The 72089-nt window shown below is 41.9% G+C and overlaps 2 protein-coding genes across 5 annotated transcripts; one reads left to right on the top strand and one right to left on the bottom strand.

Moving 5' to 3' along the window:
• The first annotated feature begins 24381 nt into the window (after window positions 1-24381).
• On the top strand, window positions 24382-33048 carry LOC147454632 (uncharacterized). Of its 3 annotated transcripts, XM_086516523.1 has the most exons (8): window positions 24382-24708; window positions 24871-24935; window positions 29451-29479; window positions 29576-29666; window positions 29839-29887; window positions 29976-30050; window positions 30179-30205; window positions 30281-33048. In XM_086516523.1, exons 1-8 carry the CDS (start codon window positions 24382-24384, stop codon window positions 30380-30382), a joined length of 765 nt encoding a protein of 254 aa, XP_086372649.1. In that variant the 3' UTR covers window positions 30383-33048. The 3 variants fall into 3 exon arrangements, 1 of the variants encoding a protein (XP_086372649.1); XR_015188635.1 differs by lacking the exons at window positions 24382-24708; window positions 24871-24935 and having other exon boundaries at window positions 29339-29641; window positions 29839-30050; window positions 30179-33048; XR_015188634.1 differs by lacking the exons at window positions 24382-24708; window positions 24871-24935 and having other exon boundaries at window positions 29294-29641; window positions 29839-33048.
• Window positions 33049-33204: 156 nt separating this feature from the next.
• On the bottom strand, window positions 33205-35219 carry LOC147454633 (uncharacterized). 2 transcript variants are annotated; one of them, XM_086516522.1, is made up of 3 exons: window positions 34865-35219; window positions 33834-34792; window positions 33205-33586 (listed from the first exon to the last, which is right to left on the bottom strand). In XM_086516522.1, exons 1-3 carry the CDS (start codon window positions 34899-34901, stop codon window positions 33476-33478), a joined length of 1107 nt encoding a protein of 368 aa, XP_086372648.1. In that variant the 5' UTR covers window positions 34902-35219; the 3' UTR covers window positions 33205-33475. The 2 variants fall into 2 exon arrangements, with proteins under 2 accessions (XP_086372648.1, XP_086372647.1); XM_086516521.1 differs by having other exon boundaries at window positions 33834-35218.
• Window positions 35220-72089: the final 36870 nt, after the last annotated feature.

A 72089-nucleotide genomic window follows, 5' to 3' on the forward strand; every position in this document is an offset into this window, starting at 1 on the left:
TCACAAGAAAAGCATTGTGTATGAGCCAATGGTTAGGTAATTTGAGTTGATAAGCCACCTCATTGATTGGTTTCAAAATTTGAAAAGGACCATAGTATCTTTTTGCTAGTTTAGCATAATACTTTTGATGGCCCGTAGGATTTTTGCCCGTCGTTTGCATAGGAAACTTAAGTAAGACCCAATCATTTTCTTTGAACGTTAAGGCCCTTCTGTGCTTATCAGCAGCAACTTTTTGCCTTAGTTGGGAGATGGATATAGCCTCCTTAATCTTTTGAAAAGATGTTTGCAGGTCACGGCTATACTCATCGGCAGTGAAGATCTTCCCATGTACTTTAAGTAGCAAGGGACTTTTAGGTCTTCCCTCTATGATTTCAAAAGGTGCTTTTCCTATAGAAGTATGGATAGTATTATTGTACACATACTCTACAAGAGGTAAGTACTTTTCCCATTGTGAGCGTTGATCTACTTCTGTAACATAGGTCTTTAGTAGATCAAGAATCGTAAGATTGGCTACCTCACTTTGGCCATCCGTTTGTGCGTGATAGGCCGAAGAGAAATTCAATCTTGTACCTAGATTTTCAAAGAGACCTTTCCAGAAATTACTGGTCATTCTAGGATCTCTATCTGACACGATGGATGTTGGCAATCCATGGTGTTTGAAAATCTGTGATATGAAGAGAATTGCCATTTGGTGTGCCTTAATAGTCTTCTTGACGGGGATAAAGTGTGCTTGCTTGCTAAACCTGTCGACTATTGTCCATATTCCCGTATTCCCATGGATAGATTTTGGTAATCCAAAGATCAAATCCATGGATATACTCTCCCATGGTGAATTAGGAATTGGCAATGGATGGAGTAATCCAGGTTGCTTCCCTCTATCATACTTGGTCTTTTGGCATACTACACATTTTGAAACATACTCTTGTATCTCCACTTTCATGGTAGGCCAATAAAAGTACGTCTCTACTCCTCGAAGAGTAGGTTGAATGCCTCTATGCCCCGCATAGGGAGGAGCATACATGACTTTCTCACGAAGGGAGTGGGTTCTCTTTCTTCCCTAAAGCAAGGGCTGACATTATGTCTTTAAATTCAGGGTCAGTAGCATACTCATCTATCATAGAAGATAGATCATTGTGAGTTGCTATTGACACAGCATTAACTTTTGGTCATCGTGAAAGTGCATCAGCCACTTGATTGTGCTTACCAGCAATGTGAGCAATGTGGAAATTAAATTGTGAAAGAAAATTTGCCCACCTCATTTAATTGTCGGAAAGCTTTGTTTGCGTCATGGAGTACTTGATACTTTGATGGTCTGTTCGTAAGATGAATGGAGTCCCCAATAGATAGTGCTTCCATGTGTCTAGGGCATGTAGAGCATCTAACATCTCTTTCTCATAAATGCCTAAGACCTGTTCATCCGTGTTGAGCCTTCGGCTCTCGTATGCTATGGCATGCCCTTCTTGAAGCAAGACTGCTCCAAGGCAATCACCACAAGCATCACATTGGACCTCAGAGATCCGGAAGCATAAGGACTGGTTGGGAGCTTCTCTTTGAGCTTGTCAAAAGCACTTTGCTCCTTAGCAATCCATGAATACTTAACGTTTTTCTTTGTTAAGTCATGTAATGGTCCTGCTATTTGAGAGAATTTTGCTATGAAGCGTCTATACTATGCACACATACCAATAAAGCTTCTTGGCTCATGTAGATTCCTTGGATTAGGCCATGCTTTTATTACCTCCAACTTTGATGGATCCATACGGATACCATCTTGAGAGATAATATGACCTAAGTATTGAATCTCTTGAAGGAAAAATTCGCTTTTCTTTTGATTGCGAAAAAACTTATTCTCCCTTAATGCTTGAAAAATTACTTGGAGATGTTGCTTGTGTTCCTCCAAGGAATTGGAGTAGACGATGATATCATCAAAGAACACTCCAGTGAATTTGCGGTAGGGTCTAAAAACTTTCCCCATTAATCGATTGAATGTAGTTGGTGCATTAGTCAAGCCAAACGCATGACTAGATATTCATAAAGGCCAAACGTTGTATGAAACGCGGTCTTTAGGATATCTTCATTCACTATCCTTATTTGATGGTAGCCACTTTTAAGGTCAATCCTACTGAAGTAGGTAGAGCCTTGTAGCTTGTCAAACAGATCTTCTACCCGAGGTAAGAGAAATCTGTTTTTGATAGTGATATGGTTTAGTGCGCGATAGTCCACACACATGCGGTATGTACCATCCTTCTTTTGCACTAAAAGAACTGGAGAGAAAAAGGGAGAGGAGCTAGGCCTCACCATTCCTTTGTCTACCAATTCTTGTACTTGCCTCATGATCTCCTCTTGTTGAGCTTGTGAAACTCGATAGGGAGGTTTGTTAGGCGGTGAGCTTCCTGATAGGAGCTCAATTCGATGGTCATCATCCCCTCGTTTTGGAGGTAAGTCCATAGGGATATCATCAATGAACACATCTTGGAATCCTTTTAGAAAGTTAGACAAGTCTAACTCTTCTTGATTCCTACCATTCACCTTTGATGAAACATTAGGACCTTTTAGGGATTCTTTGACAAAAATCATGTACGCAGAAACTAAGCTTTTCATTGATTTATCAAGGGCGAGAGGATTTACAAGTGGTATAGTACGACCAGACTCATTAGCATCTATATACATATTCTTTCCCCTATAGGTGAAGTAGATTCTCCTTTCAGGGAACTTCATGTTGGCAGCCATGCGGTTGAACCATGGTATCCCTAGGATAGCATCCTCATGTTGGAGAGGAGAGATGAAGAAGTCTTCTTTGTCGACATAGCTTTGGACATGAAGCCTCAAATTCCCAATCAAGGGAGTAACAGATGGTTGTTGTCCCTTGAAAGCGGCATCGCTAGTTACAACATCTCCCATCTCAAAAGCTTGAATGCCCAACTTGGTGGCCAACTCCATTGATATGAAGTTGAGAGTAGAACCGGGTTCAAACAAAATGAAAGCATCATGCTCCCTTACCTTTTCCCAAGCATAGGAGAGAGGTGATCCTTTGCAATGAGTATCCTCTTTGGAGCTTCGAAGGTGGAAGCTCTAGGAGTCTCATTGCGAGCATTTCTTTTGGGCAAGAACGATAGCCATGTCCTTGCTCCCCACACTTAAAACATTTGTGATTCTTGTGAAAAGTTTCAAGCTCTTCAGGAGAGAGTTTATTTTTACCTTTGTAAACTCCTTTCTCCTTGGACCGATTGTTGTTGTTGTTGTTGGAATGGCCGTGGAAAAAAATTTGGGCATTAATTTTTTCCTTTGCATCAATTTTGTCTTTATTTTCCATGGGTTTGACATTCCTTCTAACCCCTTGTTGGAAATTGCGTGAAGCAACCATGGTATGGTGGATTACTTTGCTGATAGAGTCAGGCCGTTGAGAGTTGACATACTCGGCCATCTCTTCAGGTAATTCCGCACAGAATTATTGTTTTTGCTCAACAAAGTCTATCTTTAGAAAGACAATAGCCTTGAGATGTAAATCCCAAAACTTGTCCACATGTTTGTGGATAGACTCATGAGAGAGAAGCCTTAAATTCGACCATTCGGTGAGCACTTTGTCCTTTGCATCACTTGCAAGGAATTGCTTCATGATGGAAGCTCGTAGAGTTTTCCATGTCTTTGTGGCTTCGCCATTGCCTCGAAGGCTAGCCCACCATTGACGAGCCGATTTTTGGAAGTGCATAGCTACATAGCGTAGCTTGGAGGACTCCGTGAAGCCCTCGTCTCCAAAGCCCACATCAAATTGTTGGATGAAGGCCAATACTTTGTCGGTATCAACAAAGGTGCCATCAAGGAGATACTCTTTCCTCCCTCTTTGAACTTCTTGAGCTTTTGTGACCTTCGCCATGCAGGGTAAGATTTGCGATGTCCTCCCCTTTTATCTTCTCTAGGAGAATAGCCATAGCTTTCATCGGTAGAGGAGGAAGGTGAAGAAGAAGGAGAAGAGGGTGACCTCTTTCTTACCCTTTTCTTCCTTGGTTTCCTCTCTTCCCTTTTTGAGTGACGAGGAGAAGGACTATGGGTTAACCATTTCCTCTTGGGAGGAGTTGGCGATTGTTTAGTCCTCCTTCTTCGTGGAGCCACATCTTCGGAGGAATTTAGGGATTCATTGCTTTCTTGATCTTTGGATTCTTCCTCTCGTATGGGAGAGAGTCTTCTTTTGGGGGTCTCTTTAAGAGGCCTCGTAAGCTCTCTCTCCTCTTGGAGAGGAAAGGAAATCCCATAAGCACGAAGTTTTTGAGTAACTTCCGCTTGCAAAGTGGGGTTGCCCATAGCTTGTTGCAACCTAGTGACAAGATAATTAACAAACATGGGGGCATCATCATTGGAACCTTCATGTGCAAAATCAAAGTAATCAATGTTCATTCTCCTCTCTTGGTTATTGTCAGCCATGCTAATTAAACTTATGTGTTTACTTAGTGTATGCTTTGGAAATTCAAAACCTTAGTTGCTACTCCTCTTAGCCTTTGAAAATAGGCACTTAAGTATCTATACCCACGGCTCGAATTGGTTAATTATAGAGAGTAGTGGAGTGATTCTAACATAGTGAAGTTGTCGAGGGATAGCTCCTTTCGGACTTCTTATGGCTCAATAATGGTAAAGCCGTAGGCAAGTCTAAAAAGACTCCATTGTTAACACCAAAGCTCCCCAGGTGTGCACCATATCCCACATAGTGGGCTCAACAGAACTGATAACAGATCCCAGACCCACTTACCCTAATATAATTAACAAAAACAACCATTAATAGGCTATTTAAGGACCTCTCTTCTTAATCAAGAAAAGAGAAACCAAATGCTCTGATACCAATGTAATGGAAATTTCCTATAAACTTTGAGAGTAACGGAATTAGTAAATTATGTGAAGCACTTATGAGAGATTCTTTGTGAGCATAGCGGTTGAGCTTAACTGATGGTAGCAACATAAACATGGTACTTAGTTAACTTGGCATGAACAATACTTTTGCAAGAGAGAGAGTTTAGAGAACATGACAATAGTTGAGGACCAGATTCATATGGAGCCGGTCCCCCCTCCAATAGGCATTTGTATTATAGTTTCTCCCATCAAGAGAGACTTGGTACAATACAATCTTTGTGTTCCTTGTAACCTAGGTGATGCAATGAAGATGTAAAGCTTCATGCATCACAAGCATAACATAAACTTGAAGAAAGCATTAACTATCCCAAGCCTCAGTCCCAAGGCCTCAAAAACCTTCGAAGGTGGAGAGAGCTAGCGGGGAATGAGGATAAGGAAGAGGAAGAAGGAACATTCCATAGGAGAAAGAAATAGTTCCTCACTTATCATTACTCTTCTTGCTAGCATACATAATAGCATAGTAATGAAGATGGAGAAGATGGCAAGCTTAAGAATTGAAGCATGACTCTTGGTTGGATTTGCATTCCATAGCCAAGAGTGTTGGTGTAGGATTTCACTCTCACAAGCTTGGAGAAGGAGATGGTGTTCCTCCACTTTCACCAAGCGAGAATGCCTTTGCAAATGAGTGTGTGTGGAGTGTATCCCCTTAGCACCCTCCCCTCCTTGCTTTGGGCGAGTGGTGACCTTTCTGCATGTTGCAAGCTCATTGGACCCCTCTCCCCTTAGTCAATCGCATACAACATGTAGTCAAGTACATGGGTAGTCTTTTGACAAGTGTCCTCCTTACCCCTTAGAGAGAGAGAGATAGAGCTTGAAACTATCTAGATATTTGTTAGATGGAAGAAGAATCTCATTGGACCCCTCTTTAGCCCAACCAATAGCATTCAAGCACACCATGTGGTTAAGCTTAGTGAGAGTCTAATATGTGTCCCATGTGCTCTTTTAGAATTCCCTTAAATTTGATATTTTTATGCATAGGAAGTTTCTCAAGCAACTTCCGCATTAAGTGTGTAGGTTCTCTTTTTGACTCAAGCATCTTACCCCCCATGCATAGGAAGCTTCTCAAGAAAATTCCTCATTAAATGTGACAAGTACCTCAAGTACCCACCTCAAGCACAACCCTAGCTTGCTTAAGTTTGTTATAGAATTGACATTTTATTATTTATTGCAGCTGACAGGTGGAAAAGACTTTACCAAGCTAGGCTACTACAAAAGGATATTATATTTATGTATATTTGATTATTCAAGTGCTCTTTATGAGCTTTGGCCATTTATGACCGGTCGGCCAGTCTGTACTCACTTTGACCATTCAAGAATCTATAAATTAAATACGTGCAAGAGGGAAATGGTCACTCTTGCACGGGGGAGATTGCACCCAGTGTCTGTGTTCTTCTTCTCACCTCTCCTCTCTTCTCTCTTGCCGTGCCAACGTAGCACTCTGCTCTAGGAGGTGCTCCTACACGCGTTCGGTCACTCTCTCCCGGTCTTTATCTCTCTCTATTCGCGTATAGCGTTGATTATGTGCTCGTGGATTTGCCAGGTATGGAGATTTGTCCGTTTTATGGCTTGCAGTATATTGTTTTCGGTATTTTGCAGGGCTCTCCACGCCTCAGGCTGTAGCAGTGGTATCAGAGCACAAGGCCACGCTCTGGGTAACAGACAAATCAAAGGAATCCACAACTGGATATCCGAGCAAGTTCTATGATTTGCTTCGAGGAACATAGATTCTTGCGAATTTTGCACTACAGATAAGTTTTTCTTTAATTTTTTCTACTCCATTAAATTTTGTTGTTTGATCTCTCTTTGATTCTAGCAAAATCTTTGAAGACTTTAACGTTAATCTTTCATTAATTTGTGATTAATATTAGAGATTCGATTAGATAGCAGAAGTAACAATATTTTATTTAATAAGCACATCAAATAAATATATCGATAAAAACTAGTTAACATAATAGTAGCAACATGTATTTTACCTTCAGTGCTTACATGTGGGTTGAAAACAGTAGGTGTTTGAAGTGTAGAAATCGTCAAGTTGTAATAGGTTTGCATATAATTGCCAAGATATGGAGATGTCAATCGAAGAAAGGGAAGCACATTATCATATTATAGGATTAGATATGGAAAGGAAAAAGGAAAATTCAATGTCTATGATATTGTCGAACCATAAACACTCATATAAAGAGATTGATTAAGATTAGCAGCGAATTAAGGTCTTCAAAGGATTACGAGGGATCACATTAACACAAAATCCAAAAATGGTTGTGTCAAAGGGCAATAGTGATGATGTTGGCTCGTAGCTGGGAGACCATGTCTTGTACAAGGCGTGCATAATTTTTTGTGTGAAATGACGCAAACTGATAGACTATAAGCTCCTTCTTGCCTTCATGAGCAACAGAAAGGGACTAGAAGGTCTGTGCATTCCGGAGGCTCACGGAAGGGGAGGTCCGTGGCGGCATCCTTTGTATATGAATGAGCAGCGAGTCAAGGAGTTGTCAGCCTCTGTGGGTGGCACATCTTGCAAACTCCCTGACTTCGCATCCGCCTCTGCTACCCTCTTCCCTTACCTCACGTCCGTGCCATTGGCTTGCCGGAGGGTGCACGCACTACAGCCTAAGCATAAGCATGGGACAGAAGCTGTCATTTGGCCTGCACCACTCGTGTGCCCATGCAAACCGGAGATGCATTCCCATCCATGCAACACTTCGGCCGTAGCTTTTTAATCACCAACCCTCAATCTCTCACTCTTTACCAGTCACCTCTATCCTCAGCCGCGCTAGAGAAAATGGCTCACCCCCCTCAATTTGTTTGAGCGCCCAGAACGTCCTAATTACTGGCCAACTTCCCTCTCGTTCTCACTCTCTCCTCCACTAGCCGCCATGCGGCATTTGCGGTTGTGGTCACTTAGCAAGCCGCAGTCCGTGCTCACCTCTCTCTCTCCCTTTCCTCGCCTACAACTACACGCACACCCTTTTTGGTTGCATGGGGTGGCTGCCAACCACACACAATTGCTTGCGCTCTTAGTACACACCTCAGCAGAATTTTCAACCTCCAGCATTTACGCCTCTCATTATAAGAGGCTTCTCAGAGGATATCCATGCAGTGTCATCAACCTAATTAAGAAACACTTGGGTGGCCAGGGTACCAAAAGAATACACCGGGTTGCTGCTCACAGCAAATTGATGTTGCAGCATGCGTTAGGCAGTGGACACCAAAAGCATTCACCTAGTTGATGCTCACAGCAAATTGGGCCCTGCATGTCGCTTTCAGCCCTCCTCTCCTCAAAGGCCGTCAGGATGTCAGCATCGTAGCATCCCCCTGGCCAGCACACCTTGTATACCGCCAACCTGGCCTTGAAAGCAGAGGCACACAGGTCTTGTTGGAACACTCAAATCGAGATACACGCACGCACATATCCATGATTCTCTCAAGCCACCCTTTTGCTGATAACTGGCGGACCCCCAGCCCTTTGATGCCCTCCTGCTGAGCTGCTGGCCGCCAACGGCCCCTTCTGATCGAAGCTCCCTTGCTCTCTTGCAGATCCCCTCTTCTGCTCCCCCTTCCTTTGGCATTGGTTTCCTTTTTCGCGACGACGGCTCCACGTGTGCGATACCCTCGCCACCATTGCAGGCAACTTATATAAATTTAAAAAAAAAAATCCATTTCCCCCTTTAATAATTTGAACCACTAGTGGTTCCCACCCATCTTCTGCCATGTAACCCTCCTCAAGCTCTGGTAGCACACAAAGTGTGCACCACTCTTTGACACCTCATTTTATTTTAGTGCATAGACTTTGGATTAGATCCACAAGGAGTGTATCAGCCTGCTCTCATATCTCTCCTCATGGCAGCAAGTTCCACGGCACCATCGGGCATCATCAGTTCAACTCATGGATACGACCGGATCTCATTGGTACCAATGATCCCATACATATTTCAATTATCAAACTGTCGCAATCTAGAAGGGCCTCTACGATCGAGAAACCTATCACATGGCTTTGCAATTCCTCATCTTCTCATGACTCTCAAGATTTCCCGATCTCAAGGTCTACATGAAGCTACAATATCCTCTAGAGGATTGGCCTCACCCACATGGCACGATACTACAATGTATTAAACCATTTTATTCCCTCGCGCTCGTCATTGTAATGTTGAATTAGCATCTAAGATGCCCAATTGTCCTTAGACTTCGAAATTAGGCAATATTAATGTGTATTGATAAAAGCAAATAATTCAATCACTCTCTTCGATAGCTAGTATTAGGCTCTTATTGATCTTTTTACGTAGTCATTTTACTTATCATTTGTGACTTCTTATGGCACAATTTCCATGTTTTTTTCCCCCCCAATGAGTATGCAGCATGATTCTCCCAAATACTTCACCCATTTTTAGCTATCTCGTCAGCATTGTATTTGAAGTTGATTAACACTTTTGATTGGGTTAAATACAAAATTTTGTACGACCATATCTACGCACGCTCCTACTCTAAGAGCGGTTTATGATAACCACCTTTGCAAACTCATATAGTTAGTGCTATGACTCATACTACATGATTATTTTGTGCCTCCTTCCATCTACCGAGGTTGTCAACTGTCATAAACTCATTTGTAGGGCTTAAAATTTGTTGCACTTATAAAACAGTGAAGATTTTCTTGCTCCTTGTTATATTTTACTAGTTGCTAATTACATATCATTGATCAACACCCTCACCTTTCTCAGGTTTTGCACAATTTTATTTTATTTTGGCAATACAAGTCTCTGCCTTGATTGGCCTTAATCAAATGATTTTTCTCATCTGTTTTTGTTACATTTCTCTAACTCATTTAAGGATTCACAAAAACTGATGCAGACCATAATGCGAGGACGTCAGATAAGTCATCTTTTAACTTTTTTTTTTTTTTTTTTGCAAATTCATTCTTACGGCTTCCGTACTAATCTTCTCACAATATTTTATCGAGTTTTATGATCCCCCCTACTCTGTTATCGATCCAATATCTATCTTCACCTAAACTTGACTACCTCCTGCTTGATTATACTAACTCTGTCATACAAGATTGTGCCAAGCTCCTAGTTATGTTTACTGATACCATTCCAAGAGACAACACAACTCTCTTGACACGCATAATCAAGTAGCCACTCTGGATCTTGCTGGTATGTAACTCGAATACGTTACTCCTCTTTTCTCTGCATTGTATTTAAGCTGCATACTCAAACACTACAAAGATTATGCCTTCTAATTGAATTCAAAGCAATTTTTGTGAGATAATTTTGTTGTGATGCTTTGTCAGTAAGCTATGCAGCTACTCATGTGAGCTACAGTACTCTGAGATAGTGCACAACAACTTATAAGTGCTTTGATATACTGCACTGTGATGTCATCAACATAGTAAATATTTTTTATTTTTATTTTTCCTTTATGTCTTGCCTAGTCCATTGGTCACGCACACACAGATTCGCCGATCTAGGCAGTGTGTAGATACTCATCTTGGTGCCGATCCGCCGATTTAGGCAGCACAAAAATAAACTTCAAATCTATGATTTTTAAACAATATACAATGCAGATCCGCCGATTTAGGCAGCATTAGTGCAGATTCACCGATTTAGGCAGCACGTTTTATTGGTGTAGACTCGCCGGATGAGGCAACACCGACCACAAAATCATGCTGTAGTGGCTGGCCACCACAGTAACTGGTATGATTTTGTTACCCGGGTACATAATGAAAGTTATTTGGATTTGGACTTATATTGTGACATTGGAATTGGATTAAAATTTCGTATCTGATGATCATTTTGTCACAGCAGTGTTTATGAGATGGGACTTGACATTTATGAGATTGACGATGAGTGTGACCAATGATATCCTGATTCATCAGGGTATGACATATACTGCTTATTCTAGTGGTATGGGACACTAGAATAGGTAGTATGTGGATGACGGCAGGCATAACCAATGTGTCTAATTTTATGGATTTTTCTTTTACTATTTGATACAGATTTCTAATCATTATTTTTCACAAGTATTGTTTGCAGATTTTCATCTTCGCAACTGAGGACGGTTGCTTTCCAACGGAGAGGTATGTTATAGAATTGACATTTTATTATTTATTGCAGTTGACAGGTGGAAAAGACTTTACCAAGCTAGGCTACTGCAAAAGGATATTATATTTATGTATATTTGATTATTCAAGTGCTCTTTATGAGCTTTGGCCATTTATGACCGGCCGGCCAGTTTGTACTCACTTTGACCCTTCAAGAATCTATAAATTAAATACGTGCAAGAGGCAAATGGTCACTCTTGCACGGGGGGAGATTGCACCCAGTGTCTGTGTTCTTCTTCTCACCTCTCCTCTCTTCTCTCTCGCCATGCCGGCGTAGCACTCCGCTCTAGGAGGTGCGCCTACACGCGTTCGGTCACTCTCTCCCGCTCTTTATCTCTCTCTGTTCGCGTATAGCGTTGATTATGTGCTCGTGGATTCGCCAGGTATGGAGATTTGTCCATTTTATGGCTTGCAGTATATTGTTTTCGATATTTTGCAGGGCTCTCCACGCCTCAGGCTATAGCAAAGTTTAGGTCGGATTCCCACCTCAAGCACAGCCCTAGCTTGCCTAAGTTTAGGTTGGGTTCCCACCTCAAGCACAACCCTAGCTTGCTTAAGTTTAGGTCGGGTTCCCACCTCAAGCTCAGTCCTAGTTTTCTTAAGGTCAAAGGACTTTTAACGCTAACCATTGGAGGTCTTTAATGAAGCTAACCCTAAGGTCTTTTAAACTTCATTAGTCAACCTTGCTCTTTGACAGACCATCCCTCATTTGGGTCCCTTTACCATTGGCCCCGTGTTGAGATAGATCCGTAAGCACATGTCTATATTCTAACCCTTGTTCCCGTTTATTATCCCATATTAAATGATTAGTTTAATATGAGAAAATCATTTGGGTTGGTTAGATATTAGATACTTAATGACAGTCGTTCTAAGCCGAGGGGCTTTAACTCTCAACCCGAAAGTTGCCAAGACGCCACCCAAATTAGTCTTCATCGGTTCGTTTATTGAACACTAATTTATTATTGGCATAAGGGCTATGAACCACAAAGGCTAAGAGCCATCTGTTTTTTTCAGCGGGGTAAGACCCAAATGTTTGCATTCCTTTGGTGATTGTTCTCAAGTTCAAACAGATCTCTCAGTGGAGTACCCATCGACGTTAATAGACAAGCAAGAGTCTTGCCATTACTGATGTTTTGGGTGTCTTTTTAGCACTACATGTTTTTGGTGCGACGATTGAGTTGAGTTTTTGATGAACTTACACTCACATAGGTTTGATCTATAACACGGCGTATAGATGCAGCAAGCATTTCCGATAGCATGGCTATCCATAAGAGCTAGGGGTTCCACCTTGCGTGGATCTCATGTTTTCTCTTTAGCACTAGGCGTGCATATAGGAGCACAGTTTTGTGGTATGACCACTTATGTGATTACTAAATCACACAATACGTGTTGATGGTCATTTTTGGACACCTTCACACTTTGTTTTTCAAGAGACACAATCTACCAAGGGATAGTCAAAAGGTTCTTTCCAACCTTTCACCAAGGGGGTTGGTTTTGCAAGCTATACCCAGGGGTTTGGATTGCCACGGCAACACCAAGGGTTACAAGTGTCATTTCTTTATCTTCACTAATCTCTAATTTTAGTGATTAGCAGGTCAAAGAAATTTTGATATGGTACGCTTATAGGTTGAGGGATATACCTAACTTCCAGGAAAGTATCATGTCATTTTTCACCTCATTGTAAGTATATGTTTTTCTTTGGTTTCTTTTCCTTTCCAATTACGTTTGATTAAGTTCTGTACAAGGGATGTTTGAGCTAAGAGTTTTTCATCTAGCTTTCTCTTTAGCCACATGACAAGGTCATGTAAGAGCACATCATTTTGAGAAAATAGTGTTATTTTCTCTTTTCCCTATTCCTCAAGATATCGTGATGGGTTTGATTCGTGTTGAAATAGTTACAGACTTACATGGTATGGTTCTGTTTGGCACATGTTGTCACATGGGATACAACATAGTCTAGGAACTCAAGGAGTTCGGCTTAGCCAGTGCGGAGCAATGATAATGAGGGTCCCTCTCACTCGCGTCGTAGAGTGTTTGCAGCTACCTCCACACACAAGTACATCTCGTGCTTGATGGATGTCACTTTTCTTGACGTCCTTCTTTGATACATATTCCACATGTGGAGACGATGAGTCTCTGGGACTGACACTGGCGCCTAATTCCTAATGATGTGTCACGAAGAAGTCCCTATGTGTCAGTTGCATCTGTTTATTAGACCATTTGGAGCACACCATATTAGGAACAATTTCAATGGCCAAAAACTGTCGGGTACTAAGTACAGACTTGTTGCGATTACAAGTGCTGTGAAACCGCCTTAATGGAGGTTTGTTTCTACATATAGCCAAGTATGCTATGTTCATGAGAATGTCTCATGGTTGGTATCTAGGTGTGACTGAGCTTTCATGTTTTGTTATGGTCCAACTCTTGTTGCAAGGCTTTCATGTACGTGCCGTGGACAAATTTGTTCGGAGCGGCATGAAAATTCATGGACTTTCTTGTTTTTGCAAATTTTTTCACTTCAAGTGCAACTTTTTAAGCAGATTTATGAGTTTACATCCTAGCATACAAGGTAATGGCTCAGGATGGGTGTCTGTGGTTGGATGGTCTATACTATATGAGCTTACTCCACTCCAATCCGCTTTCGACCTAGTTGGTTGTCTCCACTCCATATCGAGTATATGGTTGGATACTCACTGGTTGAGTCATATTTTATCGTCAGCCGTGGAAGACTCTCTGTAATTGGTTGGGGAAAGCACCTTACTCTTACTATAGCTATTCATCCCACGTTGGATGGGTAGCTTACAAGTATTTTGTTCAATGCTAAAGGATATGCTAAGCGCATACGTTAGCAAACAGCATTCTGTTTGGGAGATTCTCTCCCTACTTTAGAATTTGCTTATGTTAGGTTTTCAACTTTGAACACCTGTTATGGTGGGGTTGGATACCGATTCAATAGTTTCATCAATCAAGGACTTAGTAGGTGTGCTGACAAAGTATGTTGGCATGTAACCTTCATTAAGGGTGAGTAGGTAGTTTTGTGTGTTCCAAAATGTTCAGAAGTCTGACATGAGGAAACTCCCTATTCTATCCCTTAGTAACTATGAGCTTTCAAGATACTCACGCAAGTTAGGAATCTAGCTCACAACTTCATGAATTCTGCGCACTCTTGTATTTATCTGATATTTCATGTAAGCCATTTACGTAAATGCTTACATGGGGACAACAATGTCATTGACCAACAGATTCTGGTTGATTTCATTGAACCTGCTACCCAACCGCATAAACCGCGTGAATTTTAGACTATCATGATTTACTTATGCATCGTCATGTAGGTCAACAAGTTCTTGTAAAGAGGAACGATTGACCTGACCGAAGAAGGTGCCACTTGAGAAAACATTAGTGTTCTTGAAAATAAGTAACCCACTTTTGTTTTCGAGGATGAAAACACTAGTCCAAGGGAGGAGTAATTTCAGGCCAAGGGCCACCTTGCAGGTCAAGGACCTGGCCAAGGGCTGGCTGCCAGTGGAGAAGGGATCCTGCAAGCCAAGGGGCTATAAAAGGGTGGTTGGGTGGAGGATCGTTCACGGCAGTTTCCAGGGTCTCACGGGACACTTGAGATGCAAACAACACGTTTGATGCAGCTTGAAGTGGAAGTCAAGAAATGTAAATGCTCTCTTGTGGACTTGAATGCTTTGCATAAGCAAAGTAGAACATGACCATGTATTGAAAGATGATAAATTTGACACCATGACCCGGGATGTATGCGACATGAAAAATGTATGCACAAACAAGTCTTGGGTTGATGTATATGGTAGCAATGTGGTTCCTAATTCCTCCCTCATGCAAGCTATGGCTCAAATAAAAGAATGTTGAGAATGTGGATGTGGAGGAGTTGAAGGAACAAGAGCGACGTTCCAAGAACATTGTTATTCGTGGAATTCTTGAAGAGAAGTTGGAAACGCCTCCTTCTCTTGCCATTGTTATTGAAGATTTCTTCAAAACTAGTGCACTTGTGACGGCTGTAGCGATGAAAATACACAGAGATATTTTTCCCCAGCGTCACTATACACGTCGCAAAGAGAACGTCGCTATATGCATCCATATTTGCGCCGCTATATGCATCTCTATATGTGTCTCTATATAGAGACGCATATAGCGACGCTATATAGCAACTCTACAGTTCCCAATTTAGCAACGCATATAGAGACGTTGCAGGTCCAAAAATAGTGGCGCATACAGCGACGCCCGCGAATAAGAAAAATTGGTGGCAGGGAATACATTGCCTTGCCACCTTATCAACCATATTGAACATAAAGTTTCCAAAATAAATATGCAAAACTGACAAAGTATATCGATGAAAGTGAATTGACAAAAGTAATACACTGACAAAATTATACACATCATAGGCAAAATCACTTGATTGTTAGGTTTTGACAAAAATGTACTAGTTACAACACAATTGTCATTATTGAAAAAATACATCGTTGACCAATAGTTACAAAATTGATGTACACACGTCATCTCCTTATACATGCTATGAGAAAAAAAAACTAGTGCTATCTGGATACGGCTAGATTGACGTCGACTAATCTGATGTCTCATCACGTCCCAACAGCGTATCTATCGAATTTTGTAGAAAAAAACAATAAGACTTTTTGTAAGTATAAACATATAATTACAACAAAACAATCTAATTTTTAGCTTATTATTTAAATACAACAAATGTAAGAGATTAAAGTTAAATACTAACCAAGCCAGAGCGAGAACTCAGAATGTCCATAAGGGCGTTTAAGCCCTTTCTACCCGCATACTCTCGCTCGTACGGTGTGGGGTCACGTCCAGTCATCAATCACTGTTCAAAACATATAAAGAAAACGTTTGGCCTCAAATGACATCCACCCGTCGCTCCCCAAGTTGTGCGAGCTCCCTGCCTCTACTCGCGCTCTGGCTGCCTCCTTTTGTTACTTCCGCTTGTCAGTATTCTCATGTGCTGCTCGCTTTGCATTCTTCCAATCTTCTTTGGCCAACCAATCTAGCATGTTCCACCCATGCTTTATTGCTTTCTGTACTTCAGAGAACTTGTGCTTGCAGTACTCGCGCATCCGCACCTTCATTGACGGGAAACTTGTCATGCAGCATGCTGATGACTCTGTCTTTTAATTCATTCGACGCTTCACTCCAAGTGTTTAGTGTGTAGTGTCGAAACACCTGAGAGCAAAGGCCGCGCATGTGCAAATCGCCTTATTGTTGTCGTCATCCAAGATGATGTTGTTGTTGATGTCGATCGAGTATGGCAAGCCCTCTCACCTATGACACGTGAACCTAGGTGTCGTTGCAAGCGTCTCGAGTGGCCTCTCAATGGGGGTACAGACTACAAGTGTCTCCACTGGAGTCTGAGCTCCGAAGCGAGGAGTGTTGAGTGAGATGAGTTCCAGATAAGTAGCGAGTGGTGTGTAGCCAGGAACGGACGATAGCCACGCAAAACCTGGAGTAGAGGGAGACGCCGTAGTTGGTGTGGGGCGGACAAAGAAGGAGGAGGTAAGGAGCCTTAACGACTACAAGGCGGTGTGGAAGCATCAATGGTGCTTCCTCCACAACAACCGCCGCCACCACTAGAGCGTCGGTGCTTAGAGGAGTGTGTAGATTGTCTAGTCGACACCGAACTCTCGGCGCAGGCTAATCACTCTGAACCAGACAGGGACTCTAAAGGAGTGGAACGACGCGACTATGTAACAAAGCGATGGTGGTCCTCGTACTACCTCCTACGCTCGGGGTCTAAGGAAGCAAGAAACTGATCATCATCCATACTTGCATTAAATACATAAACATCAAATCTTAATGATGATGAATGGAGAAGAAAATTCGAATAAGTTATAATTTGATCCACAATTTAAATTTCACGAGTTTAGCATAGAGATAAGAATGGGAAAAACTCCACGTGAATACAATATATATGATAAAAGGGAGAAAAATTTCTCAGATACAATGTTGATGGCTTTGTGACGTCTCTCTCTCATCCTCGCATAACTCCCTATGTCTATATAGAGCTCTCCGTCTAGGCAAATGTCTTCCGTTTCATTGTGTAGGTCCTCCGTATGGATCCCATAGAGAGTAGCAGTGCTAGGCTCGTCTGACACCACCTCAACGGCTTTCGAATCAGCATCCTCTCTGATCTCCTCCACAAATGCCAAGGTGATTGGAAAATTGTAGCCCTCATACATCCGTGCACTACTAGGGGCTACCTCTATGACATACCACCAGTTTGGTGCAGATAGGATGGAATACCACCTGCAAGAGCCACATAACTTACATGAATGCTTCCATATCACCAGTTCTCTAGAATTGGATGTTAAATATTTACAGACTTACTTGTTCACAATGCTCAGGTAGTATGAAAGTGTCTCGAAGGTCCACTTTTTGCTTGAGTCCACCACCTCAAGGAAACCTGACTCTCCTCTGTGCACAGTAGCATTGTGACTCTCCATGCTTACCTTAAACCATTGCACATCGAACAAATCTACAAAAAATCCTCTATAGTCTATCCTCAAAATTTCTTGTAGCGTGCCGAAGTAAGTGAGTTCCGCCACCACAGGATCTGCATCAGAGGACCATCGACTAGATTGTTTGAATTTTGCCATGATTTCCTAAACCTTAAACCCTAAACCTTCGTGTAACTCGTGATCCTCTGGAAGATGCGCTTGATGACCTTCGTAGATTTGCTTCTTGAGTGAGGGCGCCCAACGTGCATTAAGTCTAGGGCCACATGCGAAGCATGCTTTGTATCCGCTTGTCTGGAGCCCTTTGTCTGGAGCCCTGTATGTATCACATGACAAGAAATCCACATGAAAAATCCAAAGGTTTATAGTATTTGAGTTTAAGTATCATTTGAGCATTCTGTTAGTCCGGGATAGTCATGCATGGTCCACATGAGAATGCCTCTGATCAAGACATTCATGTCGACCTATGTGTACGCTCATATCCACCACTTCTATGCCAATCCTCAATTGTTGTAGCTCTTCCAATAGTGAACAAAGATACACATCCATATTCTTCACTTTATACCGCCCCGACACAATCAAGCTTAGAAATAGGTGCTTCTTGGTTGTCAACCACGGGGGAATGACAATGACAATTGGCCATACAATGTAAGATGTCGACCTCTGACCAAATGGATTTACGCCTTCCATAGCCAGGCCTAGGTGCAAATTTTGAGCTTTGATGGCAAAATCCGGCCATGTGTCGTTTATATGCTTCCATGCCACACAATCTACAGGGATTCGTAGCACACCGTCCAAAAATATATTCTCCTCGTGCCATGATGCTAGATCGGCCAGGGACTTGCATTCAAAGAAATGCTTGATGCGAGGCAGTAGAGGAAAGTGTCGCAACACCTTTTGTGGCACTTTTTGTCCATGGAGATCTACTCGATATCTCTCGGAATCACAATTTAAACACTTCTCCATGTCCATGTATTTCCCTCTGAAAAGAATGAAGTCGTTAGGACAAGAGAGATGAAATTGTAACCCATCCCCAAGTTTTGCAAGATCTTTCTTGCTTTCTCTTTGGAATTCGGCATCACATTATCAACTGGCAGTATGTGCTCTTTGAGCAATCTACACAGAGAAAAAACGCAAAACATTTGTGTAAGTAATTTGGTACATTATATATTTAGAGTTTTTGTATTGAAGAAGACACATCGTAATAGATCACCTGAAAAGTGTTGTGACGCTAGTGTCACTCCATCAAAACTTTGCCTCCATGTTGAGAAGAACCAGGAGCGCCTTCAATCTAGACACTCGTGCTCCACCATACAATGGCGTATTGGCCTCACTTTTCATGTCATCATAGATAAGCAAGCCTTTATGAATCCATGATCGTCTTGATCATTTCATCAATCTTGGGCTTAAAACATAGTCTCGTAGGGAATTTTCTCTGAATGATCACTCTACGAGCTATCAGAGGCTGCATCTTGTGGCCTCACGTATGCTTCTTGAGTAAAGTGCCTGCGAACATATCTATTGGGTTGGAAAATTGTTGCATGTTGGCCAACGTCAGAGTCCGACAAGTTGTAGTTGGCAAAAACTCGATCTATAATAGATGGGTCAAACTCGCCAAATTCACGAACGTGCTGCAAAAAAACGTGTCTTGTCCGTCGCATAGCATGTTTGCATTGATTACAAGGACATAAGATCCTTCTTGAGAGATAGGTGTTTCGGTTGGATGGACCCACACCGAGGTCACTACTCATACTGAATGTAAAAACCTTGAACCCTGAACATAAATTTAATATTCTCTTACTCTCCTCCGTCTCTTATCTCTCTCTCTCTCTCTCTCTCTCTCTCTCTCTCTCTCTCTCTCTTAATCTCCCTCGCAATCAAGAAACCATAGATCACGCTGTAAACTACCTCAAATTCTCTAGCCATGTCCGATCCCAGCACACCTTGGTCTTTAGGTGAACGGAGATCAGAACCACCGCGTTATAATCTCATCTTTATTAGCCAATGCCTATATTTGTGGGTATGAGAAATCTACACACCCACATCTACATGACAATGCATGTAGCGGGCAAAACCCCTTTGCCTCTTGTTCAGCTGTAGCCATTCCCTAGTGTAAACTACATGAAGAGCTATAGTTGTAAGTGAAGCCACCATTTTATGGTGTGCACAATGCGAGAGTGCTCTCGCTTCCCTAGAGTGATTTGAAGAAGAGCTTCTTTATTATGCTTTTTGCTCTTCATCTCTTCACAGGAACTCTTTATTTGAGGGATTACTATGCACATTACATATCTGTCTCCATTCTGAGATACTGTGCCGTTGAAAGCTTTCCAACCTAATGCCACATCTGTGGAGAGAAAGAGAGAGATAGACAAAAAAAGACAGACAAAGATAGAGAAGGTAGAGAGAAGAGAGTAGAAAGTCACGTAAAAAAGATCTTGCAAACAATTACATAGCTAAGCTCTTTACTAACTTGTAAGCTCACATGCGCAAACACCTTGTTTGCAAGCCGTTTGCACATGTGAGCTTGCAAACAACTAATACCTAAGCTCATGTGAGCTACATGCAAACTACTGCAAACATAACCATAAACCTAACTCTAAATTTAAACCATGATATATTGTGAAGCTAAACTTAAATATAAAAACTAAATTCAAAATCTAAACCTAAGCTCTCATCACTAACTATCATTAAATATCCCTAACTATGCTCTAAACCTTAAATATATAGTTAGATCCTAAACCTAAACCCAAAGCACTAACATTAAAATTAAACTTAAACTCTAACTTAATTATAAAAACTAAATCCTAAACCTATGACTCTCTCTCTCTCTCTCTCTCTCTCTCTCTCTCTCTCTATATATATATATATATATATATATATATATATATATATGTGTGTGTGTGTGTCATAGTTACAAGGAATGGAAAATTTCACGTCTCCATTCCCCGTTTCCATTCCAATTTTCCGTTCCGAATCCCCATTCCATGTTTCAGACGTGAGTGTTCGTAACATGGAATAGCATTTCGCGCCCGTTGCCGTTCCCTGTTCCGCAATCTAATTTCCCGATCCGGGTAACTATGATATATGTTTCTCTATCTCTTATTCTCTCTCTTTCTTTCTCCTAGCTTCTCTCTCTCAATGTATGTGTGTTTATCTCTCTCTCTCTCTCTCTCTCTCTCTCTCTCTCTCTCTCTCTCTCTCTCATACGAAAGATATTTTAGTTGACACAGCATTGAGCTCGAGAGAGCTAGACGTCCACGACATCAACCAAGGCTCCATCAAGGGATCAGGACTACTCTAGCACGATATGAAAGACGCCCAATACGTCTATTTACAAAGACCGACATTGACGAAGCTCTTCATCGATCGATGCACTACTTTCTCGAACATCGCATACATTAGATTAGATCCACAAGGAGTTTATTGGTCTCATAAATCATTTGAGAATCCTCAACTTGAGAAAGTTTCTCTCGCAAGTATGTCTCACTCTCTAATCTCTGTAAGTTTGTTGCCTTTGTCTCTTCTCGCAATTTCCAATGTATCCCACTTTCAATCTCCAATGCAGAGCTAAGAGTTTCAACCACATCAAAGACATTGGTTTGCATTGTCTCGATCCTATTACAGGTGGCTTTGATCTCTAGAAGGGTTTCAATAATCTCATTTTTAGAATTCCTCCCGACATTTTGAGCTGCTCTCTTTGCTGCATGCACATTGCGAATAGAAAGAGATGACAATATCTCCTCTTTATTAGCTGATGCACTTGCGGCTATTTGAGAAGCTATCGAGCCATTGGTTGCAATATCGAGAGGAATGGCATGACTAATCTCCATTTTATTGTACACAAACTATTACATTGGTTGCAAAGAGAAATGTGACAACCAAAGAGAAAGGTTTGAATGCTTGTAGATAAAAAAATTAATATTCCTTGAATACTGGATTTTTAAATGCCTACTTTTTAAGAAACAAAGAAATTACATCATCTCTATCTAGTTGTGTGAAATAACAAAGGATTGCATGAGAAGTGGTAAACAAACCAAAATGCTCATCAATCACATTTGAAAATTGAATAAAAGTAACTCCTTAATACATGATCATCCTCTGAAAATGGGAAAAGAGCGTTTAGCACTGGGACGCTTGAAAGCGGGCTCCTTTTGATTTTCTATATTTTCAAGTCCTACAATGATCTTTAAAGCATTAATTTTGCTATAAGCTTCAGAGATAGAACAACAACCTAACTCAGGATCAACATAAAGGGCCTCCGAGTATCCCAACTTTACTCGTATTTGCAATAGACGTAGGTGGGGACAGTTAGAGAGCGAACTCAACGAAGCGAGCTTTTTTTTTCCATTCCACCACCAGTACCTCCCATTGCCGGTGTTTAGCACCCATCACTACCACCATGCTAGCCCACCATTGGTAATTAGTGGTGCTACCTTACACACACAAAACCCAAGGCATTAACGATTTTGTTAATGCCTTCAGTTAATTTTTTTTATCAGAACTCCTCACCGACCCTCCCCATCTCTCCCTCTTGTGATTCCTCCAACCCATTCCCTCTCTTGCCTCTCTCTCTCTCTCTCTCTCTCTCTCTCTCTCTCTCTCTCTCTCTCTCTCTCTCTCTCTCTCTCCCCAACCCCTCCCCTCCCCTTGCTCTCTCTCCCCATCAATATCCACATCCCCTCCCCTCCCCCCCCCCCTCTCTCTCTCTCTCTCTCTCTCTCTCTCTCTCTCTCTCTCTCTCTCTCTCTCTCTCTCCCCCCCCCCCCCCCCCCCCCAAACCCGCCTCTCCCTCTTCCTTCTCTATGGCCCCCCACCTCTTTCTCTACGTCGGCCCCTCCATCTTCCCTCCCCTCCCCCCCCCCCCCCCCCCCCCCCCCCCCCCCCTTCTCTCTCTCTCTCTCTCTCTCTCTCTCTCTCTCTCTCTCTCTCTCTCTCTCAAAGCACTATCATTGGCTCCACACACACACACAAGCCTTCAACAGTAACGCCTCTTGCCATTACCTTGATTTAGCAGAGAAACTGCTAATTTGTAGATCCCTTCAAAGATAAGAGCTCCCACAGAACATGCAGTACATTTGAACGTGCAGGACCCCATCTGCAAAGAAGGCGGCTACAATTTTTACTTCACTTTGAAGTGTAGCCTTCAGCTAGCATTTTGAGACACGGGGAAAGAGTATTTGTTTTGCCGTTATTGAGTAGTATAGATAGAGCAGTATAGATGTATTATTCCTTCGTGTGGAAATGTTCAAGGGGAAAATAAAAAATACATGTTTGGAAAATTGATTTTTCTAGAACAATGCCTTGGGACCATCTATACTACTCTATGAAGCAGAAAGGAATTCCTCAGCCACGTGTCAATCTATCCTACATCCGGTGAGTGTGCCCTGCAAAGCTAAAAAATGTGCCAAAGCACAGTGCCGCAGAGACACACATACGAGGAGAGAGAGAGAGAGAGAGAGAGAGAGAGAGAGAGAGAGAGAGAGAGAGAGAGAGAGAGAGAGAGAGAGAGCAAGAGACTCTGATGAGACTTCGTGGGTTACTTGCGAGCAACTCAGGCTAGCGAGGTTCAATCGGGCGCTGTAGGGGTGGCGGCTCTTGCAAGTGGGAAACGGGATTCCAGATTTGGGTATGTCTGTATTTTACTGGTACAAAAGCATCATCCATCCTCTCTGCCAGAGCATCCGAGAGAGAGAGAGAGAGAGAGAGAGAGAGAGAGAGAGAGAGAGAGAGAGAGAGAGAGAGAGAGAGAGAGAGAGAGAGAGAGAGAGAGAGAGAGAGAATCCATGTTTTTAACGGTGGGAGTAGAATCAGCAAGGGAGGATTGCACAGAACTTTGATGGGTGATCCGGGGTTGTGTATGTGTGTCAGAGAGAGAGAGAGAGAGAGAGAGAGAGAGAGAGAGAGAGAGAGAGTAGCAGGTACGAAGTCATTGAATGGCCAACCAGAGAGAGAGAGAGAGAGAGAGAGAGAGAGAGAGAGAGAGAGAGAGAGAGAGAGAGAGAGAGAGAGAGAGAGAGAGAGAGAGAGAGAGAGAGTAGCAGGTACGAAGTCATTGAATGGCCAACCATGTGGATGGGGAGAGAGAGAGAGAGAGAGAGAGAGAGAGAGAGAGAGAGAGAGAGAGAGAGAGAGAGAGAGAGAGAGAGAGAGAGAGAGAGAGAGAGAGAGAGAGGTGTAGCAGGTACGAAGCATGTGGACAGGGAGATGGGGAGAGAGAGAGAGAGAGAGACGGGGGCGAGGATTCGGAAGCAACGACTCTACAGCTCAACCTCACATGAGGAGCAAAGATGCAACATATGCTCGGATGGCATCTCCACTCGACAACTCTACAGCCTCAACAGGAGGAATTCAGGCTGGGCTTGGCACCGCATGTAACAACGACCAAAGAAGCACTTAGTGTTGATGGTAACATCATGTAGAGAGTGTGTGCCCATGGGTAGACCATGTGTCTTGATGCACAACTGCCAGTGGGTAAAGTACTTGCAGTTGTTGTAGGAGCAACCAACATAAGAGCAGCAGTCTTAAACTCTAGAGCAGAAGAATCAACATTCAACAAGGTTCGATGCAAATGGTGCATGGACTTTGAGGCATTTAGAAGGTTCTGAGCAACTAGGTGGGTTCTCTCTCTCTCTCTCTCTCTCTCTCTCTCTCTCTCTCTCTCTCTCTCTCTCTCTCTCTCTCTCTCTCTCTCTCTCTCTCTCTCTCTCTCTCTTTGTGTGTGTGTGTGTGTGTGTGTGTGTGTGTGTGTGTGTGTGTTTTACTCCTTCTTGCACTACGATTCCATAAACTCAGCTAGCCATTCATGTACAACAGAAAATAGCATGATAGAAGTGGGCTTCTTCAACAAGTAGCTGGAATGTGAGATATATGAATATGAATGTGGGATCGAGAGGCATGCCCACCCCCGACCGGTCTTGCTCTCCCGCCACCAACCACTACAACAATCATGCCTACCTCGATCACAATTACTGCTGGATTGAAAAGCGGAGATCCATTGATGAGTACCCTAGCTATGACGGCACTCTGACAAGAGGCGCCGACTCAATTACGCCAGGAACGACCGCAGTAGGGGCCGATGTTGGTGAACCTCCTCGCAAATCTTTTTCCATGATGATGAAGGGGCTTGGGCTACCTGGCACACACAAGGAAAGTGGCCGCCTTAGCGATACAGATGAATTGCAAGCACCGCCGACCCAATTATGCCAGGAACGATCGCAACAGGTGCCGATGTTGGTGAACCTCCTCGCACACACAAGGCAAGTGGCCGCCTTAGCTATGCAGATGAGTTGCAAGCACCACATATGCATGACATGAATGTGAGGTTCTACCACAAGATCCAGAGGTCGAATGCAAGCTTGCTCCATGTTCCATTCTCACAGTCAGGCAGTGTGCAGATCCAAGAGGGTGAACTTTACTATGGAGATGGCGGTGAGAATCTGTAACTTAAGGTAATGGCAATCTAAATAATTACACACCTATGTATCCCAGTCTGTGGGACTAATAAGCTTGCTATGAGGGCTCAAGCTAGGGCTCCCCTTTGCGAGTGCGAGTGCTTCCTCTCAGATCACAGCTTTTGCGCACATGCATGCAGACATACATTTACACACTTACTCATGCCTCAAGCTACTCCTTTTGAAATTGTGTGTGCAAACAAGCGCTCCTAGAGCAAGGTCACCTCCTCTTGAAAGCATTTATCCATCAAAGCATTGGCCGACAGTGGTCATGATTCTCTCTCTCTCATGCACAGACATAAGAGGATCCACTGGCAACATTCTCTCTCTCTCTCTCTCTCTCTCTCTCTCTCTCTCTCTCTCTCTCTCTCTCTCTCTCTCTCTCTCTCTCTCTCTCTCTCTCTCTCTCTCTCTCTCTCTCACACACACACACACACACACACACACAGACAAACATCAATGGTCTCCGCCAGTTGCAATCTGCAACTATCTGCTGAACACGGATGATGGCGAGCTAGAGGATGGAACCTCTCTCTTCAGCGACCCGCAGAGTTCTTTGAAATTCCCAAAATACCCCTTTAATTTCAAAAACTCCCAGAAGACCCCCAATATTTTGTCACAAATTCCCAAAATACCCTACAATTTTTCCAAAGTTCCCAAAATACCCATGGCCGCGGGGTTAAATTTCTCGAAAGACAAAAACATTTGGAGCTTTTCTTAAGGAGACTTGATTGTCTACCAATACAAGATGCTAAAACTAGAATTTGAGTCTATTAAGTAGGCTCTGGAGATGAATTAATTCATTATTTTTAGACATAATATTTGCCCTTTTTTGCGAGGTAATTTGTGACTAATTGCATGCTAAGCACTCAAAACTAGATCTTAATTGTCACTCAAAAAGGAATAAAGATTAGAAAAATAAATACAAGGATATTTTGGTAATTTTTGAAGTTTGGGGGGTATTTTGGGCACAAATTAGAGGGATATTTTGGTAATTTTCCTGAAAAAAAATCAATCCCCACTTTGTTGTTACACATCATGTATTGTGTACACATCTAGCCGCATAGAGAGAGTGAGTAGAAATCTCAGCATTCGAAACTTCTGAGAACATGAGATTGAAACTCAAATCATGGAGAGAGAGAGAGAGAGAGAGAGAGAGAGAGAGAGAGAGAGAGAGAGAGAGAGAGAGAAGTTTTTACTGTCCTAGGAACAATCCCAATAGAATTGAATGAAAGAGAAGGGAGAAGAAATTTTTAAGGTTGCAAGAATAATCCCAACAGACCTCAAACATCATAGAAACAATGCTTTAGAGCGGTGTCTATCAGCTCACCCCAGAGAGAGAGAGAGAGAGAGAGAGAGAGAGAGAGAAAATCATGTGCAGGTCGAGGCAAAAGAATTCACAATGATATTGTTGAATGAAAATGTCGTGCTTGGCAATGCCTTGGTTGACATGTATGCCAAATGTGGCGTACCTCACAAAGCACAAAAATTGCTTGAGGAGCTTCCTGTGCGGGATATCGTCTCTTGGAATGCAATGATTCCTATGCCCAAGATGAAGCTCTGGGCTATTTTTGGTGAATGCAAAGCGAGGGTGTCGGGGGGGGGGGGGGGGGGGGGAGAGAGAGAGAGAGAGAGAGAGAGAGAGAGAGAGAAGTTTTTACTGTCCTAGGAACAATCCCAATAGAATTGAATGAAAGAGAAGGGAGAAGAAATTTTTAAGGTTGCAAGAATAATCCCAACAGACCTCAAACATCATAGAAACAATGCTTTAGAGCGGTGTCTATCAGCTCACCCCACAGAGAGAGAGAGAGAGAGAGAGAGAGAGAGAGAGAGAAAATCATGTGCAGGTCGAGGCAAAAGAATTCACAATGATATTGTTGAATGAAACTATCGTGCTTGGCAATGCCTTGGTTGACATGTATGCCAAATGTGGCGTACCTCACAAAGCACAAAAATTGCTTGAGGAGCTTCCTGTGCGGGATATCGTCTCTTGGAATGCAATGATTGCTATGTCCAAGATGAAGCTCTGGGCTATTTTTGGTGAATGCAAAGCAAGGGTGTCGGGGGGGGAGAGAGAGAGAGAGAGAGAGAGAGAGAGAGAGAGAGAGAGAGAGAGAGAGAGAGAGAGAAGTTTTTATTGCTGTAAGAACAATCCCAATAGAACGGAACGAAACAGAAGGGAGCATAATTTTTTTAGATTGTAGGAATAATCCCAACAAACCTCAAACATCATAGAAACAATGCTTTCGAGGGGTGGCTACCAGCTCACCCTAGAGAGAGAGAGAGAGAGAGAGAGAGAGAGAGAGAGAGAGAGCCATGTACAGGTCAATGCAAAAGAATTCACAATGATATTGTTGAAAGAAAATGTAGTGCTTGAAAATGCCTCGGTCGACATGTATGCCAAATGTGGTGTACCTCATAAAGCACAAAAAGTGTTTGAGGAGCAATCTGTGCGGGATGTCATTTGAAGTGACCAACTTGGGCAGGGCCAAGAAGCTCTGGCGTGTTTTTGGTGGATGTGAAGCAAGGGTGTCTCTCCGATGCAATCATGTACACATGCACCTGCTCATATGGCCAAAAGTGTTCACGATGATATTGTGAGCCTGAGGTTGTTGAAAGAAAACGTCGTGCTTGGCAATGCCTTGGCCGACATGTATGCCAATGTGGTGCACTTCATAAAGCATAAAAAGTGCTTGAGAAGCTTCATGTGCAGGATGTCCTCTCTTGGAATGCGCTGATTGCTGGATATGCTCAAGTTGGACAGGGCCAAGAATATTTGGTTTGTTTTCGACGGATGGGAAGCGATGGTATCTCTCCGATGCAATCACATACGCTTGCATATTGAAGGCATAAAGCACAAAAAGTGCTTGAGGAGATTCCTCTACAAGATGTCGTCTCTTGGAATGCACTGATTGCTGGATATGCCCAAGGGCAAGAAACTTTGAGCTTTTTTTGGCGGATGCAAATAGATGACTTCTCTCCAATGCAATGATGTACGCTTGCATCTTGAAGGTAAGGGTCACGGTCATGAAGCACTGGGCTATTTTCAATAGATGGAGAGAGAGGGAGGGCATCTCTCCAAGTGCAATCACATACGACATATGCTCGCACTGGGTTGTGGATTGTACGGCCCCTTGCGTAGAATAGCAAGCTGCTATATGCAGCAAGGATTTTTCGAGGAGCACGCATCCGTTGCTATTTTGATTAGATATCCCCCTCAACGGGCTGTTTTGGACCCCCATAGTGGACTTCTTTGTGAGTCGTGTAGAGTTAGCTAAGCCAACATTGGCTATTCTATTTTTAAAGTTTGAGGCAAACATCAGGTTTCTTTGAGGTGGGATGTTGATCCCTTGATGTGTGATTGTTGTGGGATGCTCTGGGCTGTTTTTTGGCGAATGCCAAGCGAGGGTGTCTCTCCAGATGCAATCATCAGAGCAGTGCCAAGAAAGCAGCAATATCTGCTACACAAGCAAACATGGAGGGGAAGAGCGCAAGAGGTCCTCATGCTATCTTTCATCCATGCATTACTCTTTGTTATTAACTTTTTGTTAAATGAAGTTTTATATTAATCCTAATTTTTGTTATTGTTTATAGATGGTCAACAGATCTATAGTCAAATACACAATGGATAGGGTATCTAAATATATTCGAGGTAATTTGTTGAAACTTTACAAAAAAATGAGCCTTACTTTAAAGTTTGAATGAGTAAAGCATACTAACCGTGTTGTATGAAGCATAGATCCATTTTTTTGGAGGGAACCCATACCTGCAAATGATGTTGTCCATATCTTAGAAGTCTTTGATGTCATATGGTATGGCTTTTGAATTATTATTATTTATGTCTTGCAATAGGTTTGGATTTTTCTTAATATACTCTTACTTCTTTGTAGAAAACACTATTATCGAGCTCATCTATTGATAGGTCTATATGAGTCCACGTGCTATTGAGGACTCATAGGATACTATCATGTTGTTTTAGAGCTAGACGAGACAGTAGGACAGGATCATGTCTCTCTTAGAGAGATAAGGTATCAACGGCTCATAAATGCACTATCTTCTTTTGGATTTGAAATAGAGAATTGGAGAGTGAGAATGTATGTTGTCGATGATATTCCAAGGCGGCTTGAATGAAGTGTGCGATACATTGGGCTTTGGGTGTTACAGGTGTGAACCCGTGTCTATCGCAAGCTTCGTTTTAAACTTAAATGATGCTTTCAAGAAGCCTCTTTTTTATAACACAAGTATTGGTTCCTATTTGGAATGAAAACCATGTTGTATTCTTTGTGTGTGTGTGTGTGTGAGTGAGAGATAGAGAACCATGAAAAAAAAAAATTAAGATCATACAAGCACAACTTACGAATACAATGTGTGTCATTAATTTAATTTGTGTCATAGTATACAATGTGTGTCATTAATTTAATTTGTATCATAGTAAGAGCGAGCCTGCCCGTAGCGCAAGCTAGTTGATTGAAAGAAAGCAGGTAAAAAGTGTGGTGCGCTTCTCTTCCTCAGTCCTCGGCATGACCAAAACAGTGCAACTGGTAATATACCTGTGCCTGGCCCTCGTTGTGTTTGCCCTGGCTTTCATCGTTGTGGTTTGCACCAGCCACTTCTTCCAGCTTTCCTGCCACTGACAGCTATGGCCATGGACCCCACGCAACACAGATTTTCTCGATCTACTCATGGACATCCCATAACCAAAGGTGCACCTTCTGCGCTGTCAGTTGTGTAAGATCTTGCTTCTTGTATCTTCCAGGTTTATGCTTCATAGAGTCTATTCTGCATGTTGTATATTCACAGCTAATGGCTGTCTTTAGTCGTTTCTTGTAAGTTTGGAACACACAACTTTACAATTACTCATAAGCAACAATATTTGAGATTTTCTGGTTCTTGGCATCAGACTTAATCATTGCAGACCCAAGTTCTCAGGCAGCGGCAGGGGCATCGTCGTCGTCTGTGCGTGCACATGCATAAGTAGCGACAGAAAGAGACTGAAAGATAGTCTCTACTGCATGATGTTTCTTGATCTTGGTGTAGCTTCACCGCGCAAAATGCACACTTTGTCAATCCAAGGATAACATTATCACTTATAGATTCAGTGGCATTGTACTGGTGTGTTTTGCTCCTTCCTACACCTAGTCTCGCATAAGTTATGTCTTTTTTTCTCCCAATCTTTGGGCACTCTTGCCTTAATTCCACTTGTGACAGATAGTGTTCTAAAAACAGAAGTTTGCATTTAGGAATCGCAATTGATATGTCACCCACGGGTATAGCTAAGCTTTGAGCTTTAACACCTGAAAGAGGAGTTAGTTTTTATTGCTAAGTACTGTGGAACCTTCAAGATGCTCGGATCAGGCTATCCTCAAGGAGCTGTACAAATCGTACAATATGTAGAAGAACTCCAAGCTCAAGGTGGTCTGTTGGCGTCACAGAGCATGAACTAAAGGGGTGGAGATTAATGCCAAGTAATCCGGCCTTGTGACACTGTAAGGGACAAAATGGTGCATACCCATTGTCTCAAGTAAGTGTGGCAGTACTCCTCTCCTACCAGGAGGAGCGGGCTGAAGTATACTATTGGAAATGTCTTAAAAACTGACTTTCTATGCCTATTGGATCAATGAAAACAATTGCCATTATGTATAGTGTGCTATGTGGGGAACAGTTGCTATCGTGTACATACCTTAATGGGGAGTTATTGCTTGGATGCAAACGCCGCATGTGCTTTTCTAATGTAAATGATCCCTAATATGCTTTGGGAATATTGATGGACCTAGGAAATCTGGTTCAGCACTCGTCTCGGTTAGAAAAATTTGATGCGACAAAAATATCCAAAAATAGCATGTGGTTAGCATGGTATGCACGACTGTGGGAAATGTATCCAAACTTTATAAGAAGCAACAAAATAAAGTTTAAAATGAAAATTGGCCTTTGGAAATTTCTCTTATAAATTTAGGGATTTTTCTCAACTCATTGGTAATTTTAAGGTAAAAAGATGAACATTTTGAGTCATAAATGACCAAAATTTGATTAAAAATCGCATAAAAAAGCTCAAGTGGATCAAAAATGGCTCAAAATACCACATCAATGATGGTGCCGTGCTTGCGGTGAGCTGATATGAACAAAACCTACACTTTGCGTGTACTAATCAATCATACCCAAATGGTTCTGCTATGGTGATCTAGTGCAATCCCAAAACTACTTTCCTCTTGGTTTTGAGCTTGTGAAGCCCCTAATTAGGGTTTGATCTCCTCAAAATGGTGATATCAAGTACGTGTGGAAGTCCTTAAGCTTCCATGGTTGTGCGTTGATGGTGAATCGAAGGAATACTTTTATGGTTTTGCGCTTGGAAAATTGGCACTATACTTGTGCAATTGGGTCCAAGGCTACCTAGTTCGGTGAAAGAGAATTGAGTTTGGTATCGATTTTGTGTTCATTTGAGAATAGAGCTTCCATGGCTAGAGTGTTTTCCTTCTTCAATTAAGTGTGTTTCTCATCCGACAAGCTGCGAACTATCACAGCCAAAAGCCCGACGTCTTCACACTTGTCTCACGAACTTCTCAACAACATGGCATCTACTGGTTGAACCTACCACACCAATAGGATCCCAACCGAGGAGCAAAAGTTTAAAGACACAATGATATCAGGTAACGAACTCCAACCGTTTTGTAAGTACCTCACTGAGTGTCTCCACAGAAAACAATATGCAACCATGGCGAGCATCTGAGGGTGTATGACTGGGCTCAAAATATACTCCACCATTAACCATGCGTAGACGCATCAGGAGTGCCCTGCATTGCCTTACACCAAGAAGAGGGAATAAGACCGTCAATCTCTGCAATGCAGGTTTGTATCCCTTTACAGACACCATCAGCGTTCATGACTTGACCACTCAGCAAGGGATGCTGCAGGCCCTCTCCCCAGCCAGCCTAATCGATATGGATCCACGCCCGAATCAACATGGGTCTGCACCTCCCTTGTGTACCACTGGAATTCTAAATAGAGAAGTTTTAAACCAATGGCTGACGTTCAAAATCCTGGAGGGTTCAAGGCAGTTAGCAACAAAACCTATCCTAGTCTTCACCCAAATCCTCCCCTAGCAGCGAACAAAGGGTGAGCAGTGAGCAAAGGACAATGGAGGATTTGAAAAGATATAAGCGACCTGCATTCAACGCACCATATCTTGAAACCATGCGAGCCACACCATGATGCAAAAAGGCTTTACAAGGTTCATTGCATAGGAACGTACCACGAACAATGAGTTTAGAAAGTCAGGCAAAACTCATTCCACAAACAATGAGCTTAGAAAGTAAAGCAAAATTCTACGGGTTTGAATCAAAGATCCCCAAGCCACCCTCCAATACAGCAAACTGCATGTATGCCAAGCAACTCACGCTCTCTCTCTCTCTCTCTCTCTCTCTCTCTCTCTCTCTCTTTTTCCACCACAAGTTTGCCTTAAAAGCACCTATTCAGCACGTTTTGGCTTACTGGTAAATCTATGCTAGTAGTGATTAGTGATGGAAATGAGGCATTCAGGTAACATATTGACACAAATTGTGTATGCACATTTTAAGAGGCAATATGGCAAGCATGCACAAAGAGAACTATTTTTCACATAGAGGCTGCAGAAGGCAGGAGTGCTAACCTGGGAACATGCAAATAAGCCAATATGACGTGTTACTAGATGCCAATAAAAAGAGCAAAAAGCCCTTTGATTAACCATACAGCCGAGGACTTCATCCTACATACCTAGATGAGCCCACAAAGAGCCCTGATTTACAATTGAAGGAAAGCGCAAGTAATAGGCTCCATATAGTCATTCACCTGTCAGGACTTGGTATAACAATCAACTCCATCATGTTGGTATAACCATCAACTCCATCATGCATGATATAATATCCCCCGCTCTATCATCATCGGTGCCCATGTATCGAACTATGCACGAATACAGGCTCCCACCCCCCCAAAACAGAAATGCACATGCGGAGTATACGTTGATACAAACTTTCGCTTTCTCAGCATTTTCCAGAGATGCACATACAGAGCCCCATCATGGGTGTAGAACGAAGTAGAGCACGCATTGATGCATACTTAGTTTCATCCTGTGTCCCATGAGAATAAGAAAGGCCTGTGCAAACTCTCCATTCAAATAGTTTAAACACCAAATGAAACCGAAACCTTCAGACTTTGCTCTGAAAGATTGCCACTTCATAGCAGCAACAAATTAGCCTTGTGTACATATTGCTAACAGAAAAAAGAACAACAGTACTCTCGAAGCAGTTTCGTACCATTGCAAAACAAAAGGTTGTACATCAGTCATATAATAAGACTACTATTCCCTGCACAAGTACTCTACTAAGTGCTACATCCCATCTGACATCTACATCCTTAGCGATATCCGTCTTGAACACAAAATACACGCCTCAAAAGTACACAAACTCCGTAAAATCCGGATATGCAAAGACCTCTCATATGTGTGCTAAATGATTGATTTAACATAATGGAAGATGTTCCTTCAGCATCACTAGACATGCTGAAACCTAATCTTGTGGAATCTGTAAAGCAGGCTTCACACATATCACTGGGACCCGCCTCACCTTAGCGAGAGCTTCCTTTGTTTGCAGTAGCTGAAACATGAGTTGCATGATTCTCTGCAAAACATAATGACCACGATAAATGCCACCATTACAGCAGCAGAGTAATCTACGAAGGTAAGGCCAGGCGATGCTCCACACACAAAAGCACACATGCATAGGCAGTTGCACATACAATTTGCACACAGAGCAATTACGAAAAGTAGCTAACACATATGACACAGTGCCCCCACTATTGGGCTTTTAGCCAAGTAGACTTCAACCTACTTTGTCAAAACTATTCAATGAAAAACAAACAACCGACCTTTTCTTTCACCCACAGTTGTGAGCGAAGCGAATAATTCTGAGCTTGCAGGCACTGCCATCTGCGTCCAAGAGCAATGATCCCCATCATCGCAGCAGCAAGTGCTATGGACCAGATAGTGTTGGCATATCCAAGCTGTGCTTGCCATCGGCACAATTGGTTCCACAACCAGGAAGCACATGTGAATACCTTACAATGTCTACTGTTGCGAGTGTTGACGAGGCTGCCTCCTGAAGCAGTGGGGGAACTGCCACCTTCTGTACTGGTAGGATGTGTCTCCGTGAAATCCTCCTCCATCCCATGCACCGTACTTGGCGACTCTGAATCTTGAGTAGCAGCCAATATGTTCAACTGATGGCCATTGGAACCAGTTGCCATTAACTCAACAACAGTAATTGAAGCATTTGTGTGGTTCATATTGTCTTCATCCATGCGTGCAACATCATTATTGCCTAAGTGATTTCCAGCTGATAAGAAATCACCGAGTTCCCTCATATCTCTATTATGGATAACAGGATTGGCATCATCTACCTTGCAGTGCTCAAAGCGGATAACATCATCATCAAGGAGCATAAAAAAAGGGTTATCATCATGACACTTGCTGTCGACATTAAGGTGCATGTCCTCATCATGTAATACATAGCTGTCGTAGCCCACATAGCTACTGCCACTCAAGGGCCTTGCATCTTCCCTATACTCATCCCTGTTTGCAGTGGCTTCAGTCTCTTCGTCAAGAGAAACAAGACCATCACTTATACCGGAAGAATGCGCTTCTTGCTCACTCTGCTGGTCCGCAATCACTGTGGACAGGGGCAAAACATTGTGTTCCGATAAGTCGCGAGGACACACAAAGTAGTCGTCGTGCAGTGAGCCACCAGGTGAGCAAGCAGCGTCTATTGCTGCCACTGCCTCCAAGCCAGACCCATCGACCACAGCTTCAGGCGAAGGGGAGCTTGCACCTGACCCAACAAGCTCCCAGCAATCAACAAGAGATGAAATATCTTCAGCAGCGTCTTCAGAATTAGCATTACCTATACCCTTCTCGGTTCGATCCCCATGATCAGCCATGGCAACTCAGTACTACGAAAACAGACTCAGAATTTCTACAACGTGATGCTAGCTTAATGGAGTTGGAAGCTTGCTGAAGGCTGAGGACGCAGAGAACAAACCTAGAAAGAGCACTTCTCTGCGTGAGGTGGAGACTTGCAGAGCCCGGAACACAGGTTTTGAAGAACCTACACAAAACCCTTGGGTAAGCTGGTTCAAGAAATCCATTGGCGTACAACGGGGATACAAATAGAATCGGGAAAGGGCGGTTGAAAGACGCCCCCCAACGCAGTAGATATGGCGATGAAAACGAGAATGTAAAAGAGCAACAGAGGCGACACTTTGAGTAACATCAACGCATACCCACATAACGGCCTTTTACTCAAAAATATCTGCCTATTTATTAATTGAATATCTATGAGTTAGCATCCGTCGAAAAGAAAATGGTCATGACTTAGGCCTGTGCCACACGTGGACGATGCTCATTATGACATGGCACAATGGAGGCGGCACCCATTTTTGGGCAAAACAGTTGTTCGCTTATTGATTTAGACTAGGTGGAAGCACATCATTGAAAATCCATGGAATAACACTCCACAATGTAGCAAACTGATGACTCATAGACGAGGTGCTTCTGACACGAGCGTAGGCAGACTGGGGGGTTGACTGGCCATGAGGGTTTGAATGGCCTAGCATGCTGGTGGAGCATAATGTGGAAGGTCCTCCAAACTTGTGTGACAAGGAGAAGCCATGTCAACTTCTTAGATTGGACCAATATTGCATGAGATAGAGCCGTCCGGATCCACCTACTGGGGGGTCGTTAGCAGCTTAGAGCCATCCCCCATAGGCCCTCTAAAAGGTGTTGCAATTGAAAAGGCATGCACTCTTTTTAGTGGAGTTGTTAAAGGCTACTTGTAAGACCGCCACGAACTTGCAGGGGGATGAGCGTCTTTGAGATGACCTGGCAAAAAGAGGCGCCATCAACAAACTTGCTAGAGAGTGCCGTGGAGGATATGGTGCATGCTTCGAAGATGCACAATAGCTTTGTACCAAGAAAAATTGATGACCGAAGAGGATTATTTAAGAGCGACGGTGCAACCAACTTCCAATTCAATAGTTATTAGATCAAACACTAGTCCCACGATAGCCTCTCTATTTTGCATTGCCATGGGAATGGTGAGGTGTTGGCCATGCGATTCATTGCTGATGTTAGATTATGGAGCCCAGTGTGTGTGATCCTTCTCGTAAATCTAGTCTTAGCATAATAAGAAAAGCTAGATATCACTTATTGAAAAATTCTTTGGCACAAACATTGCCACATGACAAACAAAACTTTTGGCAACTACTCATGCATGAAGGCATCTGGAATGTCACAAATGAAAAGGAGAAAAATGCCACATCAAATAGCAAGTTGTGGGAGAATAAAACTGGCAAAGCCATGGTCATCATTTGCTTAGCTCTTGCACACAATCTTATCCATCGCATTTATTGACTTTGACAAAATATCTAATGAAGTGGATTATAACTTCGAGAACTTGTTTGGGAAAGAGCATAGTAAAGAGCTCCATGTCCATCATCTTTGCATGTGTTTCTAGGAAGCAGACTTGCTCTACTCTGTCTGCATAGACTTTAACAACACTTGCTCTGTCTCACTGGAGCAATCCCGCTCCACCTCTACCTTTGTAAAGTCCACTCACATGTCCTGCATAGCTATGCGCATTCTCTCACTTGTCACACATAGTGTCGTCACTGAGACTATGTCATCTCATACATGAGAAACCTGCAGTGGATAGACAATGTAGGATCTAGATCCTTGTGCAATTACTAGGCAACCCAATTGCATCTGGAAAGATTTCTCTCGAAGCAATAGTTGACAACCATTGTCTCAAGCATCTCACTGAGATCAAGCTCTGCTCAATTTTAACAACATAATGCACATGTCGTAGCATATAAGATGCACCATTGGGTAATGACAAGCATACATCTCTCTCATGCACCCTCTATGTCATATATTGATGCACACAAGCAAGGCTCCCAGTAGCAAAAGTGGCCAAACCACTTACGACATGATGTGATGTGGAATGTTGCATACTCATCTAGAAGCCATCGGGAGCAAGTGTCATTTTTATTAGACATAAAAGCAAGATGAATACTAGAGTTAAACATGACATCACCATCACTAGCATACGAAGCCACCTCTCTAGCCTATGTCAAAACCATCTCTGCATCAGGCATACATCTCCATTGTTGACTCATACATTTGAAACAACAACAACATCTAATGTGCCTTATGTGACCACAATGCCAACAACACATGTTTCAACAAGAGCGATACCGTCGTCTCTCACAAGTTGTCACTATCAGCTCTGATCTCTCACACAAAATGGATGTCATATTAGTGAAGAAAAATGCAAATACGTCAAAGTGGGAGATCACTCTACCACTACGCTAATCAAGTATGAAACTGCAATAATACAATGCTCGCATATGCATAATGTAGCTCAACAACAAGCAAACAGTATGGCTCTACCAAAAGATGTATAAAAGTAGTGTGCAAAACTCAACGTATAAGGATGGATTATGATCAACAAAATCAAGAAAAAACTATGTATAAACTAGTGCAAAGAGATAGTGCAATCATGACAAGTATCACTATAGCAAAGTGAACTCAAAACGTGGAATAACCAGCTCTCAAAAGAGCATAAAGTGCATAACCATACATGCAATCATACTCAAGAAAATGACCAAGTGAAGGGTGAATATATGTGTACACCGCATTGCTGGAATAAAGAGAGTGGGAGAAGAGTGGAGGGTGAAATAGAGTGCACAAAGACACAAGAGAATGACAAAAGAGATTCTTTAAATGTCCCATCTGCATGAAACAAGCAACCATGAATTAATGCAAAGTACAAAATTTGGGTATACCATAACTTCAAAATATAAATGACTAGTAGAAGCATCGGACCTTGTGTAGGGATTGATCGGTCCATCATCCACTTCCGCTCCTACTACATACAGAGAGAATTTTACTTCGTAGGGAGAAGAACACCTCCAACTTACCTAAGCCAGACATAAGCTAAGGCCGGTTCACCTCCTTTCATGAACCCAATCTCTAAAAGGATTCCAAAACATATAATGTACATACACGGCAAGGTCGCTATTAAACATTGTAGGACATGCACTCAAGCCAATGCCATGTGCTACAAATAGTACCTATGGGAATACACACTCTCAAGGAGCTCAAACCGCACTCCTCAATGCCATATTCATAAAAAAACTATATGCATAAACTTCCCACACATGTGAATTGATGCAAAACCATTGCCAAATACCCGTTGTATGCAAACCTGTAAACTATCAAGACATGTGATAGCCAACTAGGTTAGAGCAAGTAAAGCCACAAATTTAGTACATCATAGCCAAAAAACTGCATATGGTAATGCAAGTTTACTCTCAAAACTTATGGAGAGCTCAAGACATCTGTGAACGCACAAAATCTGTTGCTGCAAAGGGCAACACATAACTCCACTTGCACGTGTAAGCTGACACGGCTATGATGATAATTAAATAAAACCAGTCTCTTAACTACATAGAGCATACATCAAGTGTGTTCATCAATGCCACGAGTCGAGAACCGATACCGCTCTTGCTCTCTCTGATGCTATGAAAAAAGGGAGAAAGCTAGAGATGATGTACACCAAGTTCTATACTCTAGAGAGTCTTTGTCTCTCTATCTCTACCAAAGCCAAATATGCTCTCTCCTCTCTTGCGAGAACCAAGATTATCACTCCGGTTTGTGCCAAAAAATTGTGTGTATGTATTACACACACGCTTCCAAGTTGTTGTGTGTGTGTGTGCGCTCACGCTTTGAATACACAGACACCTTCCTTTCTCTTTCTTCACCACTTCCCTTGACTTCTTCTTGCTTCTACAAGACCTCCATGTGTGTGTGTGTGTGTGTGTGTGTGCGCGCGCGCCCGCATGCGTGCACACACATTTCCTCGCCAAGCTCTGTTGCTCTCTTCTCTCTTTCTGTTGTGCTACTAAGCTCCAACGTTGATATTCTGGAAAACACTAACGCTATATTATCTTTAGATAGTGCTATTGTAAATCGTCACACTTCAAAAAATTCCCAATTCTATTGCTTAGAGAAGTCCAGTGTTATGCTTTTTGCATCAACCTCAAACATTGCCTTTGCTTCAAAGCATTAAGTTTTTCAATAATCAACGCTATGGTTATTGACTACAAAGCTTCAGCAAAAGGCACTCTTTGAATGCTTTTGTGCTCATAGATTCAAAGTTTCACAGAGGGTACTCATGTAAATAGATCTCAAAAAATGATCTCTACTAAGGCTTGAACCTTAGCTCGCCTGGAAGTCCGTGCACACATTGAAAGCAGATTGAGAATCCGTCGTAGCTCTGATACCAATTGTGAGAGCGCAATGTGTGGAAGTGATGCGTGCAGAGTGTGATGGAGAAGAATAGCAAGCATTGAATGTGGGTGGAGTGGAATGGTAGGAAGACCCTTCACTCCTTATACTTTTATGTATCTAACGAATAAGGGTTAGTGCAGTCAATGACGGCCGAACACTGGACGTTCGGCCCAAGGCAAAGGCACATTCGCCTTTAACCCCAACTCTCTCTCTCTCTCTCTCTCTCTCTCTCTCTCTCTCTCTCTCTCTCTCTCTCTCTCTCTACCTATGGAGGTTTAGCTCCTCCTTCTATCCTAACCCTTATTTCTGTAGCTAAGAAGGTTGACAATGATTTCAAGGCAACCAATTGCAACATATCGATTGATTTTGATCGATTTCACCATAGAACAAGCACTGCATGTTATATGGAAGATGCAAATTAAACATTGATGTCATTTAGGTATGCAATCTTTTGCAAGAAGAAACCGTGTGATTTGTTGACACCAAATGCCCAACCACATGTCAAATTTGTGGCATCCAATGTCTTTGGTGTAGTTGGAAATTCCGAATGTTATCAAGTGGGTTCATGCATCGACGGATGTTTTGAGTTGATTTTTGTTATGTTCTAATTTTCTAGGCTCTATGTTTCCCCTTTCATGTGCACACACACACACACACACACACACACACACACACACACACATATATATATATATATATATATATATATAGAGAGAGAGAGAGAGAGAGAGAGAGAGAGAGAGAGAGAGCATTCCCACCATTTCTCATTTTTTTGCTCTCTATCTTTTGTTGCTATTGCTTCTTCATCTATGCATCTTTGTGCTTTGTATGTTGTAGCCATAGATAGACCATCTTCCTTTTTGCTTCACACACACACACACACACACACACACACACACACACACACACACACAGGTGCCTATGACATTTGTGTGCAGAATGTTGGATCTAACATCAAGAAAGACTTCAAGTAAGTGTTTAAATCTCTCTTTGCTCCTTCTCTCTTGCTATTCGATAAGGGATGTTGAGTTCTCTGTAATAAGGGTTGTTAGGTTTCCTATTTTGTATCTAATTTGCATCTACTTCTATTATGGTGTTGTGACCATCTCGATGGCCTTGGTGCCAAAAGGAATTATGGTAAAGGGTTTGAAACGTGGCATTTCAAGGCGCATAGGTGGGCAACACACCGGTCAATATGTATGTATAGTGTATGACATCACATAAAGTCTTTGAAGAGCGTCTAGCTCAAGGTTTTCTCTCTTCCAAAGCTCAAGGTATAGCCCAAGGTCACAAAAAAATACAATTTATGATGCGGCAATGGATCTACTCACACTAAATAGCTCAACAAGTTTTACTAAAATCAAAACTTCAAATTTTTAATAATGCTCAAGTTACAACACCTTCCTACTATTTCCAAAGAGGAATCTACATGGAGGCCATCTCTTTCCCTTTCTAGTTTTATACACAACACACACTTCCATTTTTTACCATGGTGAGTACTTGTATGTGTGTGTGGAAGAGACCACATGTGCAAGCGAGAAGAAACCAAGCATTTGTTTGCTAACGTTTGATGGTAATTCTATGCTAAATTTTCAGCGTATACACTCGTAATTTTGGACGAATAAACATATTCTTGTGAAGGGACCTAGCCATTCAAGGTTAGTTGTCTCACTCTCAATCTTCTCTCCTTACCTCTCTAATCTATCTATCTCAATTTCTCAAGCTATCCCTATCTACACGCATCTATTATGCGATATCTCTACACACATGTATCTCTCTATCTCTAGCTAAAAATTGGTATGTATCTTTTGGGGAAAGTGTTAATTGGCATTAATAGACTTATGGGTGTCAACAAGGAGTCTCATTGATATCAGAGCAAAGTTACCTTCCGTACCATTAAGGTAATTGAAATTAATCTTGGGCTTGAAGACTTTTGCTACCATAACGATGTCAATCCACAAAGCAAGATCAAGATCAATGTCATGCTCTAATCACTTGAAGGATTCCTCTTCCTCAAAAGAAAAATCCTCTTTCAAGAGTAAAACCATGAGAAATCAAAGAGTTGATATAGAAAAGACTACATGATCATCTCATGCTCACAGCCATAGAGAAGATGGATCGACAAAGCTTCACAAGAAGCTCCTTCAACGTATGAAAGAGATGAAGAATTTGATGTCAGATCTAGATGTACAATGGTGGTCACTAGGAAGGTAGTCACAAATTTGAAGGTATCTCACTTTGAAGATTTTACAAAAAAAATTGATCTTGGAGACCCACAGACTCAATTATGTTTACCAAGGAGTATTTATTAATAAGGAAGGGCATCATTAGTTTGGACTCATCTGGAAATGCTATTTTCTTGGAGTCCTATGCAATAGCCTCTTTTCACCGTTCCTTAACGGAGCCACAAACAAAGGAGAAGAAGATAGATGAATCAAAGATGGAGAAGAATAAGAAAGAAACCTGCAAGTTGGGAGACAAGAGTGTGAAAATTTCCCGACTTGGATGGAAAGGGAAAGGACATTCCGAAGGCGCTTACCTTCATCAGAGGATTTGAGTCAGCCTTCAAGAATTGTAACTTCTCTGAAGAGTCTATGCTTCATCATGTATCCATGCATATTAAAGAAGTTGCTAGTAACTGGTATCTAGCACATGTAATTAGGAACACAGATCCTAAAACTTGGGAGGAATCTAAAGAGATGTTTACATCTTAATTTTTTCCAGCAAATTTATAGAAGGACGTGTGCATAGATTGGGATAAGTTGAACCAAAAAGAGGATAATGTACAAGGGTATATTGACCACTGTTGGGATACATATCTCAAGGTGTCCAATATATCAACATAAGTGACGACAAAGATATCCACAAATTTGAAGGTGGTCTACATCCACTTTTGAAGCCTCTTATGCATGTCTCGAAAAAGAAAACATGCAATCAACATTGAACACGGAAGCCCATGATATGAAGTGGATGCTAAAGTGAAAGATTTATTCAACAAATGAGGTCATCAAAGAGTGCAAAGACTAACAACACTCAAGGAAAGAAGCCTTCGACATCTTCAAAATCATCAAGTTTTGAAGATCAGCCCAAGCAAGAAAGGCCAGCCTACTATTAGTTATCAAAGGACGAAATGGAGAGACGAATCAAGGAAGGAAGGTGTTAAATGGCAAGGACACATGGCATGGGAGTGCAGCAAGAAAATTACAGAGAATACAACCAAACCAAAAATTGCTACTTTTACTAATGTCCAAGCATCTGAATGCAGTGTTGATGCTAAGGTAAGGAAACCATGGAAAGTTTGTGGAAAGGTCACTACATGCTAAGGTCACGATTAACTCATAACTTCATCTCTAAAGAAGAAGCCAGATCCATTGGGCCTCAGTAATGAAGACAAAGGCATGCTGAAAATTTCTTGAGTATCCCACACCTTGATGTCATGGCCGTTCATCATCGTTACCTTCTTGTAACGGTGGGAACTTGGATTCTAGGACAACTTAATCCGTTTCACTAACTTATAGTTACTGATACTCTGTGAAGCACCACCGTCCACCAAGATTTGCACCTTGTGCCCTTGGCAACAACTCATGTGGATCAAAGGTTGGCTGCCACATTGAGGTTATGATTTGCACCGCTTTGATATGTGTTACCTCCACATTGGAGAAACAAGAATAGGACTTGAGAGGCAACATCAGCACCATGTGCATTGCTTTATCCCTTCTTCGGTAGTAGATTTCCCCTTGGGACAATCCTTTTTGTTGTGTCCACTTCCTAACCATGTAAAACATAATTTTTCCTTTTTAGCCTTCTCAAACTCTTCACTAGACAGAGGGCTCATAGACCCCTTGGGTTTCTTGGACGCCTGAGATGCATCTACTACAAACTTTCTTTTATTGTGACCATGCTATGTGCATGCATTTGCATGTGTAGTGCAGTTCTTTCTCATGGAGATCATCGTGTATAAGCGCTTGCACTACGGTCTCCTCAACAAGCATCTTGGGGTCTTGGGTTTTGACATGCTTCTTAAGCTCGGGTGTCAACCCATGGATAAACCCATGCACTTGCTGAAAGATATCTAACCCGTCCAGCTTGAGAATTACATCACAATAGTGCAAGATGCATACATCACTTATTTCAAGCAAACCAATTTTTGTCTGCTTCATTTGTGGGTGGAAAGTCTTTTTTAAGCACAATCTCAAAGGGTATCCAAGTCTGTGGTATGATGCCCTTCTCTTTGAGAGACATCCACTATCTGTAGGCCTTGCCTTCTAGTGTCAGACTCGTTTGCAGTGCCTTCACTACTTGTAGTGTGTTTCTAAGATCGTGAATCACATACCGATTACTCAACAATATATTCACGATATCTTTGCTGCATTCCCTTCCCTTTTCCCTAAAAATTAGTGGCTTGGTAATCTTTAACAAGTCATCCACCTCTTTTTGAGAGAGAAAATGCAATCCCTCCAGATTGGAGCCTTTGTCCTGCAAACCACGTGTGCTCCCGCCAAGCATGCAGGATGCGAAAACCCAAGTCTTCTCATTGACTTGGCCCTTGGCCAATTGTTGCATGAATTGCACAAATATATCAGGCATTTTGGTGACATTCTCATTCAACTTTGCAAAATTAGACTCTAAAACAATCATGCATGTTTGTGGTGCTCTAAACTCTTAAATGTTACTACTTGTGGTGTGTTTCTAAGATCGTGAATCACATACCAATTACTCAACAATATATTCACGATATCTTTGCTGCATTCCCTTCCCTTTTCCCTAAAAATTAGTGGCTTGGTAATCTTTAACAAGTCATCCACCTCTTTTTGAGAGAGAAAATGCAATCCCTCCAGATTGGAGCCTTTGTCCTGCAAACCACGTGTGCTCCCGCCAAGCATGCAGGATGCGAAAACCCAAGTCTTCTCATTGACTTGGCCCTTGGCCAATTGTTGCATGAATTGCACAAATATATCAGGCATTTTGGTGACATTCTCATTCAACTTTGCAAAATTAGACTCTAAAACAGTCATCCATGTTTGTGGTGCTCTAAACTCTTAAATGTCAAGCAATTCATAACTATCATCCAACCTTGTTGCCAAGCAAGTACCCTCCATGAGAGTAGTCGACCGTGGGGTAGTGGTAGGTGGAACTTGTGCAGGATTTTCAAAATCAAATGTATGTTGCATGTCAATGTCCATGGTGATTTTGTGTTGTGCTAGCAAGAGAAAAGAGGTCCCTTAGAGAAAGTGTCACCGACTGGAAACAAATCAAAATCAACGATAAAGCACCTCAATCAAAAGTAATTAGCCTTGCTAATTTATTTCCACCAATTCCTAGAAAGTTGTCGATGTCGAACCTTGTAAAGCATTGTCCAAACGCCGCTTTATAAACGCCCATCAAAAAACAACCGTGTCGGATGTTGATGTCATGAACTTATCAATTCACAGATAGCACAATATTTTGCTAGCACCAGCAATTAATATGGTACAGCTCCTTGCAAGTACCGTCTTGAATAATTGGTAAGGGTTGCAAATATTCTTGAAGAAAGGTATACTTTGGATACTTTTGTAAGCTTCAAAATTGCTGGAATTTGCAGAGATTTCAGACTTTCAAATTCAACAAAGAGTCGATACTTCCACTTGTTGTAGCCTACCTGTTTGCTCTTGCTTCTTAGCTGAGAATGTGAGAGGATTTTGGGGGGTATGGCCTATGGGCACCCTCCCTGAATCTTTTTTGAACTTTAAGGCCAACCATAAGCGTTGTTGGGTGCTTCAAGTGGGAATCAAAGGAATTTTGTAGCAACAAATTGATGGTAGGCAGCGAAGTAGGGAGAGATTTTCTCATCCTGCTTGCCACATGCTGCAAAGATGAACCAAGCTAAATCAACGTTTGCTCTCCACTGTAGCGCAAACTCTAAGCCAAGCCCCACTTCAAATGGTGCAACTCCACTTGCTCTCTCCTTCTCTACTAGGCAGCCATACCCACGTTGCATTTTTTCTAGACATTGCCTTCGTTGTCTTCATCCACATGTAAAGCCTTTTTTTTTTAACAATGCCCTTACTTGGCTAAAAATATTATAAGCTCTAATACCAATATGAGATAGGGGTACTGAACTCTTGTCTTTCTCAGCCTCTTGTCATTAAATAAGCAACCCTCGAACCGAGTTCAGATTTGGCCCTTGGCCTTTAGTCCCTTGGCTTGATAGTCAGATTGAATGTGTTAATCAAGTGCTAGAGGATATGCTAAGAGCATACGTTAGTAAAAAGAAATCAGATTGGAAAGATTATATCCCTATTCTTGAGTTTTCTTACAATAGTTCCAAGCATGTAATGACTAATTTTACTCCTTTCATGCTTATGTATGGTTCTCAACCTATGTCGCCAATTACGGTGGGGTTGGTAACTGAGAAAATTCAACAAGTAGAGGATTTTCTCCAAGACCACATGGAATTGCTGAAACTTGCTCATCAAAATATTCAACAAGCACAAGATAGGTTCAAAAAGTATGCTGATGAGAAACATCAGTAAGTTACCTTCACAGAAGGAGAAGAGGTTGTGCCGAAGCATTCAAAATTTTGAAGATTGGGCCAACACTTTAATTATCTTCGAGATGTTGTGGGCCCTTTAGATGCTCGAGTGAGCTAGAGATATGGCTTACAGACTCTTGTTACATGCGCACCCTCATATTCATCTTGTATTTCATGCAAGTCATTTACATAAATGCTTGCATATGGATGACAATATCATTGACCGGAAAATTTTGGTTGATTTCATTGAACCTTCAACCCAACCGCATGAACCTGAGTGCGTTCTTGCCTATCATGATCTTTGTACATGTCATCATGTGCGTCCATTAGCATTAGTCAAGCGACAAATATAGACCTGAGAAAGGTGCCACGTGGGAAAACATTAGTGTCCTTAAGAAAAAAAATTCCCACTTTTGTTTTCGAGGATGAAAACACTTCTACAAGGGGGAGTAATATTAGGCCAAGGGCCAAAGGCTAGGGGCCAAATTGAACCGAGCTCAGAGGTTGCCTATATAAGGAGTAGAGACTAGGAGGAGAGACAAATTCTAGACACACTGGTCTTACACATTTTGTGCCCTGCTATGTTGATCAGAAGGCCTTTTCACCAATTATATGTCTCTTGGGGTTCAAATTGCTAGCTATTACAATTCTCGGGTTCTCACCTTACTTTTGAGGGGAAGGAGGGAATCTCATTTTTCTATCGACCTTGAGAATCAATTGTGCACATTGGACAGTAGCAAAAATCAACTCGATTTACTAAAGACTAATGGAGTAGAAACACAAAACCACATCAATCCTCAAGTGCCACAACATTGAAAAATAATGGACACCACCAACCACGAGTTGTTTTCGTTTGTCGTTGTTTTGTCACCTTGTGGATGATTTTGAAGGCTAGATGCTAGCATGTTATTGGTAACTTATTGATATTTGGACTAAGGTAATTTGGCACACTCTTGTATACTCTACTTCATGTAATTGATGGCTCATTCTAGTTTGCTAGTGGGCACATGGGCCAACAATGTTTCCTATGATCGGACTTCTTCTTGTTTTACCTTAAATGTGGAAGAGACTATTAGCCATTGCCTTTGGGTTTGCACCTATGCACGTATGTTCTAGCATGCAGTTTTTCCACCTATGTCAAGTAGGCATTTGGACATATCATGTCTCTTGGGGTTTGGTTTTCTGGCTATTACAATTCTCGGGTTCTCACCTTACTTTTTAAGGGGAAGGAAAGGATATCTGTTTCTTGTCGACAGACCTCAACTCTCAATCGGGAACATTGGAGGTAGCAAAAAGATGTACTAAATACTAATGTAGCACAAACTAAAAGACACATCACTCCCCAAGTGGCACAACATTGAAGAAGAATGGAAACCACTTGCCACAAGCTGATTTTTGCTACTATTGTTGTTGTCTGATTTTGGATGATCTGGAAGACTAGATGCTTGCATGTTATTGGTGGTCAACCTTCCACTTTTGTAGACACATTTAGTGGTATATTTGGATTGAATTAGTTCACACTCTTCATAGTAAGTGGGATACTTTAGTTGACTTCTATAGGGCAACCAATGAGAATGTTGAGTGTCACCCTACACGATTGGAGTCTTGGCTAGATGTTGGCCTACCTCATGCTTTCATGTATAGATTTTGGTCCTTCCTCTAGGATTTATGGATCAATTGTCATATACTCTAATTCATGTGGTTCATGGCTCATGCTGATTTGCTACAGGGCACATGGGCTAGTTGTGATGGCTATGGGCTTGTTCATGCTACACCTTACATGCAGATGAGACTATTAGCCAGTGCCTTTGGGTTTGCCCATATTCACTATGGTTTTGCATATAATTTGTGTCCTGCTATGTTGGGTAGTCATTTGCATAGGTTATGTCTCTTGGGCTTTGTTTTGTTGGATGTTACAATTCTTGAATTCTCACCTTACTTTTGAGGGCAAAGAGGATCTTGTTTTCTTGTTGATGGACCTCGGCTATTGATCGGGCACATTGTAGAGTAGCAAGAATTCGCTTGATGTACTAAAAACTAATGGGGCTATCACTTGAATCCTCTTATGTTATGGACACAAACCATGCCTTGCATCCTACCAACCCATAAGGAAGACCCTTGCAAATACTCACATGTGAGTGCAGTTGGGCATTCAACAAGCCATTCATTGTTGTCATCACTATGGTTCATTCCCTCATGATGCTACCCAAGTGGTTGTTGCATCAACATGAATAGTTGGGTCTCTCACTTGAGTGGGAGAATGGTTGTTGATCAAGCTCAAGAATTCAATGCTTTGGCTTGGCAACCACTAAGACCATTCAAGTGCCCCAGCTGATCTCAATGCAAGATGAAGAGCTCAATGCAAGAAGATTAAGAATTACCTCAAAAATGACATTATTATTCACATCCTTCTTCTACTACATGATAAAATACATTGAGACTCTCTCTCTCTCTCTCTCTCTCTCTCTCTCTCTCTCTCTCCTGCAATCCAACATGTGATTGTTGCAAGTGGCCACATACTCTTCCTTCTTGAAAGACACGATAGGTTGTTGATCTCCTATCTAGAAGCTAGAAAAATATGCTAATCCATATTGCTTGCCTTGAAGATGGTTTAGGCGGCCCAACTCCTGCAGGTTTCCTAATTCCAACTTGAAACCTTTGGATTTTCTTTAAATGCATTGCTTGATTAGGCCGGGGTATCCTTTAGCCCCCCTCAGATTTGGAGTTTTCACAAATGGATTGACTTTTTTTTATTCAAGATAGGATGAACAAGGGTCTAATCAAAGGCATCAATGTTTGTCCCACTCTTTTTCCGTTCTGTAGACTAAAAATTGCCACGTCAAAACAACATGTTTGATTCTAAGGATTAGGGTGGGTCAATAAGCGTAGTATTCCAATGATAATTAAGCAAGGATCAATGGGACAATACAAGATGTAACAATCTAAGTATAAACTATATTATTGACCACAAATTCACACTAGAGAAGTGTGTACAAGATGGGTTACTTAGGTAGAAGTATCTAGTGTAGTATAAGGTAGTAGTACCAATGATCTAGCTTTAGAAGGCACCAAGAGGCACTACAAATGTGAATTCAACCCATGAAGCTAGGGAGGTGGTTTAGACTTAGGTACAATTCATTTGGATACTAGTACATTGCATACTAGTGCTATTCTTACTGCAACTAGTGCTACTAGTGCTACCACTGCTACCTCTACTTTGACACTTGGATGGTGGTTATCCCTTCTTGCTACATACAAAAAATAAAATTGTTGGAATCATTGAAGAATTTTCTAGGCTTTCCACACTCCAATCTTTAATCTCCCTCTTCTTTTTCTTGAATTTTTTCCTATGATTTGAAGGTAGATTGTTTCTCTTTAACGTTTTCACACTAAACTCAAAAATACCTTTAAATTTAAAACATAGAACTAAATTTCAAGGGTGGAAGTGGGAATTCATTGAAATTAGTTCTCTTTAAATTTTCATTTACTTTTGAATTTATTTTGAAAGCCCAATTGATGGCACAAGAATCTCAAGTGAACGATGGTGAGGCAAGGAAATGGTAAGCAATGGCAGCATGGATAGCACAAAGCAGTGGCAAGGAAGCTTATCACTAGACATAAGGGTAAAGGAGTTGAAGACATAGGAAAATGGAGGCATCCGTAGCACACAATGCCAATGAGCAAAGGCTTACTAAGGGAACTAGAGGAGGGCATGGTGTTGACATGGGAAGATCAGTAGCCAGTGCTGGCAAACCTATAGGCAAGACAAATCATAGAGATGGCAACAATAGGCACACAGTAGGGAGGATTATCAAAGCACGAGCAAAAGGAGACAAGCAAGTCAAAATTTGCGAGCAAAAAAATCTAGATCAATGTGTAGCATGCTATCACAAATCATGCAACGAAAAAAACCATAGCCTACATATACATGCACTCTACCAAACACATGCAATGAACAAACTAGAAGTATAGATATTTTAAAAATCTAAGACAAATAAATTGTTACACACATAATTTACTTAATAATACTTGGCATATTACCATATTAGTCATTTGTTTTAAAAGACTTGTCCAATTGCGGAATAATGCAATGGCAATTTATGTCATTGACTAGGACGACAACCCACATTTACAATGAGCAAAAAAAGGATAATCCATATATTAAATCAATTTTGCACACTATTATTTACTAAATTAAACTGTAGGACATGTCTATTGAGCCTTAATACCACATCCAAGTTTGCATTTCATATTTGCAAAAATTTAACATGCTACTAATCTACAATAGTGTGATCGTGAAGAGTAGAAATACACATGCATAGTATCTAGCTATGCACATCACCCCTTTTCCTAAAAGGTACACAAATTTGGAACAAATCAAGCCTCTGAGCACTCATAATCTACATAGATGCAATAGAACAGGTGCTTTTTTAACGGTTTTTGTGGTTTTTGTTATAAGCCATCGCACATGCCATTTTGTCTACGTAACATGAAAAAGTGCTACAAAAAGACGATGTACCAAAAGAAGCCAAAGCACAAATTAGATGTTACTATGTGACCTTAACACTAGGTGCCACAATAGTGGCTTGACACCTCATTCTATAAAATTAGCTCTAAGAATGGCTATTTTTCAAGAAACCATGAGCGTAGAAGATCTTTAAGGTCCTATCACATAGAGGAACATTTTGGTATACCATTCATCCCAAAAAAGGTGCAAAATAAAGAAAATCAATTTTATAATAATAGTAGAAAGCCACAAAACTAAATTTTAAATTTGACAACCTACATGGTTTTGAGGCTTAAAACAATTCAGCAAATTTTATATGCATAGATTCTCATTGTATACATGTCCATGTATTTATTAAAAACAATCAATGTGCTTTGAATTTTTTAAAGGGGTCTACCTGGGATATCAAAGATTTTGAGAATTTTTTGTTCGATTGCACCTTAATGATTGCTCTTGAAAAATAATAATTTTAGATGAGACTATTTATGTCTATTTTTTTCAACTCCCTACATGCCCTGCAAACAAATCTTTGAAAGATTTGGATGAGGTTTTATGTAGTTCATGAGAACAAGAATTTACAAAAAAGTTGCGTATAACAGTGGCTTGTGTTCACAAAACCCGAGTGTTAACAAAATATGATATATAGCAATCTTCCCAAATCTCATCAAGTCCATTTAGATGTCAAAATATAAGTTAATGGCTAGAATAAAGCGTGAAGGCTCACAACTCCTCATCATCAATGATGCAAAGTGTTACCATATACATGTGGTAGTGATGTGTGTGAACACACTAGGACCGCCGGGGCATTTTTTCCCTCTTTAGGAGGTTTTTCCCCCCGTGCATTGTATATATGCCCATCACTCTAGGGCTATCTATTTTTCCATTGCACACCAAGTAACACACTCTCTATTGTGTGCCTTGAGCTTCCTTTGTCTTCTCCAAGCTGTGTGCATTTCTCTGCAACCCTAATTCCAACACAAAGCTTGTATGTGTCAACAATGCCTCCATCAGGACCAAGCTCTTGAGCCTTCCTAGTAGAAGAGCCTCTGCCACATGATTTTGCATGAAATTAATTATGACAGTGTCACCTTTATCAAAATTGAAACATGAAAGTGTAGAATTCACGCATGCACATAGCAAAGGTGTTGTACCACATCTCTACCACAAATTTGTAGGGAGGACATAACAAATGAAGCAAGCAAGCCAAAAATGAGGTGGAGCATTGTAGAGGACTATGCCATGTATTGGTAGAAGTTGGCATGGGTATCAACCATTCCTTGGGCATGTAGTGAGCACATGTCACTACTATGATCAATCTAGAAGTTTTCAAAGAAAAACTGACTGTCCACCAGCAGGTACATCTTAGGTTTACACCATATTCTTCTTAAGAAAACCATCAATGATGAACTTCTACAAAAAGAAAGCATTATAAAAAAATATATATATGTAGCAAAAAAACACTTCAATGCCATTTGTGATGATAACATAGAAATTACCTTCTTGTAGCTATTGTCATTAAGCATATGCTCGTTGCCCAAATGAACTTCTGTCAGATTAACACACAACACTTAACCTTGAATCCTTGCACATGCAAGTAAATCTATCAAGATAGTTGTCACCAAATTTCATTTTTGGTAAATCTAAATATGGCTTTAGAGTGTTTGGACAAGTAATTTCTTCTTTCTAGCCTATATCTATATCTAACCTTGAATGTGCTACATAGTAAGCGGGAATGAAAAGACTAAGGATAAACTATCAAAAGAGCCTTAAAATATTCACAAGCTACTAAGTTTTGATCTAAGTGTTCCTACTGTTTTTTTGTGTCAATAAAATGGCTTAAGAATGACCTTAAGACACATTTGTACTATCACAAGAGTCTTTGTAGAATAAACATGGACATAAAAGCATCAAAAGATTAAGAAATATCAATTGTGATGTGGGGATCACTTAAAGAACCCAGCATGATTTTTTGGATCAAAAGAGGTCCAAATAGCGTCTTGAACCTTGATTTTAGTGTTCCTAGAGCAGTACAAGCATTGCACAAGAAAGCCACCATATGAACTGGAGCTTATGATAAATGCATAGGCTACACATGAGCTACAGATCAGTCATACACAACCCAAAATTGGTGTTTTGGTGCATAAAGAAGGGGAAAAAGGTTGAGAGTAGAGGATCTGGTTTGACATGCAAGGTATTTGCTACTTTAGATGATATCATAGTTTTTTCGTTGATCTAGAGCACCACCTCTCGACATTGGATTGTGTGTGTGTGTGTGTGTGTGTGTGTGTGTGTGCGTGCATGCGAGTGCGTGTGTGTGTGTGTGTGCACTCAGCATGGGCACACATGCATAGAGCATGCTTATTCCCTCAAGGAATGCTTACACTCGTCCAAAATCTCTCTTCAAGCTCCATCTCTCTCTCTCTCTCTCTCTCTCTCTCTCTCTCTCTCTCTCTCTCTCTCTCTCTCTCTCTCTCTCACACACACACACACACACACACACACACACACACACACACACACACACATTGTCGTGCAATTGTGCTTCCATGATGAGAAAAAGAACAGAGGAATTCAATTTGTGCTTGATTGAAGCTTACATGATAATTGATCGATGTTCAGGGCTTGATAACAAGATACTTCTATGCTAAATGCTTGACTTTATAGCTCATCAATTGGAGCCAGGTGAGGAAGATACTTTTATGCTACATGCCTGTCTTTAGGGCTCGTCGATTGGAGCCACCATGAGGAAGTTATACCAGTTTAAAGCTTGAGCAGTTTGCAGATCTGTACAAGATTGGGCAACTGCAGCTGAAATATGGGAGATGAAGAGAATGCATGGGTCTGAAGTGCTCTTCGTATGGTGCACATCAGTCCTTTCAAATCAGCAATCGAAGTTCTGGTTGCCAAATTATTGCCAGTTGATTTTCATCAGGGGACCAATTCTATAGCAGTTTAGTCGCCTCAACCGGTGTGCCATTTGGAGTTTTTGAAGCTTTGGCAATAATTGTATGCATTCTACGTGGCAAGTGAAGGATATGGGAGTTTACAACTCGTCAACCGAGCATCGTATTATCAAGATACTGAAGATTAAAGTTAACAACAGGCGGGATGGTATCATATGATTTTCTGCCATTTTGGCGGTCTTGGTTGGTAAGCACTACAAAGTCAAAGTGCAGCGGGGATCACATGGCTTGAGGTGGAAAAAGTGGAGTTTTGGTGGGAATTTACAGCTTGGCAAAAGGAGCTCTGGGTACTTTGTGGTAGGCAATATAAATATATAATTTAGTGATGTTTTTTTTTGGAGGTTTTTGATGGCTTTTGGAAGTCCTTGGAGGAGGGTGCTCGCGGGCTGCCACGTGGTAGGGGGCATGTGCCCATATGCGCAAGAGGAGCCAAAAGCACCGCCGTGGTATATGTAGTGCAGTGTGGTGCCATTTGGGGTATTAGAGATGGAGAGAGAGAGGTCTTGTAGCCCTTGGCAATGGTGGGTGCCGATGCTAGTTACACGCTGGTAGGTCGTCGACGCTCATCAGCCAGTGTCGTCGGTGTTGTTTGTTGGATGATGACGTGGTAGTTCTGGGCCGTTGACGACGGCCCCCCTTGCAGCGTAGGTGATGACATGGTGGCGGAATTGGGCTTCTTCACACGCCCATAAGGGCAAATACTTTTGAAGGCTAAGTGGGGGAGCACCGAAGGCGCCGTCGGTGCCCCACCCAAGAGATTGTGCATACGTATCTTGGAGCTTAAGCCAGTGCACCTAATATAGGTAGCCTTCACATGCGGGTCAAGTCAAGAATAGCAAGAACTCGAACAAAATAAGGCTCTTGCCCACGCCAAGGACGACACAATCTTTTGGGAGAAGGGAAGTTCATTTTTTTGGAAGGAAGCCAACGAGAGCTATCAAGGAACAATCTTTTGGCAAGAAACACAGAGATCAAGAGAGAGTTGGAGAGAGTTCTTGTGGGCAAGAGGAGGAGGATGAAATTGAGAAATCAAACACAGAGAAGAGAGAGCTTTTGAGAGCTCATGAAGCCAGATAGGGGCTCTTCTTTGTGACAAAAGAGGAGAGAAGCTTCATTATCAACACCGAGCGTTTAACTTCATAAACATACGCTCAAATACAGTGATTACTAATCTAATTGGGCTTAAACCCTTTGTAAAGGAGCATAAACTACTTAATCACCAATTAATCAAATTATTTATGTCATTAACGACACCGTTTGGGCAAACAACTATCGGTTTTCGTTCGTGGTTTCAGTTTCAATTGTTTTGTGCTTCATTTTCATTGAAAAAGATTAAACGCCATAACCATCAAGAACAAGTATCCTCTGCCTCGAGTGGATGAGTTGTTTGATCAACTCCATGGGGCAAGATACTATACAAATATAGATCTTCGTTCTAGATATCTCAACTTTTTCTTACAACTAGAGGCCCCGTGCCTTCTCGATTGGCCTTTCGAACCCAATATCTCCGGACAACTTGGTGAACCCAACGCGAACCTAAGTCGGGGTGGGAAATTTGTGTTGAATAAGATGTCTACACCGCAAGAGGCAACCATGCAACATATGGTGCAGCAGTTTGTAGTGTATATGCACCAACAACAAGCTGCCCAACAGTAGTATAATCTGCAAGAGCAGATTTGTAAAGCTCGACAAACTGTTATAGATAAATTGTAGCGGTTTGAAGGCCGAGATATTTTAAAATTTTGCAATCTCTACGAGCAATCTATGGAAGATAATGGGATTGACAATCGAAATGTGATTGAAGGGTTTCACATAATTGCAATGCCTGAACTTAGGGCTCGGATTAAAGACATTCAAGCGGCCCATGTACCGGATTGGCAAGAGTTCAAGAAGACGCTGCAAGAGAAATATTTTCTCGAAGATTCTCAGAGGGTGATCAGACAAAGCTTCATGAAGTGGGTGCAGTAAAAGAATAAGAGCTTATATGCACGAGAGCTGCTACGAGAATTTGAGAAGAAATTTGCCAATTATCTATAGGATCAAAAGGCTAAATTGTTTATTTAAGCTATCGATCAACGGTTTCAAAAGGGTTTGGTACAATTCCTGGAAGATTCAAAAGGTGAAGTGGTATTAACCTCTGATTGGAAGATAGTCACTGAAGCGGTGAATATGATTGTGAAACGACAAATGAGGGTTGACAAGTTGATTGTGGCCGATGTCTTGGATGTTGTGGAAGAGGAAACTAAGGAGAAATCATCCTTAACAATACCCAAAGTGGAGGATCTGGTTCTCAATGAATCGGTAAAAGGTATTCCAGCGTTAAATTGAATTTCAAAAGTTTAAAATTTGAAGGATTAGCTACAAAGGGGTCTACTTCTCAGCCTATAAGCACCAACCTCCTTGTAAAAATTGGGATTGATGCATGTGGTGCGATAGTGAAGATCATAGATATGTTAAGGAGTGTGATGAGTTTGATCAAGATTACAAAAGGAATGTGGTTTTCTAGAAAGACAAGAAGATTCACCTCAAGGCAACAGGTGAGATGCTCCATTTGAACTTTTGTAGGGACAGCATGAAAAAGCTAGTGGAAGAAATACATCATAATGTTGCTCTTGTGGAAGTAGCTACATATGGGATGCAAGTTTACGGAAAGGGAGATGATGATGGTGCAGGTGCAAAGAGCCAATTGTGGCCTTATGCTTTGAAGACAGTAGAAGCAGATAAGGTAACTTATGGGAAACTATGACAAGTAGGGAATTCTATTCGAGAAACCACAGGGTGGATTGATCCAGTGGATTCTCTCATAGTATGCATTTATTATTAAGTCTCAAGCTAATGAGGCTATGGTGGAAGAGAAGCAAAAAAGGGATGAAGAAGTTGCAGGGACATCCAAAAGGGCAACGAGATCTAGCAGCAAGAAAGAGGAAGGGCCTGCTCTTAAGCCCGCTCCGGAAGTGGTTATGGAGGAGGCTTCAAAGGACAAAAATCAAGGTAAGTCCAGGGGACCCTCATACAAGCTTAAATCTGATATTAAATTGGCTACATATCTAAAGAAGGTTTTTGAAGAGCGCATCCTGAATAGTGAAGTGGAGCTCACATTGGGTGATATTCTGGGAATTGCCAAGCGCAAGGTCCATGAGGAGATCATCGATATTATCAAGAGGAAACGGCAAATACCAAGTGAACAGGATCCAAAATTAGTTAAGAGCCAGATGATTTGACAATTCTAAATGATTATGAAGAATAATTTGAAGAGCTTGAAGATGAAGAGTCGAGGCCTATGGTGGTTTCAAACTGAATTGTACCCAAGGTAAGAAATTTTCATTTTAATGATGATGGAGATAGTGAAATTATAACCAGGAGTCAGTTTTCAAGGACTCATTGGGCAAGAGTGACGACTGAAACTATGGCAAAGAGCTGCACTAGAAGGAGAAGTGGCCTATTGATGTGGACCATGATTGGCGGATATGAGCTTCCAACATGTTCCTAGGCAATCTTTGTGGTACATGTGCAAATGTCAAGGTAACTATTGGGGATGTCTGTGATGAGTAAAACTTCTTTATACATGAGCATTCCTCCTCCCCACTAGTTTTGGGACAACCCTACATGACGGCTGTGCGAATGGAAACCAAGGTGCTAGATGATGGCTGTACACTTTGATGCACGTGTTGAAAGCTAGGAACTTGCATGTGCATTGTGTGCGATCCTCCAAAGGTTGCAAACACACAACTAGAAGATCCTAGCAAGCTCAAAGGGGCAGGGGTGTGTCACTCACCGCTCAATGCTTCCGTCATGAAGGATCCTGTGCTGCAAAGAAGAAGGAGCCACCGATGTCGCGCTCAACCGCCTCGCTGCTGCCGATGCCGCTGCAATGCTCTCTCTCTCTCTCTCTCTCTCTCTCTCTCTCTCTCAAGCATACACACACACACACACACACACACACACACCCGTGAGCACACAAAGGAGAAGGAGATAGAGATGGAGCAAGAGAACTTCTTAGCTTACACCTTAGAGAATGATAATTTTTAGGTCAAATGGACCTTTTATAAGAGTTTGACCCATTCGCACATGGACGCCCACAATGGCCGGTCGTTGCAAAACTACTGTAAAAATAAGATAAGTGGTGCGTCTCTCATTGGCGATCACCTACACACCTATTGGATCGACAAGCCCAATCCATGACTCTATCAAATAAATAATATGCGACCGTCGAAGGTGATAGGGTGTCCGTGAGGGTTAACATGCCCCCCTTCCTGATGTAGATTCCGTCCTCGGAATCTATTGAGATGAAGCTCGTTTGTAGAGGTGGAAGAGCATTCGAGATTGAATGTCCTTAGCTTTCTTCAATCACTGCAAAATCAACCAAAATTGGCACAGTGACTGTATTCTCATATACAATAAAAGGCATAAGCAGTTGTAGGCACACACATTGATTGGTAACAGAATATTAAACAATTTGTCAACAGTAAACATTAAACTACAATATAATCAAACGCATAAACAGTTGTAAAGGTAAAAAAATAAACAAGTCTGGGTTGCTAATTTAACGATCGAAACGCACTAGAGGTCAACTATTAATAACATGGGCAAGCTTCTCAATTTTCTATGTTCAATTAAGTTGTTTAATCGCGAGAGCCAAGTATTTCATGTCCGAGGGTTGACTAGAGGTTATACCTAGAAGACCTTGTAGTTAAGCTACGATAAAAGGAATTGCTCATGAAATCATCACTTGACTTATTCCCATTTTTTTAATCCCCCAAAGTCCTTTCATATTGATTCAATTTTGATGTGTGTGCTTATTTTGTATGCCTTGGGTTTTTTTTGCTTTTCAAGGAAAAGCGCCCACGCTGGGAACCTCTAGGATCTAGTACCATAGGTGATAGATGTGAGTGAAGTACCAAATCAAGCTGGGATTTCTCTTCTAGCTTAAGATTTTACATTGTGGCACTTTTGATTTTTTTGCTTAGTTGTTTTTAGTATTTTAATTTTGTAACTTTGGGGGGTCATATAACATTGTTACCCTCCCCAAGCTCATTACACTAGAAAACTCCCTTTATAATACTTAAGCTAAAGGTCAATAGGGACTAGGGCCACTAGAAAGCCCTAGTACATTGCACACAATGCTGCCTGAATCGGATTTAGAGCCTAAAGTAACCATTTATTATTAGGAAGGAATTCCCCATGGTATTAAGAGAAGATCTCTAACGCCTAACTTGGTCAAACTAGCTTAGTCAGACTGCTTGATTCTTTAACCTAGACAAGGGAATATGACAAAAAATTATATAGGATCTAATGTTTAATCTAAGAAAATGTGCTAAATATTGTGTTCCCAATAACATTTAAAGCAGACAAACATGGATGCAAAAACAAAGACAAGGGGCAATGCTAATGGACAAGAAACACATGTTTGTGTTGATGATCCCGCTTGATTCAAAAGAGTGAACGAGAGAAAGATTCCATGAAGTCCAAAATCCTAACAATGGAACACATTCCTATAAACACTAGAAAACACAACGAACACCTCTAGGAGGCACATCAATGGGAAGAGGCACCAACCTTTATTGAACACAATCAAACAACATAAGGAACCCTAACCTAATTATTTGCATCCCTTCCTAGAGAGTCAAGGGAACAGGATATTGTAGAGATGGGGAGGTAACCCTAGGGCTAAACCCCTATGTTTTTCATCGTTAACAAAAACAAATTCATCATCCATGAGACCATATGTGCCATCCATGTAATCATGTAACTCTTACTCATCATTAGAAGCACAAATGTTCACTAAGAACATCACTAAACGCCTATATTCATCTTGTTCAAGAGGGTAGTCGTGTGCAATTGGAGAGACTTCCTCTACTAAGTATGGATCAGCCATGGTCAAGAGACGTATCATCCATTCTAACTCTTCAAAATTCCTCTCACACGCTAGCGTATCTACAAAATCCCATTCACAGGCAAGCACTGGGTAGACTATGTGAAACACTTGTGAAAAGTAAAGAGTGTACCTCTCATCGAAGACATGAGTGGATGACTCTAGCATACTAGCCATATTTGTACGCACAGATAGATGATGGTTAGTGTGCAAATATTATAAGGGTCATGCCAAAAGGTCATGTCCTTGTGCATAATGCGTTTTATGATTTTGTGTCATATATAGAACTTGTAAGTTTCCAGTTTATTGTTTGGTGGCTCTTGCTCTTTTACTTTTTTATTTTTGTTTTTGTGAGTATAAGATTTATATATACATTCCCTAATATTGGGAGATTGAGAGGTCAAGGATGAAGATTAAGAGGGGAGCAAGTGAATAATGGATGTCAAAAAACACTCCCCCCTTCCTTGGGTAGATCATACCTTTTCGAATGCTGTCATCACCTTTTGAAACCAAATGTTCTAAGTTATCTTGGGTGAAGACTTTGACCAATAGTTTTCGACCGCGCTAGACATTTCATCTAGTTGCAAGGGTGGTAAGGTACTCTCCCATGAATTTATTTGCAACGTTGTCATAGGTGGTGAACTTACAATGTGAGGTGAAGACTCTTTCTTGTATGTATGGATATGTACAATGGTAGGTGGAGGTTGTGTCGAAGCTTCTATTTCCGTATATGGACTTCATGAAGAGCAAGAAGATTCATTCGTTTTTTCTATGGTTGAGATGAGCGAAAAAAGACTTTCTCTCTTGGGTACCCAAACTAGCTCCGGATCAGGTGTATATGTTTTATGATCTTTCCTTTCCCACGATCTTCAATCGGCTTTATCGTCAGAGAATTTGACTCACGTGGGTCAGGTGATAGGTAAGAACACAATTTACGTTTTGGCACCCAGATTTGATCATTTCCTTTATAGTAGCATTGGGCTTCAAATAGTCATTTAGGAATCCAACGCAACGTTTTCTTACATTTCTGGGAGCGATTGGGGTGTTTCTTACAAGGCTCCTGTTTTTTAGCATCATCCATGGTCGCTAAAGAAGCTTTAGGGACCCATTTGTATGTTTTCTTTGTTATATTAGGATGCGCCTTGTGTGTCTCAAGCTTTGTTTCAACTACAGAAGTTGAAGCTCTAGAGAGTTGGGCTATAGGGACATATGGTTCAACCTCCTGGACATGCAATGTTTTGGGTTTTATTTCCTCAAGAGGCAATATCTCAGGGACTATGGCTTGGGTGGTTAGGCTAAGAGTTTGTTTTTGTGTTGTAACACTCCTAGTTCCCCAATCAATAGTGCATTTGGTGGCTATCATCCATGCACATCCTAGGTTTACATTGCCTTTCATAGTTCCAGCACGCATGACCAAAAAGTCTTGAGCCACAACCCCATTGTCATAACTGATAGAAGTGTGTCAGATATCAAAAACCATAGTTTTTTTCTTGTTGACACCCTTGACTTGGATAGTACTCTCACATGAGATGGCTTTTCCAACTGACACCACACTCCATATGACAAAAGATTATATTTAACACCGGTGTCTAACAAGGTGTTATATAGCACTTTCTCATAGGTGTTATTTAGTTCAATAGGGTATCATAGAGGTGTGTCAGAGTCCAACGAATCATCCTTTGTTTCAACGTGGAATGCATGTGTAACTTCAAGGTTGGCCTTGCGTTGGCGTCTTATGCGGTGTTGTTGCTCCTTAGCCTCAGCTTGAGCTTGTATCTTCTTCAATTCGGTTTGTGCCTTGACTGTCTTTTTTTGATGGATGGCACGTAGCTCCTCTTGGCTTAAAGGATCATAATATCTTTTAAATTTGCTCCCATTGAAGAATCCAATGGTCTCAAATCCATCAAGAGTCTCCACATGAATGGTACCTTGTGGGGTGATTTCACATACTCTATATGGTCCTTTTTCCACATATTTCAACTTTTTTTTTTTATTACGCACTCCTTATATAAGGACTTTATCACCAACATTGATATATTTGTTCTTTAGATGACGGTCAAACCATTTCTTCCTCCTATCAGTCTCCACAAGTGCATTTTGCACAACCAATTGTCTTTCTTGTGTAACCTTTCAAGGATATATAAACGTTCAACTAAAGGGTTACCATCCCAACCTTCTTGTGAAGCTATGTGCAGACTAGGAATTACAAACTCCCATGGCATAACTGCTTCTTGGCCATATATCATTTTTAATGGTGTACAATTAATAGCCACTTTGTAAGAAGTAGAGTAAGCCTATAGGGCTGATGTCAACTTCAAATCCCAATCTATGTGCGATAAGCTTCCACTATTTTGGTCAAGATAGAAATTAAGGTCTTGTTAGGGCTCTCAGCTTGGCCATTTGCTTGTGGATAATAAGGCGTGGACTTATGGTGGGCTATCATGAAGTTTGTCATGAGTTTCTTTATCACTCCATTTATAAAATGTGTACCATTGTCACTCACAATTTCAAAGGGGCAACGAAATCTTGTAATAATGTTCTCAAAGAGAAACTTGGCAGTTAACCTTGCATCAGCCTTACATGTCGCCATGGATTCCGCCCACTTTGTCATATAGTCAGTGACAACGATAATATATCGAGATTGAGTGTTACGAGTTGCTGGACTAATTGGGCCTACAAAGTCTAAACCCCATTTTTCAAATGGTTGAGTCACTTTAATAGGATGTAAGGGCATCTTATCCTTTCCTTGTGTGATCTTGTAACATTGGCATTCATCACATCCTTTTGCAAAAAGTGATGCATCCTTGAATAAGGTAGGCCACCAATAGCCTCATTGCAACACCTTTCTAGCAGTCAGCTCCCTTGAGAAATGTCCTCCGGCTATACCCATGTGGGCTTCTTGCAGTATGTATAAATACTCATCCTCACAAGCACGTCTAAGAATATCTTTCTTCCCTAGCGTGCAGAGAGTTCCTACAATTAGAGAATAAGGTTCACATTCTTTTAACAGTTTTTGAGCTATATCCTTACGAAGCTCTTTGGGTGGAAAATCGTTAACTAAAAAGTTCACAGTCCTCTCACTCCATCCAGTCATGGTCTCGACTAGGAATAGGGAAGTATCGAGCAATTCATCATCGACTCTAGTAGGGGCTTCACCATTGGGTATGCGAGACAAATAATCCGCCATGACATGTCTTTTACCAGGTCTCACCACAACAAAAAAATCAAACTCAAGAAGAATTAACACCCATCGTGTAATTCTTCCCGTGGAACAAGGTTTATTTACTAGATACAACAATGCTTGATGATCAACATAGAAAAAAAACTTGTTGGCAAGAAGGTAGCAACAAAATTTCTTTACTGCGTAAATCATAGCTAAACCTTCTCGCTCTATAGTGGTGTAGTTTCTCTCAGCATCATTCAATTGACGACTTGCAAAGCTAATGGGGTAGTCTAATTTATGTTCTCCTGGTTGAGCTAGGACACACCCAATAGCAAAGTTTGATGCATCAATATGCACATGAAAAATTACATTCCACTTGGGCACTCGTAGAATGGGAGCGCTTGTCAAGGTCTTTTTCAATGACTCATAAGCATGGTCACGCTCCGCGGTCCAGTGGAACTCAATAAGAAGTTTGTACAATGGACGAGCTATCTCGGCGAAGTTTAAAATAAATCGCCGGTAATAACCAACATGGTCATGAACCTTTGAACTCCTTTATAGTTTGTAGGTGGTGGCAATTCAGCAATGGCTTTAATTTTGCTCTCATCTGTGGAAATCCCATTTTTGGACACTATATGCCCTAAAATGACTCCATGTTTAACCCAAGATTGGCATTTGAAAGGGTTTAATGAGATGCGATACAACCTAAACTTTTCAAACACTTTTCGTAAAAATGATAAGTATTCTTTCCAAGAGGAATAAACACAAAGGTCATCTAAGAAAGATTCACAAAACTCCCTCAAATATTCTCTAAAAGCATTGTTTATTACTCTTTGGAAGGTAGCAGGAGCATTGGTTAAGCCAAAAGCCATAACACGAAATGTGAACACTACAAATTTGGTTATAAAAGTCGTTTTAGCTTGGTCCTCTGGTGCAATTGTGATTTGATTCTATCCAAAGTACCCATCTAAAAAGCTATAAGCTTTTTTCCCTGCAACTCTTTCAAACACATTTTCTGAATATGGCAAGGGGTAATGGTCCCTCCTAGTAGCGGCATTGACCTTCTTGAGATCCATGCACACTATGAGTTTCCCATTCTTTTTTGGCACAGTCACTATTGGAGACACCCATTATGAGTGCTCAATAGGGTATATGGATCCACATTTGACAATCTTTTCAATCTCTTCTTGAATAATCTTAATCTTTGCTTAAGATTCATTGGGTAGGGTCGTTGCTGGACTGGTTTAGCCATGCTATTCATGGGAATCGTATGTTTCACCACGAAAGGTGGAACACCTTTCATATCATGATATGTCCAAGAAAATATATCCTTGAATTCCTTGAGAAGTTCTTTAAGTACATACTCCTCAGTCTCCGTCAGATCATCTTGGGCAATGAAGACAGGTTTGGACTCCTCGTCTAGGTCTACTAACTCTATTTCCTTAACTATCATTGGACCATCATAGACTCCATTACTTCCATCAATAGGTGTCCTCTATGCCTTTGTATACACAACCTTACGTTCCTCTGTGGTGTAGGATTTGAAATGTTCATGTGCAGGGTGTAAGTCTATGGGGTCTTGTTGTTCTATGGACTGTGATTTCTATTCCGCTTCCTTTTGTTGTTGAGCTAACTCTCGATTTTTTCATCTCCTTACAGTACGGCTCAACTTCTCTAGTTGTGCGATGTCAATGGGTTGTGGACTATAGCAAAGAACGCTTTGAAGGTATTCACCCCAGTTATCTACCAACTGACGGGAGCAAAGCGAACCCCGAACCCCCAACGGCCTCTAAAACACCGGGGACCGAATGGCGCGCCTCGAGCCTGTCATGGTAAAGCAAACAGGGGGCACCACCTAGCTTCAGTGGCTAGGACGCAAACAACACACCACCATAACAAAGTTTTCATCCAAGAGAGATGGATGCTTGGGAGTAATGATGAAGAGGAAAGGGAATGAGATCAAGTGAGAGAGAGAGAGAGAGAGAGAGAGAGAGAGAGTGAGGGAGGGGGTATAGCGGCTTAGTACTTGGCACCACAAAAGGATGGCGAATCCGCACACCCTTCACACATACACAAGCTCACTCCAAACACAAGACTAGGTGGCGATTCCGCACACCTCACATGGACAAAACATTGCAAGAAAACATACTCACAAAACCTCAAGCTTTATTTAGAGAATAAGGCGATGAAATGGGGAGCATAAGGTAGGGGAATGAGAAGGGAGAGAGTGGTAGAGCGCATGGCGGATAGGTGGGAGTTGATGGCGAAGACTCACACGAGGGTTATGGCCATCATCCTTCATTTAGCTACCCTTCATCTTCCATAGCCCAAGGGTGTAGAGGTCATGCTCAAGACGAGCATGGTGATTGCGGTGATGGTGATGGTGTGGGTGTGTGTATGTGCACTAGGCACACACAGTGCATAGTGTACTCTTTGGTGATGTTGTGTGTGTGTTTAGTGTGATGGTGACCCCTCTTTATATAGGGGAGAAGGGGGGAGAAATTCTAGAATTTAGAAATGAAGAAGTCATTATCTACATAGGCCATGTGATTGTGGGCCCCACTTGTCTAGCTGTGTGTATATGTGCCAGAACAGCAGTCTCATGAGAGAGAGACTAAGAGAGAGAGATGGGTTGATGAAAAAAAGTGAGAGGTGACATGGAGAATAAAGTAATTACAAGAGGGGAGAGAGGGGAGTGTGTTCAGAGGTGAATCTGTGTGCAGATGTGTGTGAACACAAGAAAAATCAGGTAACCACCGGGTGGGGATGGGTCTGTGGGCACCTTTTTCAGTGAAACTGAGTGTGTGTGAGTGTGGGGGAGGTTATTTAGCTACAAGACAAGAGACATGGCGCCCTTTAGAGAGAGAGGGGGGTATTTGGGTCATGGGATATGATAGAAGAGAGAAAGGGGGGGTGGGGTATACGATTTTGGAAGATAGGATAAGTTGCATGTGAGTTAGGGTGCATTATTCGTGAGTTAGAATGCATTATTGGTGAGAGGTGGGGTAGCTTGAGGGGAGAGAGAAAGGAGAAAGGACAAGGGGAAGAGAGAGGGGGTTGACCTTTTGAGTGGAGGAGAGGAAAAGGGACACACGGCGGGGCAACAGTGAAGAAAAAGGAGGCAAGGTGGGGATGGGCTGCCCCGCAGGCATGAGGTGGCCTATTTTACCTTTCTCATATATTTACATAATCATACTTTATTTTTTCTTACTTTTTCCAATGCCTTTTATCACTCCCTCCCTAAGAGGGGGTTTTCATGTCGTGGGGACGAGAGAAGAGGGGTATGGGAGCTTGGCTTGTGAAAAGCCCCCATCATTAGCCCTCCCCTTTTGGCTAGAGGCATTCATGTCTCTAGCTCATCTGTTTGATCATTATCGTCGGAGGTGGCGGCTGATGGTGTGTCCTCATCTGGAATGTCAATAGGTGGAGCCTGGTCAAATCGAAGAAAATAAGGTTTAAGTCGCCAACCATTTACCCTGGTTTTATGAAGTTTTCCATCAGCCTCCATAAGCTGGTAGCTTCCATTGGCATACTTTTTCCTGACGATGAAAGGACCTTCCCATCGGAGTAGGAGTTTCTTATCCTTGCGCGTGTCGAAGCGATTGTCATAGCGGAGCACCAACATTCCTTTCTTCTATTCTTTTTGCCAGAGATGCTGGTTAAAGCTAAGTCGTCTATGCTCTGCTTGTGCCGCATAATAATTTATTGCTTCTTCTCTGTCCAGCTACAGTCTTTCCAAGTTGATGATGTGATCTCTCAAATGCATGTTGGGCTGTTGAAGTAGGCTTGCCATTACTCTGAGACTTTGTAGTTGCACTTCAATGGGAAAGATTGCTTCCTTACCAAATACTAGATGATACGGTGTGAATCCCAAGGATGTACGGAATGAAGTTCTGTAGGCCCATAAAGCTAGTAGTAGGTACTTATCCCAGTCTCCAGGATGATTGTTTACCTACTTGGTAATAATTTTAGAAACCATTCCATTTACCTTTTCAACTAGGCCATTACATTGAGGGTAATATGGTGAAGAGTGCCTCCTTGTAATGCCCAGTTTCTGCATTAATTCTCCTACCAAGTCTGCTCTGAAACCTGGCCCTCTATCAGAGATGATCTCTAAAGGTGTGCCAAACCTACAACATATGTGCTCGTAGATAAATTTAGCTACCTCTACCGCTGTGATTCTAGTGGTGGCTGTAGCCTTTGCCCATCTAGTCATGTAGTTGACCCCCATGATAATGTAGAATTTTCCTGAGTTGGCCCTAGGTAATGGCCCAATGGCGTCGATACCCCATTTTTCAAATGGGCCATATGAGAGAATAGGTGTCTGTGGTTCAGGCATAAGTGATCTAGTTCCGGCCTTTTGACACAACTTACATGTTTTGCACCAGTGGTGTACATCACGGTTGAGGTTAGGCCATATGAAGCCTGCTTGCAAGATTTTCCTACTTGTTATGTCTAGGGCAAAGTGACCACCACAAACCCCGTCGTGACAGCTAGCAATTACTCCCGTGATTACCTGAGAGAGAGGGACCTTCCTGAGTATTTGGTCCTTACCCTTACAGTACAAACCGTCATTGATGAGTCGATACCTTGTGGCCTTCCGCGTCAGCCATTGCTTTTGTCCCTTTGTTAAATCTGATGGGCATTCCCCTGTTTCCAAAAAATGCATGATGTCAGGCAAGGCATCACTGCCTTGAAATAGAGGGAGCTTTAGTTTTATTGCTCCAACCACCACTTCCTATAGTCTTTCACTTGCTAGGGCATCTGCTTCTTGGTTTTGAGCCCTTGGGATATGGTGTATTTGAACTTCTTCAAACTTACCCAACAAGGTTTTTACACCACTTAAGTGAGTCCTTAAACTAGGATTCTTACATGTCCATGCTCCATTTACTTGCCTTACCAGAAGTAGAGCATCCCCAAATACATTAAGGCGTTGTACACCTTGCGAGACGCACCATTGTAGACCCTTGGTTAGTGCTGCATACTCAGCTTCATTGTTAGAATGTGAATCTAACAATTGGCCCAACGAAAATACCTTTGTACCTTTGTCATCAAAGACCACTATGCCTGCAGCTGCTTTGTCGGACGCTAGCTTGTAGGCTCCATCAAAGTAGAGAGAGTGTGCTCCTTCTACCATCGGTGGTACTGGAGGTAATCGTAGTTCTCCTTCCTTAGATTGCTTCTCCTTCCCTTCAAAGACTTGGTAGGTCATGAGTCCCCCCAAACTTGCCCTCGTCGTGCTTTCTACCTGTACCGTGTAGTCAAACTCTTGCAGACGAACTAGCCATTTAGTAATTCTAGCAGACACATCCATGTGTTGTACAACATAGGGAAATATTTCATCCGTGGTTAGAATCACAAATTGATTAGGCATCAAATATGACCTAAACTTTGTAGTTGCAAATCTAAGAGCTAGGACTAAGTGTTGCACATGGGTGAAACCTTTCTCTCCTGCTGTCATCATTCAACTAGAGAAGTAGATTGGCCTCATGAAAGATGTCGTCGTATCCTTTTGGAGTAGCACAGCCCCCAATGAGTCATCACCAACACTTGAGGTGACATAGAATTTTTCATCCCACTTAGGTGGTGAGATAGTTGGTAGAGTGGCTAAAACCTCCTTTACCTTGTTGTAGTGATGTTCTCTTTCCTCGTCCCAAGTGAAAGTTGATCTTTGAGTGAGTTGTTGCAGTGGTAGAACAAGTTGTGATAGTAGATGTATGAATCTACTTAAGTACCTCATCTTCTGTAGAAAAGAGACCAGTTGACTTGCGGTAGTTGGTGAAGGTAGGGCTATGAGTGCGGACACCTTACTTGGGTCGGCGTTGATACCTTTTGCTGAAATTTCATGACCTAGTAGAATGACTTTACTCTCCCCAATGTGGCATTTATCCACATTTAATTGCCCACCTAGGCTTTACAACCTAGCCAAACCTTCAGTTACCTTTTCTAAATGTGAAATACGGGAGCTATATATAAAAAAATCATCAATGAACACTCTTATGGATGTTCCAAAGAACGGTTGAAAAACATACGTGACATATCTTTGGAATGTGGCAGGTGCATTTGTGAGACCAAATGGCATAACCCTGTATGCAAAACAACCCCATGGCGTTATAAAAGTGGTTTTTAGCTGATCTTCCAAGGCTATGCGTATTTGAAAGTATCCAGAATAACCATCACAGACTGTATAGCATTCAAAACCCGCTACTTCATTCAGAATTTCATCCAAGAAAGGGAGAGGAAAGTGGTCTCTCTTTGTAGCTGCATTTAGTGGTTTGTAGTCAACACAGACCCTCCACTTACCATTCTTTTTAGGCATCACCACTACGGGTGACACCCATTCTGAGTTTTCTACAGGATAGATGAATCCCGCCTCCAGCAGTTTCCTTACCTTGGCCAAGAGTGCCTTTTCTTGTATGACCCCCAGTCGTCGTAGCTTTTGCACAACTGGTTTTACCCCTTCCTTCAGCTTAATATGATGTTCCACCACTGTAATGCCTGTGATTCTTTCATAGTTGTCAATGAACAGGTTAGGAAATCCCATCAACATTTGCAAAAAACTATCTTTCTCCTCAAGTGTTAATTCCGTAGACAACATACCCTTCAACCTACTTCCTCCTAGGCCAGGTGATTTGCTCTCCTCTTCATTGGATTGCCCTTTTGGTGATGGATCACCAGTTGTGCTTACCCTTTGTGGATCCTTCATAATGATACCCATCACATCAATGGAACTGTCAGTTTCGTCGGTGGATGTGGTCTCCTCCTCAGAATTGGAAGATTCGCTAGTGGTTTCATCTGCCGATGTTTCCAGATTCATTTGCTTCTGCTTGCCAATCCTCATGTCGTAGTAGATTGTGTCCCCTTTCTTACCGGTCATGCGTAGAAGCCAGTACCCCAGTCCTGTTTTGCCTTCATGGCCATCAACCATGGCCTTCCCAAGATTAGTGGATAGCCCTCCCCCTTAGTAGGCATTACAAAAACATCTACCTCTACCTCAGTGTTGAAAGCTTTTATTTTTACGACACTTACCACACCCACACACTTTACTTTTGCGTTGCTTGCCATCTTTGCCTTGCATGGAGAAGGCCTGTCAACTTCGAGCCCTAATCGAAGCATCATAGCTTCGCTCATTACACAGATTTGTGCACCTCCATCAATGTAGGTGTTTCCAACCCTCTTTCCTTTTATGTTTACGTCGACAATTGGAAGGATGTCATCCATGTTGCATCCCGAAATTGCTCCGGCTACCTTTGTTTTGGAGCGTCTTGTACTTACCATTTTGGACCATTGTCGCTTTACTTTAGGTGCAAGATGTAGCAGCTGTGGCCATGTAATCTTCGGTCCTTGCTCTGCCACATCCAATGTTAGATCATAGGGCTTAGAACTTTCCCCTAGCTGGAAGTCGGTGATGCCCAATTTCCGTCGTGGCCTGGATGGCCTCTTGCTAGTTTCTCCTCTCATGCTTCTCTCATCATCTGATTGTGTAGCTTTCTCCCTCCTAGCTCTTTTCACAGTCATGGCCTCAAGTGGTTCTAAAAAGGTTACCTTCTCCTTACCCTTGTCCCTCTCCTGTGCTGTGGGTGGATCCACTACTACGGCTTTTCCTTTCTCTTCTAGCCTTATGATGTTTACAGGGCGATCAGGTGGTGGAAGAGGTGGAATGGATGCTTGTAGTGGTGTCTGGGGTGGACGTAGAATTTGTGTTGGTGGGGGTGGTGCTCGGGGTGGGGGTGTTCTTTCTCTAGGGGGTCACAATTGGTTCCTCCTACCTCCTCTATTATAGTTTTGTCGTGGTTTGGGACAGTAGTACATACCATGACCGTCTTCTCTGCAGTTGTAGCAATGATACTCCCTGTTTTGTCGTCGTGATCTTCGAGGGTCTTGATCTCTTTCTTGACTCCTCCCTTGCTGTATTAAGTGGACAGACAAATTCTGCAGCTGGTCAGTAATATGGGCCAACATATCTTGTTGGTCATCTCTTACCCCAAGAGCCGGTGGTGGTGGTGGAATGGTGGTTGTCGTAGTTGCTGGTCGATGCGATGTTCCTGCTTCTGTTGACTCGGTTTCTTTGACTTTCATTCACAGCTTCTTGTCCTTAAGGCGAGCAATCTCAACGACTAACTCGTACGTAGCCGGGAATCTACCTTTCACCTTCTCCTTGAGAAGCGGCCATAAGCCATGCGTGAACCGATCTTTTTTTAGGAAATCGGGTGCAGCTTCTCCCCTTTCCAGTGACTCAACCCACCGTTCCCACAAATCCACAAATTTGGACTCATAGGTGGCATATTCTAAAAGACCCTCCTGCTTCAAGTCTCTCAACTTGTCCCACAACTTTTCTGAAGTGGTACCTCCCCCAAAGCGCCTCTTAAAAGCGGTTTTTAAGGGTTCCCAGTCATCCTTGGTTGCTTGTGGAAGTGCATTGTACCATGATCTAGCTTCTAGCTTCATGAGATGCTTAAATATTCTAACCCGGGATTCATCCGTATCTTTGTTGCTCACTACACATGCTACTTCAAAGTCATCTAGGAAGTCTATTACCAAATCCTCCCCCTTCTTTCCTTTAAATGTTGGAAATGCTACACTTGCCATGATTACTGAGAGAGAGCTAGAAAGACACACTGCTTAACTTGCAAAAGTTTTTTTCTTCAGGCGTGTATACCCTCTTATACTAGGACATAGATTAAAACTTCAAACGGTACATTGCCTTGTACCAAAGGTAAGACAAATGGTTGATCTGATGCCAGAACCTCAAAAAACCGCTCCCCACCCAGCATGGTGTCAATGAAGGGCTGGTAGTGAACCTTCAAGTCCAGTATTACCTTGATTGAGTGTACACGTGTTGGTATGTGTGATCTGTCTTGAGGTAGGTTGTACTGATTCATGTGAAGCTTAGAGGTGCTTAGTCACTGTCCAAGCTTGTGGGAGAGGGTGGTGTTCTTTCCTGAAACAAACTCAGTACATCCCTAGTTTCTCTAGTGAGAGTGTGAGCCAATGCTTCCGTTATCTATGCTCCAGCATCATGTGCGACTTGAAAACTGACTATGATAATTACCTCGGTGACTTGAGTTACCCGATTCTCAAAGTAGAATAGTGTTGATTCTCTATTGTGTAGAGCTCCTTCCATTTTGTTGTTTTGGGTTGGTTGTAGGTTGCGGACATGGTTTCGACCTTCTCCTTCTTCTTCTTGGCACTTGGCCTATGTATATCCACTGGGTTTGGCGTGTTGGTTGACGCTCCCACTGCAAATCGATTACCGTTACACCTCGCACTCGAGCTTCGATGGAGATGCGGAGTTCGTCTAGTTGTGCTTGGAGATCTTCTTCTTCTGTCGTCCAGTTAGCAAATCCTGCTAGCCATTCATCCATTTGTTGGGGTATAGGCGTCTGTGCCTTGCCCGGCCGCCCAGAGTCTGGGCGCCCACTGACTTGTATACCTTATACATAGCATAAGTGTATAGGGGGCTGCTCACTCTTGGAGTCTCCCCACCCACATCGTGTCTGTCTCCTTCTCTCTCTCTCTCACTCTCCGTCTGTGGTGCTCCCCGATCCCCTTCAATTGGTATCAGAGCTATGGTGACCGCGGAGAGCACGACAGCTTTGAGAGCTTCGAGGCGATAGCTCGCTCGCTCTCGACGGTGGAGTTCGATCGCGGAGTTTCACGGAGAGCGATTTTAGCTTGAGGAGCATTGTCTTTGGAGCTTAGGAGCTTGGTGTGGTCAAGCTTGGTCGAGGAGGCGGTTGTGGCTTCCTTGGTGAGAGGAG

This window comes from Adiantum capillus-veneris, chromosome 7 (assembly GCF_014529385.1).
Source record: "Adiantum capillus-veneris isolate H3 chromosome 7, ASM1452938v2, whole genome shotgun sequence".
NCBI lineage: Eukaryota > Viridiplantae > Streptophyta > Polypodiopsida > Polypodiales > Pteridaceae > Adiantum > Adiantum capillus-veneris.

Coding starts and splice junctions, on each gene's coding strand:
- LOC147454632 (XM_086516523.1), top strand. CDS start 24,382: ATGCCCACCCCCGACCGGTCTTGCTCTCCCGCCACCAACCACTACAAC. Junction 24,709..24,870: donor GCCAGGAACGATCGCAACAG/GTGCCGATGTTG, acceptor TCTCACAGTCAG/GCAGTGTGCAGATCCAAGAG. Junction 29,667..29,838: donor CCTTCTGCGCTGTCAGTTGT/GTAAGATCTTGC, acceptor TCTTGGCATCAG/ACTTAATCATTGCAGACCCA.
- LOC147454633 (XM_086516521.1), bottom strand. CDS start 34,901: ATGGCTGATCATGGGGATCGAACCGAGAAGGGTATAGGTAATGCTAAT. Junction 33,587..33,833: donor AACTGTGGGTGAAAGAAAAG/GTCGGTTGTTTG, acceptor TATGTTTTGCAG/AGAATCATGCAACTCATGTT.